Below are 71,873 nucleotides of genomic sequence, written 5' to 3'. Positions count from 1 at the left end.
CAATTCAATAGAATTTTTAAATCATGGTGCAGAGAAATAAACACCTCTCTCCATATTACCTCATGTTTAACAGTGGAAGTTCTCAAAATTTGATACAAACCTAGTTGTTTGAAAAAGTACAATAACTATACTACACAAACTGACAGACATTCGGCATAACAATTTTAAACTAACACAGTTTTGGATCATATTAATGCAGGTAGTGTTTGTAATTTGCTTTTCGACACATGCAGATTCAGATATGGGGCTCAATAAGACACGTTGCCATAAAAAGACAGTGTGTGTTTAAGATAAGGTTGTGAGAGTCTCTCAGTTATCAGGAGGAAATGTAAATCCGAGTCTGTCCGGATTGGAGTGACCACTTGACAAGCAATGCAAACAACAGGATTAAAGGGGAGAGTGCAAAACCCACTAACCTACGGCCCAATCAGTGAAATCACTAACAAATCACATATTGTTGAATATTTCCTCTTAATAAACCAATGTAATTCAAGATTGAAAAAAAAAAAAAAATCAAACGTCCTCGGCTATATTCTGAATATGAAAACAGCACTGATATAATCTTACATCTACAAGACCATTATATTAGCAAACATTGCTGCAAACTCATGTTTACAAAGCAAACCGTGCATGGATCATTTGAGAATATAAGGTATTAGACGGAGACGTACGGTTTCAATTTCTAATTTTGTCCAATAATTTGCTACATCCTATAAACTGCTGTGCGACCAGGCGTGGTGTGTTTAATGGTTAGTGACGGGAGTTGAGGGAAGAAGAAAAAAAAAAAAGAAAAGGAAGCAGGACTTGTTCATGGGTGTGTGAAGCCAGTGCATTGGGTCGATACACAACGCAATCCCAGTGGAAATACACAGCGCTCCAGATCCCTACAGCTTATTAAAAACCAGGCCCAGGCCAGCCTCTGCTGAATATCATAACCCTTTATCTTTTAATGTGCTGCCTGAGCGGTATGCCACATTTAGCCGGTCCAACCAAAACACAGTCGCTTGGTGTCTCATTTCTACAAGTCACTTTATTTATTTGAGGGGAACCTTATCGCTGTGAAACACAAGACTGCTGAATTCTCGCTTTGGACGCTGTTTTGTTCACTTTGAAAACTGCAGCTCGCGGCGGGAATCGTAACGGGGGATGAATAATTAAGCGCTCACATTCAGATGGCACCTGTGTTTTTGAAATGATCTTCAGAGTGCGGGAGTGGAGTCAATTCCCTGTATAAACAGCTGCCCATTACAATTGATAGAATAGCCAAATACAGATGCACAGCGTAATACTAGAATGTAGAGGGCTTCAGTGACTTACAAAAAGGTACGATAGTGAACTCCAGGTATGTTAATGAGCTGCTGTCGCTCTTGTAAGCACTTGTGTCTCATCAGCATCCCGTATCAGCAGCCGAAATGAGCAACATCATCAGTTCAATGACCTGACGTCTCCCTCTAATGAGAAAAATGAACATCACTTTCAAATGAAACCTGTGCCTCTATCATTTATTCATTCATTTATTTAATTCATCCCTCTCAGTAAAACTAATATCTTTTTATGCGCCGACCAACAACTTATGATCAGGTTCAAAACATCGAATCTGAGATATGAAGAGAGTTTCATTGTTACTCCTATTCTACATTCAGCTGTCTTACAGTTTAACCGCAGCGGGCGTCTCATTAACCCGTCAGACATCACGGAGAGGAATTAGCTGTCACCGGCTTGATTCAGAGGCATGAGAGCCGTGTTAAGTGTCTCGGTGCTTTCAGTCCACTCCAGACTACTCAAAAACCTTTGACTCGCCGCTGTCATTGACATCTTTAAACTGCCATCAGACATCTAACTTCATTATGACTACCGGCGTCACCCCGGAACCATCGGAACAAAGTGACCGTTTGGCCGGTGGCCACGTAAAACAAACACCCCGCAAAGCTTTGGTGTGATGGCAGTGAATCAAATGCGAAAGTTATTTGAATGTCATTGATGTGGAAATTATGTTTATTCACATCCATTATGAATTTTGGATATCTGAGCTGAACTTTTTCGACGTTAAAACTCCCAATTTTTATGTCAATCAGCTGACTTTAAGGCTGGATTTGTGCTTATAGCGTCCTGGTAAAGTCCTGGTTTGAATCTTCCTTCTACAATTAAAGTTATAAGTTCAGTGATTGGCAACTTTGAATCGTCCTTAGATATTACGACTGTCAGGGAGAATGATAATTGCACACGTTCAAACAGTGATGGACTGTTTTGGACTGGCAGCCTGTCCAAGATGTTCTCTCTCACAATCCGACAGCTGGAATACACTTCAGCAGAGACAGGTGAAGTTTTTTTAAAGTCACTGTGAGGGACCGAGGTGTCACCCCAACTCGGGACCAGCTCGCCTGGATCATGTTGGGAGAGGACTGGTGGAAAAATGAGGCGGAGGTTCAGAGAGTCTTTGCCAGTTCTTCAGTTTATTCGCAGTTTTAAAGTCACACACCTCACAACAGGCTGTTGTCAGAGGCTTCTCCCAACTGACAGCCTCACAGGTGCTTCCCCCCTCCTTAACAATGGTCCTCCTTAAATACCTCCAGCCCAGACTGGATGTCAGGTTCCCTGAACCTTCTGCGGTACACCTCCTCATCAATCTCATATTTTTGAAGGATTGCCTCCTTTACATTGTCATAGTTCAGTGCAGCAATCATGTCCATAGCCACATAGGCACTGCGGGCCTTCCCGGTCAAATAGGGCACCAACAGCACCGCCCACTCTGCCCTGGGCCAGCAGTACGCCGTTGCCAGCCGCTCAAAGGTGGTGAGGTACTGCTCGACATCATCTCCCTCCTCAAGTTTGGGAATGAGCCCGTGGCGTCCCCCCATGGGTCCCACGGTCAGAACCGCCTCCGCTGCTGAAGCTGCCACTGATACCGCCACCAGAGCCGGAGTTACTGCCGCCGCCGCCACCAGAGTTGCTGCTGCCGCCGCCGGAGTTGCTGCCGCTGCTGGAGCCGCTGCGGCCAGAGTTACTGCCACCGCTGCTGGGGCTGCCGCCACCACTGCCGGAGCCGCCATTGCTGGAGGGATCCCTGAAGACCTCCTCCCGGTCTCCACATCCGCCTTGAGCCGGTCCAGCTGGGTCTGGACACTCCTCGAACGCAGCTCCTGCCTGTGGGCCTCCTCCTCCTGGGTACTCAGTGCCTTTTCCAGGAGTTGCCTTAAGGCGGTCAGTTCACTCGCCCCAGGTGGGCTCTTGGACGGTGGTGGGAGGGTGTCCCGAGCGGCCTCCACTGGCTCCGCCCCCTCGGGAAAATCCCCCTCCTCAGGTCTGGCCAGCCTTGGGTCCATCATGCCCCACCAGATCTGACCTTGTTCCTCCTCAGGTCCTCGCCTGGCAGCTCGTCCTCTTCTCCTTCCTCTCCCCTCCAGCTTCTCAGGTGGCGTTGCTGATCCCACCACTGAATTCCTTTTTGTCCTTTACTTCCTCAGGCAGTGTTAGAACAGGCTAGTAGGCAGCTGCAATAGCACCCACCACCCAGTGGGCGAGACGCTGAGAGGTCAGCGGGGCTCCACGCCCTCTGGCTCCAAACCTCACAAACAGGCTGTTGTCAGAGGCTTCTCCCAACTGACAGCCTCACAGGTTCTTCCCCTCCTCCTTCTTCTTCTTCTACTTCTTCCTTGGGACAATGGCGGGTGGCGACCAACAACTTAGGTGCATACCGCCACCTACTGTATCTCTGGGTACATTCTAATCACCGTATTCGCGAAACAAAACAACAAAAAAAACAAGGAAACCAGACTCTTATATCTTGTGGAACAGCCCTGTTCCTTTTATAAACCCTCCCCCCCTCCTTAACAATGGTCCTCCTTAAATACCTCCAGCCCAGACCTAATTATCCAATCCCTGGGCAGGATGAAACCAAAATTCCAGGAGGGGTCATCTTCTTCTTCTTTTTAGAGTTTTAGGGCGGTTGGCAACCAACTTAGGAGCATTACCGCCACCTACCGTACCGGAGTATGGGTCAGACTAGGCTCACAATCTAGTTCAAAAAAAAAAAAAATGTAATCAAAACTACACCCTACTATAAACCCCAGTCTCCTTTAAAAAGGATACCAGTTCCCCCACCTGACCTCCACTTCCACAGCCCAGTATGCTCCTAAGAGAGAACACCTTCACCCCTCTTCTCTCCAGCCTGTTCCTCAAGGCTTCCCGCTCCACACTGTAGCCTCCACACCTCAGCAACACATGCTCCACCGTCTCCTCCTCCTCCTGACACACCTCACACAGCCCTGTCCCGTGTTTCCCCATCATTTGCAGCGTTTTGTTCAAAGCACAATGCCCAAGTCGCAACCTTGTAATGACCACTTCATCCCTTCTGGTTCCACTGAGAACCTGAACCCCCAGTCAAACCCCCACTCAACAACATAATTTATTGCCTCTTGAACCTTACCGACTAGATGCTCAGTGTTCTTGCCTCTCTTCCACAGAGCTCCATCATCAGCAAACAGAGACCTGCCAATGCCCTCAGGAACAGCAGAAAAAATATCATTAATTATGACGACAAAAAGTAGTGGACTAATGGCACTGCCTTGTGGTGTCCCATTATCCACTACATACTGACTAGACAAGGAAGACCCTATTCGAACCTGGATTTTCCTACCAATGAGGAAATCCCTGATCCAGTTGAATGCCCTGGCTCCAACTCTCAGATTATGGAGCTTAATTAATAGACCCTCCCTCCAAAGCATATCATATGCCTTCTCGATGTCAAAAAATACGGCTAGAACAGATTCCTTACTTGCCTCTGCTTTACGAATGATATTCTCAAGCCTAACAACAGCATCATTTGTATTTCTCGCCTTCCTGAAGCCACTCTGATAATTAGCCAATATACCCCGTTTTTCTAATTCAAAAGTCTATCTCTCTGTTATCATTCGTTCCATTACCTTACAAAAATTTGAAGTCAAAGCAATAGGTCTGTAACTTCCTGGCTGGGATGGGTCCTCACCTGGCTTTCTGACTGGAATTACCACTGCCTCCTTCCAGACACAGGGGAGCTCTCCCTGGATCCATACTCTGTTAATTAGACACAGCAACTTCAACAGTGCTTTCTTACCAAGGTTCTTCAGCATCACATAACAGACTTGGTCTTTCCCTGGAGCCGTTGACTTTGTTGTTTTAAGAGCCCTGAGCATCTTCTCCATTGTAAACAATGAATCCATGTCATGACCAACACTGGCCTTCCTTCGTAACGCTTCAAGATGTTGCAACTTAGTCTGGTCGATTCTCTCCTTTGCCATCTCTGACAGATTCTCAGAGCTATGGACCCTAACAAAGTTTTTAACCATTACTTCCGCCTTTTCCTTATCAGAAACTGCTGCCCCCTCTGCTGTGGACAAAACAGGATAAACCCACTCTCTCCTGTCTCCTCCCATCCTTTTAATCATCCCCCACACCTCACCCACAGGAGTAGTTCTCCCTATTTTTGAGCAGAAGGTTCTCCAGCTTGCCTTCCAGGAAGGGTGTCGGATCATCTTATTAATATTCACAGAAAGATTTTACCGAGATCCCCAATGATATGTTAACAATAAAGGAAAATATGAATTCAGTTGTGCACCAAAAATGATCTTCCCCATAAATCAATACCTGAAACATAAGTATTTACAATAAATCCACAATTGTGCTCCCCCTCACACAATGTACTGCTCCTACCTGCATCAGCCAGGTGAAATACAGCTTCTCCAGCGCGCGCTCTGCTAGTATCAGCTGGGCAGAGCGAAGGAGGAGGAAGTGTGTGTGGTGAGTAGTTGTGTGGCGTTTCTGCTTGCATGTGTCCTCAGGGGGTAGTGGGTACCACACTACCCGCACTTCAGCTGCAGCCACGCCACTCCTCACTGTCCCTTGAACCTACACACATGTGAGAGTCGCAGGTCTGGATGAGAAGGGGCTGCTACCTTCTCACAGTCACCTGCTAAACCTATCTTTACTACCTCTTATAGTTCTTTTTCAATTTTTTGTATGCATTGCATTTCAGCAGAAATTAATAGTTTTTGTGATAATGCAAACTGTAGTCTTGAGTACTCTTCACTTCTAACACACACTCGGACCACCTCCACACGACTGAATCATAAGCAGGAAGAAATCCTCTCAGCTAATGGAATTAGCAACGCAAATTTCCAGAATATGAATGTGATTTGTGAAAAACAACAGACTATTGTACAGCTGCTTCAGAAATGCCCTGAAGTTACCACAATGAAGCCCTTGACATTTTAGCTACCGGCAGCATTCTCGGTGAATTCTTGATGCTGTAGCCGAGATTAAGTCCACTTCTCTTGACATTTCAAGGGTATTTCTCCTTCTTACTCCCCAGTTTTTATTATGTTTTTATTATCTACCTACAATGAAGGTGATAGAGCCAAGTGTCGAGAAAATCTCCGGCACTCAATAATCTATATTTTATGATTCCTAATGTAATCGTAACAACTTAAATGTGAGCATGTTGTATACTCTCGGTGTTTAAAAATGCAATTCATGACCGTCTCGGGTATCGTGAATGCAAACTTTTTAAGCCTTGTCATTCGTGCATATGCTGAAAATATGTGTGCAGCATTTGAAGTCTCAATACCTGGCAGGACGCTCTAATGGAGAATAATCCCTTTACAACTTTGCGAATCCTCCTGTAAATCAAAACATAAAGGGATTTTGCTGGACTTGTTCCTGAGGGGATGAGAAATGTCTTCGGAGCACAGAGCCAAAATGACAGGGGCATTATAATCTGCTGCAGTCTGGTCTTTTTAGACTTTCAGTCTGTCTCTGAGTGCCCTGTGTGTGTTTCAGTACACACATCTTTTTTTTTTTATGTATTTTTTTTATTTTTAAATTGTCTGAATAATGCTCGTTAGCACAAGATCTCTGATGATCTGACAAACTTTGTGAAATGCCGGAGAACCTAAGCACATCTGGCGATCCAGCCACTCAGCCGATGCCTCACTCGGAGGAGGAGGTGTGTGTGACAGAGGCATTATGGGTGCATTACTGTCCATTGATTCAAGATGGTCCATGCCGGATAACCACGAGTGGGTCTGAATACAGATGGAGAGAAGAGCAGGCCACCTGGCCGCTGGAAGCCACGGGTTTGTGTTTCGTCGTCCTGCTTCGGCTGAAACATAAACGTGCACTCAGCGTTCAGCCTTCCGGGAAAAGATCATCAGCTGTTCTGCTGCGTCCGCCTCGCCTCGTGCAAAACACGTGCAGCAGCAGCTACCATAGAAACCATAACCTCCCTCTTGATGCTTCATCAAGAGGTGAACGCTGCAGAGAGAGGTCCATTACCAGGTCCAGAGGTCCAGAATAATTTCACATGGGGCATAACTTCAATTTTAACGGCAGTGGAACAAATAGCGTCGAGGCTAAAATCAATGACTTTTTCTCCTTTTCAATTTGAAAGTGAACCCAATCCTCCCCTCCCCCCCTCTCTCCATCAAGAAGAATGGAAACAGAAGACTCATGTAATGGTGTTCTCCTCCACCACAGACGATCATTCATGGAGTACAAATGTCCATTCACTAAAGGTTTGTAGTTCATTTCACATCCTCGTGTTCTATTATCACTGTGTTCTCTGAACTAATAACACTAATAGCGAAGAAGTGTTTCTCGATTTCTACCAAGCCCTTTACTTTGGTTTTAGGCTTTTACCCAATTTGAAATAAACTGGAACTACTGTTTATATATATAATATATAAGAATAACACTTAAGGCTTCTGAAGATCACTAAAATCTTGCGATTATCTGTTCAATTTGCCCAAATGTCCCTTAATTGGATCATTACTCTAAAAGTAATATCTGGTTGTGACATAAATGAATGGAGCTCTGTGTCTGCGATTAGTCTGGCAGTATGTCATGTGGACAGACTGTGGTGAAGATATGTTGGTGATTTAATCTGTAATGGGACCTTTCATCATGTAATTCGTTGAACTGCTCTGATCATGTGAAATCTGATTGAACACACTGAATAGAATTCTTTACGAGCATGCTGGACAAATTTTATTTTCACAGCTGACGTGGTTTTTACTCATCCGGTCTCATTTTCCACTGTCAGAGGTATTGGGATCAGTTTCTCCTGAAAGCAGCAGGTGAGTGCCTTTCTTGCAAAGGAAATTGTGATTTATATCATAATGTGTATCAGCAGATTGTTATCTTACGAAATAACTGCTCTTTTTTCAGAGCAATCAGTGGAAATTTAACAAAACCAATTCCAATGGAAGGTTTGAGAACATAGCTTTGAATTATTTTGATTAGCCTGCACATGGATGCAGTGGCTACTTCACAATGTGAGAGTATTTCATGCTATTTGTTAACAGTTCTAAAATACAAAAATATGCGTTTAAGGTGAATTTGCAGGGACTATGCCAAAATTTGAAAGCTTTGCACATACAGTACAATAAAACTATCTTCTGGTTTGATTAAGGGAACAGCCAACATCAATCCTCATATTTTCTATGGATGAGTCAGCAATGACATGTTTTTAAATCCACTGCCAGGCGTTATTAAAACAAAATCCCCCTTGCATTGAATTATCGTTAAATGTTTAAGTTTAATGAACATGAACTGCATCTCTATGACGCTCTCATCTCCCACAGGAAGGTCTGGCACGCTGCTTTGTGCACTGGCACTGCACTCCGTCTGTATGAGCTGTGAAAATCATCCAGCGTGAGTGTAAAATATTATAACAATTTCACCTTCCCCAGTGCATAGGAAAAGACTCAGTTTCCTCAAAAAAAAACCCGACACCTCGCTTCACCTCTCTGGTGGAAAACCTTAATCTCACGTCCTTTTTGATCATTTTCTGTTACTCTAAAAACACATTTATATTAATACAATATCTCACGACACGCGTAAGTCTTTGCATCATCAAAGGAACCCGAGCTTCTCAGAAGATTTAATGGGATCATCCTGTGGTTAAACTATAGAAGTCCGATCACTGACCTCTGCAGAGACCTTGTGTACAATACAGTCAGTCTGCAGAAGGAACATTTCCATGAGATGCAGGAGACAGTTTTACTAGGGACAAAAAAAGAAAAAAATTATGTGAGCAGGTCATCAGTCTGCTCACACACTGGCAAAATGAGTTTAGACAACTCTCATGCTTCCTCTCTTTCAGCGTTTTGAAAAACTCCTCCACGTTGTGCCTTCGGAGCAGGGGGCATTAGGGATTCAAGATGAGTCCTTGTAGTCATTCTCTTTTGATTTGTGCAGTCGCTGCCATGCATGGCCAATCGCACCGGCCGGGTTTAAAACAAAGTGGTTTCGGTTGATGAGGCTGAGGAACTGATAGGTGTTAGCTCACTTAGGGAATGTGCTCGGAGTACGCAACGAGCGCGCACACAATGCCGTGGGAAAGTTGCGCCGCTGAGAGAAAGTAGCCTGGCTGCTCCTGTCAGCCATTGTTTCAATGTTGGGAGGACATCCTGCCTCCAGTGAACATATTAAACACCCGTATAGGTTCAAGTGGAAATCATATAACGTTTATGTGGTTTTCTGTGTGTCCAACAGAACAAAAGCATGATTGACATTAACAAACTGAGCCCCACACATGGTAAACGCCGCTCTGTTCAGGTAAACGAGTTACACTTAATGTGATTACGGTCTCGGCAGACAAAAAAAAATTGGAAACACATCTTACGCCATTATTAGGTTCTGGGCTCAGAGCGCTAAGCCAGAATTGTTGGTTCGCTGCATAACAAAGTGTTTATTGTTATCTTCTTCCCAACATTTCCACGCTGCCGAGGCGCTCTCGAGGCAGCAGGCGCTTCTTGATCCCCAGCACTGCTACTCCTGTTCCTCTCTGCGCCGCCTGTCAGGATGACACCTACCTCTGCACCTTCTCCTCTCTACTGCAGCCTGTTTACCTGACACGGAATTAATAAAGCCTCTCTGCTGTATCTTCCCACCTGCTCCCAAAGTCTGCAGTTGAGCCTGCATGCTGTGCTTGAATTGTTTTTTTTTTTTTTCTTTTCTTTTCCATTATAAGACATTTACAGTACACCAACAAAATGGCCTGGGGAGTCTAATTTGTAAACACATAACGCCAGTGAGTGAATTGGTACCTTAAAGTGCGCTGTACAGCACAGATTAAAACGTGTACAAGCCAAGGAAACAAATAAGAAATCATTCAAATGAGATGTAGGATGTTATGTGCATTTCTCTTAAAGACTGCTGGTGAAAAAGCAGTTTAAGCCCTTCAGACTCTCGGTGGGTTGTGGGAACTAACCTTGCATTGCAGTGAGGAGTCCAAGCTTGAGAACCTTTCCTTTTGCCCCCAGTCGGCTGGGATCAGGTGCGACAGTGACCTCAAACTGAATAAATAGAAGATGGATGAATGGAGGGACAACGTGTCTTGTTAATTCTAACAATATAATGTAGAAACAGCAGTCGCTTTCCAGTGTATGAATTATGTCACGAGTCCCGTACCTGAAAAGTACATCCACGCTTTTTACCGTTAGCAATGAGTCATGTGGTTAAAACCAGGAAGTCTGTGCGTGGGACAACCTGCGTTTTAGCACAACATGAAGCCATTGATTGTGATGGCCCTTTTACAAGATCCTTGTCATAAAATGAGTCACTTTCACACGTCGGATCAGTCGGAGGCGACATTCTCAACTAACCCATGGAGCTTAATTGACTAGCCAGTTACAGCTGATTCAGAATCTGCAAACTCCTGTGGTTATTTTCATCCAGCGGAACCCGGTGAGAAACCAAAAGCCTGATTTAGGCTTCTGTGAGAAACACGTAACCCACTGTTTAAAAAAAGAAAGAAAAAAAAAAAGAGAGCTGAGGAAAGATCGCATTATGAATCTTACAAAATACAGGAATCTTGACAGCTGCAGTAGTTTAACAAATGGAGTGCTGTTGCAGAAACAAAAAGAGGTTTTAGTGATATTTTAGCACCTTAAACATTTATGCATATTCTACTGAAACCATTTGGAAATCATATAAAACATAACAGCACAAATATACACTTGTCAGATTCAATCAATTAACATCAACTTCCAAACTTTTAAAGCGAGCGAGAAGAGAGAAGACTTCCGTCAGCTAATGACCAGGTTTATTTAATTATTTTTGACTCAATTAAACAGACATGACACATTTCTCTGCTGGTTTTGTTCAGCTGGCTGCCATCAACTATGGCCATTTCTCCTGGAGGGAGTCCTATCAATATTTAATTGCTGTGTAAAACATCTCAAGTCCACTTCAAGTGTATGTCAAGGACTTTTCCTCTGGACTTCTGCTCTCTTGTTTCCGCATTGAGGAGCCAGTGCAGTGCACACTGAACAAGATCTTTTTTTTTTTTTTTTTTTTTTACGTTAATGTTAAATGTCGAGAAAGAATGGAAACATGGATGCCTTGTAGCTTGAATGTAGCTTCATGGCTTGTCCGTGCTTCGGTCAGGCTGTTTCGGGGCTCTCCAGTGTTGTTTGCGAGGCTCCAGCTGACCGAAGCAGTGACATCTAACTACAACCAGCAATCCAAGCAACAGCCCCGTGATCAATAAAGCACATATTGTAGTTGAAGGGACACAGGGGAAAAGGAAAGGTTGGGGGGGGGGGACTACTTTCACTTTAATGGTCACACATCTTAGAAAACGGTTTGCCTTTCACAGTGAATAGAGAAGGGAGTGTACGGTCAAATCTCTGCAGATTTCTGCGGCTCTGAGGCCAAATCCTTTTCTCCCTCATCAGAGCACTGGAGCTGCATTAAGTTGTTGTTTTTGGTTGTTGTTGGGGTTTTTTTTTTTTTCTTCTCCCCTTGGTGTCCATCATTTTCACAGACACTTTGCACTTTGTTGTGTTTATGTCCAGGTCCGCTGTCACAGGCTGCCGCCCGACACGCTGAAGCTGACCGGCTGGAAGCGGTTCCCAGCAAATTGCCGGGTCTCTGCTGCTCTCGCCGCAGTATGCGAGGTGTTACCACAGGAATTCATTACGGCTCGTGAATGAAGGAGCTTTTATATTTGTGAGCTGATAAGTGACAGCTGCATCATGCAGCAGTAAAACTAAAAAAAAAAAAAATAATAATAAAAAAAACGTTTTTTTTTTTTTTATTCTCCTGAGAGACTGTAGTCTTGCTCGAGCTGTGGTAAAGCTGCACTGGAAATCCCTGCTATGCTGATGAGGGTTTAAAACGGAATAGCTCATATAATGGGGTGATCCTGGGTGACTTATCCAAATCCCTCACTCATCTTCTTTTATTGCTGTTCACTTTGTTCCCTGTGGCCGATCCACACACGGTGGGTGAGCGTCGCCGGAGAAGTCCTCTGCGTATTGCCTGTTAATTTGATCTGCTCGGGTTATGTCTCACTGGAGTAGACAGTCAGTTATCAACAACATAGTTTTAAGCTCAACTTTTGTAATAACAAAAACTTAACTGTTTTATTTTAAAGCCCCCGGTAGACCTTTTATACCTAATAAAAATGCATTCAATCATTCATTATTGGTTCATGGTATACAGTGAACATTTGCAACAGGAGAAAATGTCTTAAAAGGCATCTAAAGTTTAGTCTTTACTGTCTGGACTCTCGCCCCCAAACATTGACCTTCAGACTCTGAGAGAATGTTTTCACGTTGTCATTTACTTTAAATATTCAGTTTCATCCAAACACACTTGAGATGCAATCTTAGTCATGCTTTTTAGGTTTCTTATAGTGAAATGAGTTTGCCCAGATTGATCTCGTTCTTCATTTGTTTTTTTAATAGTTATTCTTACAAGAAGAGAATGCAAACTTTTTTTTAACGAAATTCAAAATGTTTTATCGGTGTGTGATTTGCGTATAACTCATTGGAAATGCATGATTAAAAAGGAATTTCCTAAAATGTGTCAGTTTCTTACAGCTAAGACTCAGAAATGGACATTTTTTTTCCCCTTGTTATCTGCTGTTGATCAGTTTTGGTGCTTTGAATATTGCGATTTGTGACTCTCATTGGACGGAGGCACCTATACCACTCACAAAAAGATGGCATGTTGAGCTTTCAGGTGAAATTTCAGGATAAATGTAGAAACATATTTTTCATTTTCTTTAACACTTGTTTATTTATTTACCCTTTATTCAACCCATTGAGATTGTGAGCTCTCCTTCTCAAAACGAGCCCTGAAAAAATGCACTGTAACCTTTACAGGTAAAATCAATGTGACCCTGTCTAAACTTTTGAATGCACTTGTCCAACTGTCCAGTGTTTCAGTACTTTTTGCACAACTTGCTCTTCTGTTTTCGGGAGCTTAAATGTATTTCACTTAAACTGCGCTTGCCCACTGCTTGAGCAATCAGCAAACATTGTTGTATTGTTACTGTAGTCACATTCAAACAGCAGTGGAGGCGGCTGCCATGTGAGATCCTGAGTCTACCCTGTAGGAGCAACTTCGACTTCAGTGTCTTGCTCAAGGACACTTTGACACGGGCACAGATAGGGAATGAAACCTGCAGCCTTCCATTTGAGAGACTATTCGCTTTACCAACCTAAACTCAAAACAGGTGTTTAAGCTATAAATGCACCGATAAGTTTCCCGGGTTGAAGTGGAATTGGCTTTGGAACAGCCCTCCTCCTCCTGATGTTCACATCTGGACTTCAAGACGACACTAAACAACCGATCCAGAGGACCTCGCCACTGCCAGGTCACACACACCATGTTCTCAGACAGGAGTGGCCACTGAGCTCAGAGTGTCAGCAGCAGGTTGCAGAAGAGAGGAGTGGATGTCCTTTGGCCCTGATGGCCATTTCATTGTTAGCAATGCCTTGCTCAGCTGGTTGATGAATGCTACTCGCTCTGGGCACATGTTGGAGACGCTGCAGTGTGTACAGGTGTGTTTAGTCAATTACAGATGTCATTGCCAAACTGTAATAGATGCTCAAGGGCACATGACAAGGTATTGACATGCTTTGTTGAAGCATGTTTGATATAAATTTCACCCAGAAGCAAAATATCTCCACGTTTTTGTAGGTATTGTATTTGTTGATTCCCAGTTGAATATTAGGGGAAAAAATTAACTGATTGTGAATAGTTTGAGGTGAGTGCACAGACGGGTGCAGTTCAGGTTCTGAGCCTTCCTTTGTGTAATTATTTAGTCGAACAAAAATACTTTTCTTCAAATCCTATTAGGTTCTTTAATTTCATTATTTTTTTTATTTTTTTTTTTTAGAAATATCTGATTGCATGGCAGGGTTATTTGCATGAACAATATTCAATTTGTAATTGTGGCATTTCTCTTGGTTACCTTTTAAATTAGCACATGATCTTTAATTACAGTTCAGCCACTAAAAAAAGAGGGTGATTCCATGGTCGGCACACTAATATCCAGATGTGTGAGGTGACATGCTGATAGGGTGTTACAGTTTTGAGATTTGGGTTTTTCCATTCCAAATCAAGTACCGTAAGTGTTTTAACCACAGATCCGTTTTGGTGAGATGAGAACAAGTCATGATTTATTGGAAGCTGGTTAAGTGACAGATCTGAGCCTGATAAAAAAGAAAATACACATGTACAGTAAACACATGTGAATTGTTCAGGTTCCAGTTCTAATTAGCATTTTCAGCAATTACCATATGTTTTGTGCCGTGTACAACACAACACAAGTTCTATGTTTTTATTCAGTTTGAGATAAAACTGCCTGCTGTTGTGGTAAGCTCAGCTTTGGCAGGCAGTTTGCCTTAATTACTGTTGTTTTATAGATAATGACAAACACCAATCCATCACATAATCTCCTCCAGGTTGAAATCGCTGTCTTAGGCAGGAAGGGTTTAAAAAGAGAATTAAATAAATTTGAACAATACCACGAAATTATGGAGTAACTCTATCTGGGCTGCATGGAGTTGCAGTAAATGTCCTGTACACTAATTAAATGTCCTGTTAGAATAAACCAGTTTTGGTGCAGTTTGCATGTTCTCTCTGTGCATTATGTTTTTCTCTGCACGCTTCGGATTGCTCCCACAGGTCAAAAAAAAATTGCATTCAGGGTTCATTGGTAGTTATAACATCACCTGCATGATTAAAGCCTGACACAAGATGGATAGATAAAATATTAGATTTTATCTGCTGCTCCATCCACAGTATTGTTTTCTATGTTGGACACAAATTAGGTGAGATGATGAAAGACTTGAGTCCGTGATATTAACTGGAAGGAAGTCAGGCCCCATTCTCAATGCCTAGTTGGAGTGAACTTGAACATGAAATGAAATAACTGGAGATATAAAAGGGATGATGTTTTTGTTTGGGGGATTACATCAGACCGAGAGACACGGTAACTTCATGACCGCTCTTCAACCTTGACTGTACTCCCGGGGGCCTTTCACGTGGAACGATGTTATCTTTAGCTGTGAAAAAAATGCCCGCATAGATGGCGTCCCTTTGAGCTAAATTAAAACGAAATCTTAAACTGCTTTATTTCGTTATTTCATTAATCTTGGCTTTGCCCAGTAGAAATGCATGAGGAGACTCGACTTAGAGCTGGGTTTTCTCTCAGAGAAGTCAGGGAACAGACGCGTCGATGGTGAGAGATGCTTGTGTGTAAATACAACAGTGAAGGTCAAAACCTCATCCGGTCTTGAAGCACAATTAGAGCCGGTCCTAAACTCCTCGGTCTCTTGAGTGCCGGGGCAGCGGGCCTCTGACCCCCGCCGCCTTCATTCCCACCAGTGTCAAACGACCAGAGAGGATCTGAGTGGGAGGCAGATTAAGTGGGATGTTCTCACACTGTTTACCATTTCTCTTACTGCACGGCGCTGCTGACATATGCGTCAGGATTCTCCTCTCCGGTTTAAAGCTTCTCTGACACAACCTGGATATGAGTCATGCATCGCCTGATAGTTACTTTGTGGAGTCGAGCGTGTGCGCCGGTGTTATTAGATGTGAAATCTTTTTAATATTTAACAACCCTCTACAGCAGGCCCAGGATCTGGCTGACAAATATGTTAGTGATGAATAATTTAAAGGGAACAATTCACAAAGAGTAGCCGTAGCAAAGGTTATGACGCTCTCTCTTTGTTTTCCTCGCTGACTTCCCTGTGATATGAGAACAAGACAGACAGAAGGCATACAGGGGCGCTTTAAGATTACAAATGAATTCCTCATGTTGTATGAAGTGGCTTAAAGAGCCTGAAGGTATTTGTAAGTTGGCAGTTCAGGCTGTTTCATATTATGTGCATCTTATACAACACTGATACAGCATTTTCTTTTTTTTAATACATATTAATGAAGCTGGAAGCTGGAAGCTGGTTTGTTATCAAGACACCAAATGTTTCATTTTCATGTATATATATATTTTATGAACTGAAGAAAGGTTAGGTAATCATAAATCATGATAGTGATGGAAGGTAGACTGTGAGAAAAGAGGCGATTTTTGCGATCATCCTAGATGGAAATGGGGGCAAACAATGTTTCATCGTAGTGATTAAAGCTCAATAGAAAGATGAAGCCCTGGTGTCTTTGTCTTTGCATATTTATTTTGTGTCGCAGCGAAAGAATAGCTGCTCATTGATCATCCACGTCCAACACGGAGGACCGATCGTTACTTTGTAAAAGGGGAAGGAGAGTGACTTGGTGCCCACTAATGCAGACCCCAATGAGATCCTGATCAGGGGAAAGATGGTGTGTGACGTGTCTCCTGAATGGGGACTTAGGCGAACATTCGGTAACAAATTCTAAGACAAATTCTAAACTGCATTCAAAGTAGTCAAAAAAATCAAATGGAGGAAAAAAAAAAGAAGCAGATGAAGGTGACTAAATAAGAAAATTAATCAAATAATGTGAATGTTTTTTATGTAAATGAATTAAGTAGCATTTAGTGTTTTAATGGCTTGGGCATGCACTTCACATCTGTTCAGAGAGGTGAGCAATGCTGCCGAGGGAACAGGCACCCTGATGTAAAATGCAAACTTCTGACACTGGTCACACTTCAGGCATTTGCAATTAAAAAGTTGTTTATCACAGCTCCCAGTCATTGCATTGAAAAGCATAGCAATGAGCTACGGTGCTTTAATCAGACTGAGACAGTGCGAAGAATTAAACTGCGTGGGTGAAAGATGATAGCCACTGCTGGTGTATACTCTGACACCCGCTGAGCTCTGCTGAATTACTAAAGGATTTATTAATTACTGTGAAATGGTCAATTCTGTCTCGACACCGAGAGACCTCACCGATGTTTATGGTTTCCATCAAGGAATCAGTATTCAGTGCTGAAGCAAGCCACAAAGCGATCCAACCCCAGTCTGGGAATGCAATCCCAGGTGCTGCTCTCAGGAAATTATAAAAGCCACCATAACATAAAAATATGATAATGGAATAAAACCTACAAGGAACTCTACACCTACTTAACTTACATGAAATAGGTTGAACCTGCTGCAGGAGCATTCATCATATTGACCTGTCCAAGAGACGCGCTGGCCTAGAACTTTAAATCACAAAGTCGGGCCCTGTCGCTCTGCACAGGTGTCTATTGCAGACAATTAAAGCAAACACAAGGACCTCCAACCAATGCCCCACAATGCCTGGGAAATGAGAGACTCTGGGTTTTTTTATGGGCCTGTAGAGGAGAACAACGCCTGATGCCTCTTAAGGCGGACTGATCTGTTAAGGTGGAAGTGTTCTCCTCACAACAGCTTTGTCAAATATAATCTTGAGCGACTCCTGTCAGTCGTTTATCCCAAATGTCCTATCATGAATAATTTTCAACTTTTTTTATTGCCATTTTTGAAGTTTATTATTGTCCTTTTTCTCCAACTCTCTTAGTTTTTTTTCTCATTCCTTTATCAAGGGCAGGTATGCCATCTGGTGTGTGTGTGTGTGTGTGTATGTGTGTTTGTGTGTCTCAGAGTAAGATCTCTGCAAACGTCATTTGATGGCTTTTGTTTATGTCCCTTCATATGAGGAGCTCTATTTTTGGCTTTGTCGTCGCCGCCTCGCTTTGTCATGACTCTCAGCAGGGTTCCTCTCTCCGCCAATATTCTTCATTACTTCCCGCCCCCTGCCGGGTTTACCCTCCAGATAGCTCTTTTTCCTCTAACCTGGCTTGCCCTGTGTTCCTCACCCCGCTCTTCTCTTGCACACGCGACTCTCTTGCTGAAACAGCATGACTTTAAACGCAGCCATTTGCAGCTTTAGCTCCATCTAAACCAGAAGTCAGGGCTTCATCCGTCACGTACTTTCAGTTTAGGAACATGTCAAAGCTTTATGATGAGAAAAAATATGGGAATTGTTCAATTTCCCAGTCACGTGGAGGATTTTTATATCAAGATTAGATCAACTACAGATGTTTATGCTTTGATCCATCCATCCGTCCATTAAGTTTTTTTTTTTTTATACAGCTTTATCCAACTTCATTTTCAGAGGGCTGCTGATGACTAAAGCTGATTATGTGCGCGATAAACCATGGACACGCCTCGAGTTAACACTGGGAAAACACAAACACATATTTACATCTATGAAACATCTGCACGTGTTTCCATATGCATCATTCTGTTAAGTATGTGCTGAAAATGCAGTGATGGATTTCTCAAATTGCAACCAAAAAAAAAAAAGCATAAAATTACAAAATGATGTTGAGTACAGGGTTTCGAGCAACAATGTCACAATGGCAGCCATCATCAGCCTTTAATTTAGCTCACATTTTTACGTGCTGAATGCCAAATGAATGCATCTCGTGTGAAGCGCAGAGGTTTGCATGACAAAAGGAAGCGTCTTCAGAAAATCTGCCGCTGCGCTTCACCTCCTCAAGAACACTCCAAAAAAAAAAAATATCAAAAGACTGTTCGGCCTTTTTTCCTGCTTGTCAGGAGAGAAAGTCAAAACGACAATGAAACACGATACAAAGGTTAGAGTCACAGAGGGCACTTCCGACACACACACACACACACACACACACACACACACACACACACACACACACACACACACACACACACACACACACACTTAATTCATGCTGACTGAACAAACTGTCCATGTTATTCAGCTCTTTGTTTATTTTTTTTCCTTTGAAAGAAACAACAAAAGGGTCAGAGGCAATTCTTCACCTCCTGACAATAATAAGATTAATTGGAACTCAATTAAACTTTATTTACATCACACCAACAGCAGCACAGTTGTTTCGAGGCGCCAACAGCATTATCATAAGAATTACCAGAAAGTCAAGAAATCAAATCCGTCCGTCTTTTTCTCATTGATGTAAAGTTTCAGCAGCAACAGATTAGAAGTTACCAAAAAATACATTTATTTATGAATTTTTATCGCATTTTATATGTGCAGTAATAATTCTCTGCAGAAACACAAAATAATATTCAATGTAACGGTTGTTTTTGTCTTTAACATTCTGCATTTGTCACTGTTTGTGCGTCGTCAATGTAAAGTTGCCTGCTTTGAATTGCCTTGTCGCTGGAATTGTGCTACATACATAGAAAAAGCCTCACGTTGCCTGAATACTGAAGTGAAACCTGATCGTAATCCACTCTTCTGGATGGACTGACCACTTTTTATTGCCACAGGTGATATATTCTAAACTGTTTCTTTTATAAATGAAAAACTCACGGCTCAGCACGATATCAACCAATTTCTACGATCCATTTCTTTTTTTTGGAAAAGTTATGTGCTGGTCAGGAGATCCTAGAGAGAAAGAACTTGAGAAGCTTTGTTGTAGCTTTTGCGGAGTAAACATCTGTCGCGTCCATTGCCCATTTATGCATACAGTCCTTTCAACAGCTGTAAAATATTCCGTGTGAACGAGCCTCGCCTCGCAGGCCTCTCCCAGCGTTGCTCATGTAATGGGGTTTAGGCCGCCGGGTGACAGGTTAGCTGATGGATGAGGTGATTATATCCCGTTTTCGCTTCACTCGAGGACAGTCCCCAGTTTCTAATTGGTAAGAGAGCGGACGACAAGGGAAGAGACGTCTCCCTCTCGTTCTGCCGTTTCCCCCCTTCTGTCCCCTCCTACATGCCCGGTTCCCAGTCATTTAACTAATCTTGTTTTATCCCCTTGTCGACAGGCTCAGGACTCGGGCGGTAAAATGGAGTGCGGTACAGATAACTTGCATGGCAGGGCCACAGTAATTTAATGGGAACAGATGTTTCCCCTGCCAGAGTGACAGCAGATCCTTCTCCGGCTCCCTGAAGGGGGCAGCGGACACGTTACAGATGGTTGTCGAGCCCGTGGTCATCATTAGGGTGAGACTGGGATCCAGTTTGCTTGAAGATGTGCTGACCAGAGGAGCCCGTGACTTAAAAACCCCCTTTGCTTCAAGCCTCGAGGTTGAATGAGTTGTAGAAGCACGAGGACTACAGGAAAGCAGAGGTGTGTGAACGCCGCTCCCGTGGGTGGACCCATGGTGTAATCATTCTGTTTGTCCTGTATGTGTGGGCCTTGCTTTATTTGTGCACGAGATTCCATCTATACAATGTCATCACTCCACTGACAGAGAGAGAGCAGACACTGATCAGCCCGGGCACGGCAGAACAAACTGTGGCAGCGACACAAAGCGTTGCTGCAGACATACAGAAAGAGCAGAGCGAGGGAGAGGTGTTTGAAACGTGTTCCTCTCTGCCTCTTCTTTTGCTGTCTCTTCACATCCGAAAGATGAATCCTCCTCTGTAACCTACTCAAATTGAATTCTTCCCTCTTGTGCCATGAAAAGACATTTCATCGAGTCTTTTCCTATGCATCATGCTTGCAATGTGACTTGTCAGCTGTCCTGATGCGGTGTGGCTCGGTCAACTTCGCACCGCAGTTTTTTTCTGGCTGTTTCCTTGCCCTCCTTAGTTTTCCTCCACGTCGAGATAACCATCATAACGGAGATCATTTTAATCAAAAAGCTTGAGCTTTTAGTATTGTAAGTACAGATAAATAATAAATATAACGCTGATTAAAGGCTGTTACTTTAATTATTCAATCAGCACAATTCAATCAAACTTGCACTGTGAAACAGAAGCAATCGTCGTATAAAAACAGTCACACGTGTGTTCAGTCCCGCGGCTCCTGCGGAGGAGAATACCAGCTCCAAATCAAACATGCTCTCAATATTTGAGCTTTTTGTTTTGATCGCCCTGCCAGTTCATTCTGCACTGATATTTCTCAGTGATTGCACATCCTAACAGTTCCACTGAAAGGTAATCCATTCAAGTAAACAGTGATTTTGGCAATCACTCCCTGTGCTTCTATTTCCAGCCCCTCAGCAGAAATGCATTTTATGATACAATCCAACCACACTGCACAAACGGAGGCTGGGGATTTTTATTGGTATGGACTGTAAATGCTTCGTATCTCCCTCGTGTGTATTTTGTCTCTGTTCCTTATATTTCTTGCAATGTATGAAATGATCAGGGTTTTATTTTTCGGAGTCAGGCTGTAACATCTTCCAGCTCAATCGCTTTCATTGTGTTTCCGAGTGTGAAGGCAGCACGTAAAATACCTCTGCTTTCCTGCACATTGTTGCCACGGCATAGCACGTAATACATGCTTATATCTAAGTTATTTATATTAAAAAACAATCCTTTGAGTTCTTCAACTTGTCAGTTTTTTTAAATTCTTTTATGTCTTTGCATTATGGTCAAACTCATTGTTAAAAAATAAAATACAATCCAATGTGGATGTAATACGACTATTATTATGTATCTTGATAGTCACGTTTGCGTGTATGGAAGTGGTTTTCCAAAGGGAATCCTATTTTTAGAGAGTTGTGAGCAGGAAGCAGAGAGGAGAGCACAACAGGAGCGCCGTAAACTTTGGCTTGACAACGGACACAGGCAATGTCAAAAAGCGCCACTATACTAATTGTACAGTATGTTCGCACTCGAGCTCCCGAATAGGCGAAAAAAATGCAATTTATGTGCATATTAAATGCAAGATCACTCCTGGTTTCAGGAAAGAAAAGCTGTCATATTCGTAAGAGGATGTGCCAATTGGAAAGGTCACAACTGTCTATAGAGAACAAATGAGGCCGGTAATCGTTTTTCCTGCCAGCCTTCTACAGGCACATAAAAGACCAGGTGCTTGTCTGAATCTTGATGATCCCCCCTCTAAGTGAAATCATTGACGCACATCCAGCTCAATTAAGCAGCTACTGTGGTGAGCAAGAAATGATCACATTCTGTGGTAGTCAGTGAAAAAGTCAAACTGTGCAATGAGCATCATGAGGATAAGTTGAATTGCTGGGTATGATTGGCTCTAATGCCACAGATTACTCTGCCAGGGATTGTAGATTTTTTTTTTTTTTTTTTTTTAGAGAAGTCCTCAGATTCTGTTTTGAGACAACTGATCCAGCAGTCGACTTTAACTATCCCTCCGTGGCGACCCGGGAAGCTGTTAAAACAGTGCGTAGCATTACACCTCAAGGTCGTTTGTGGCAGTGGGTGAGGAGGATTACAGGGGCTAATGGATAGTGCTCGAATTTAATGAAGAGCCCTGATGAGGAAGCAGATTGGTCCCCATCGACAGATCAGCCGCTGCCATTTCCATTTTCATGGGTGCCCAGATGCTTCACAGGGGGAATGTCACAGCTGATTGCTGATCCCCGTGGACTAAATCTTCCTCTGCCGGTATAGGATACGTGTTTGTCAGTTTGTTTTTTGTCAGCCAAGACGGATCCATTTCGGATTTTGCGGGAAGGTTCAGCCCGGATTGTTCCTCTGATCCGGAGCCAGTATTCCCACTCCTCTGCGTGCAGGATTTGTAACGTGTGGCACACTCAGAAACACAATGTTCCTCTAATGGATTTCAGGTTGTAAGACAGGCAACCTTACACACACACATATGGCCTTAAATGAGGAGTAATCGCAAAGTTGTTGGACCTAAAAGAAGAAAAAAAATTCTATAAAGCGACTTTTTTTGTAGTCGGCAGAGAAGCTGAGAATGTGAAATTGGATTGTGGTTAAGTCCATGATACTTAATCATTTTCTTATCGGTGGCTGCTGTCAGACTCCAACTAAGAAATGACCCCAAAAGAAAGAGGAGGAATGGAGGACGTGGGGCATTGCATGTTCGCCCGTCGCCTTCTCTGAGCTCAGGAACACACCTAACTATTGACACCGGTGCTTTATTCCACCTGAAATCCCCTCCTGATACCCACTCTGTGAAGGTTAATGGGGGATAAAGCATTTTGTCATAAAGCTCACAGCAGCACCTCTTCTCTTGCACGGCCATTACAGCCAACAGGCAGGACAGAGAGAGAAATTTATATCTCTGCCAGCGGTCACTAGTGAACAACTTGTCATCGTGGCCTACTTCAGAACAACATGCCCAGCGGTGCCAAGATGCGGATGCTTCCCGTACAAGGGCGCAGCTTAAAGCGTGTAGAGTGCAGATGGCTATGCTTCAACTGTTAATGAATTAAAACCGCTGGGCTGTAATTAAGTAATGTTTGGAAACGTCCCATAAAAGCGGCCTGCAATGTTTTCACTTGTGTGGGAAAAAAGAAAAAAAAAAAAACTCCCTCCTTGTCTCAAATGGGAAGAAATGAAGTGATGAAGGTCAGATCAGAGTGTATTTTTTTTAGGACAGGCGTCCATCTGACAGGCAGGTAGAAGATATTTTCTGCCTAAAGGTCTCCTGTGTAGCGAGGGAGGGAATAAACCTACAGCAGAGAGCCTCGTTCTCCATGTCCGTGTCCTAAATAACCTTCGCTAAAAGCTCAACAATCAGACTGCTAAGTTTTTTGCGGGGTCAACTAAGAAAACAAACAAAAGTATCTGTATTATTTTTAACAGGTAAATCATCTATTATGGTCAGTTAGATGTTTCTTTAAGCAAAGCACTTCTTCAAATGTTCAAATGTCGGCACGCTTCCTTCAGTTTGCATGTTCTTCCCATGTGTGCTGAGTTTATTCGGTACTCCTGTGTCACCACACTGTCCCAGAACACGCATTTCAGGCTGATTGGGTTAGATGGAATCGTATATGTAAGTGTCTGACTTTCTGCCAGATTTTATTTTTCCTTGCTCCTCCCTGTTCTGCACTATTAGCAGAAACACGCATGGAAGGAACTAATCAAGGCAGCATAACGACTTTGTGTAAATGTATTTAAGGTAATACCTTTTGGTGGGTTTTTCACACATTTTTCAGGTGGCTCCTCTGTGACACACACACACGGACACACAAATCAGCTTGGTTAATTAGAGCCCAGCATTAATGGCCGGCCGGATCTCTTCTGATCTTAATATGGAGTGAAACTAAAATAATTCAATTATATCATGAAGCAAATTAGATAAGTGACTGGGTCATTCTTGTGCACACATAATGTTTTTTTTTTATGAATCAATAAGCAGTGCTGAGAATTAGCAGGGAAGTTCATGCAGTATTTATAGAGCAACACTGCCCCCAGCTGAAAGGAGGCTCGTGCTGCTGGAGCCCAGAGTTCAACGCAGGACATGCTGCAGAGGACAAGAAGCAGGATGTGCATTGAAAACAGACAAACTGTTCGGTTTAAACAAATGCACAGACACGGTTATAATTCTGAGGCTGAAGATGTACAAAGACACCTAAAGTTGAGCTGACTTTCAGGCGATAAGAAAAAACAACTACTTTATAATGAGATTAAGTAATTGGATTTTTTTTTCAGTAATATTTATATTCAGTCGAAGCACATGAATCCTTTTAATGTTTAATTTTTCAAGTGTTTAATCACAGAAACTGTTATTCTATAACAGTATAGAGGTGTGATATGCATCTTGTATGATTGTATTTAAAGCAGAACGTTTTAAAATTTTGCAATACATTTAAATTAAACACTAAATATTTGGGCACTCCCCTGATCAAGCAGTGTTCATATGGTGTATAGTAGCCACACGAATCCTGATGTGTTTCATTTGGGATTCTTCTACTGCTTTTTCCATTAAGATAAGCCCATTTTGAGTCGCGATAATAAGCTACACAGTCGTTTTCCTCAGGACAAAGAAGACCTCAGGTCACATTAAAAAGGAAATTCAAACTCCTTCACTGTTGAGAGCCTCAGTCAGACCAAATCAGCCTGGAACTATCAGGTCACTTTAGAGACCCGCTGCAGATTATGAAGAGAACTGTAAGCGAGACGTTAGTCTGAGGAGGATATCCATCCATTTCCTGTGTGGTTTATTTAGCTCTGTTGCAGAGAGCTGGAGGGGATCCCGGCTGATTCAGGGAACATCCTGGACAGGTCACCGGTTCATCACAGAGAGACGGGCGCAGATATTGAACTGCATGTTTTTAGACCCGGCCAGGAAATGCAATTTCCACATAAAGAAGACTCAAGCTCCACTAATCTCTGTGAGTCAGGAGTGTTTACCATCACCGTGATGCCGGTCTGTACATCAGTGAAAACTTAACAACGTAAATAGAAACATCAGTCACATGATTTCAAACTTATTTGTCTGATCTGAATATTTGGAAGTAGTTTGCTTCCATAATTAAAAACTTATGATGGCATTACCCAAATGTTAGCCTCCACAAGAGGTCAGCAAAGCTGCTCATTTACACTAAACGATTCTCTTTTTTCTCTGTGTCATGAAGCCACAGGGGATTATCCCCCATATGCTGCATAAGAAGCGCTGTTGTTTATCAGGTTTTCCTCCCGCCAGACGCAATCCTTATGACATTCAGAAGCTTCTGCAGAGACAACGTTTGCCTTTAAGGCTAAATATACTGGGAATACAGAAACTCACTGGATGCCCTTTAAAAAAAAAAAAATAAGAAAGAAAAACTGCCCCTAAAGTTTTTCAAGGAAGCTGGTATTTCTGTCTGACTCACATGCAAATACCACTTGCTGTGCAGTGTTTAATGTTAAAAAAAATATATGATTTTAAAGACGGGAGCAGCAGGATTAAGACACTTAACTCACATAGTTTAATCACAAAACAATATTAATGCTTTAAAAACGAAAATAATCATGAGTAGACAGACTTGGACTTCATAATATATAAAATTTGTTTTTTTAAATGACTAAATATGTAAAAAATAAACGTCAGTCGCAGTGCTGGCTGATGTTGATTGCATTTCCAACATGAAAGCGTTGAAGTACTCCCTGCTGCCAGCAGGTGGCGCTGCTCCTGACATTACTGGAAACATTTAAGTCAGATCTTATAATAATAAAGTGTAAATCTCCCTTTTCTGACATTTTAATGTGCTACACATTGAAAAACTTCTGAAAGAAATTTATGTTAAGGATAAGTTGACTTGACAGATTGCTCCAGTTTCCCTTAAAAAAAATTGAAAATATGAACCAGCCACTTTTTTTTTTTAATATGCCAAGTAAGTGAAAGGTCTGCAGTGACACGGGGCATGGGGGGAACTGCAAAACAGCGCTGCGATAAGGTCAAAGTGAATTTATAATGTGAATCCCCAGAGGAGACGTAAAGGAGTTTTGCAGCCTTTTCTTAAGTATTGAACTCCACAGTATAGTAAAATGTCAAGCGTAAAAACTACCAGAAGGCGAGAAAAAAAAAAAAGGCGGAAGGAGCTGTGTTTTACGCACAGGCCTGCCCTTTACTGTCCAGTGATGCAGGAATGTGAGGGATGCTGAGTGTCCACCTGATACCGCCGCGCTGCGCCCGGGGGAGGGTCTCCAGTCTCCATCAGTCTCCAGTCTCCGCTCCGGCTGCCATACCGACGGAACACCGGCAGGCGGGCGGGGGGGAGCAAGAGACCGGCGCGTCCTCGCTCATCTGCGGGAATATGAACACCGGGGGAGCGCAAGAGCAATTCCGGGGGCTCCGATCTCACGCGTTTTGCGCCGTATCCTCCAGAGGACGTGCGTAGGGAGACACGGGCGAGGCGGCAGGTCTGTGCAGGAACGGCACGAGCCGACATCATCATCATCATCACCACCACCACCATCATCATCATCATCATCATCACCATCAGCCGCTGCGACGCGAGGCGAGGTCACCGCGGTATCACGGTAAGATGCGCGCAAACACGCACCGCAGATACGCGGGGATACTTTTGCGTATTTGTGCGGTAATTTCCTCTATGGGGTTTTTCTTTTTTCTTTTTTTTTTTTTTTTCCCGGCCGCAATTTTACAACCGCGTTCACCGCAGCTGTGATGGAGCCTCACATGCCTCCTACAACAACACCGCCACCTCCACAGCTGCCGCAATTATCTCCAAATGCCTGCGCAAACAGCGCGTCTCCAGAGGGAGAACATGCACGCAGGCGATAGAAAGAGCACTTGTTGTTGTTATTATATTATTATTATTACTATGCCTGCTACGCCGTCATTCCTGACGCGGATACAGAAAATGTGGGTTAGTGGAACAAATCCAGGCGCCCTTCGACCACCGGCACGCGCCATGTGACCATCTTCTATAAAACCAATCATTTGCTTTTACAGCATTGCGCATCGATCTACATCAGATGTAGACACAAACCCAGGGAGTGTGCTGCAATTGGTCTAGACATAAAAAAAAAAAAAACAGCAATGGTGGGACACCACGTAGTATAGTAGTAGACAGGCCTGTGTGCCGCATGCTCAATACGCATGGGTGCTGGCTGTATGCTGTGTTCTCGATTTAAACTCTTCTGGATGTAGCCTTCCCACGTGTTTCCTCCGGTGGTTACAAACCTTAGCAATGACTAACTTTTATATGTAGGCACACATCCTCCCCATCATCTCAGCACTGAGACAGTGAGAGTGTTACCGTGGCTGGCTGAAATGCCATGTGTTCACACATGAATTATTAACTGTCCCTCATTCACCATAACCTCATTCACAACAAGTAAACCCTCAGTTCCTTCCCGGAATAAATGACCTGATAAAAGCTGCTGTTAATTTCAGAATGACGTCCAGATTTCTCATCTGAATACTGGGCTGCATGGCGTCTGGGGAGTGAAGCCGGCTATAGTTAGACACATGCCAACACATAAAGATTCATTTCCCAGAGACATGATTATGGTCTGGTTTAAAGTCTTCTTTCTTTAGCTGTAGTTATTATTTAGATGGGGAGGAGGAACATTTCACAGAATAACATATTTGATGTTTCACATAATACCCATAAAATCCAGCGCTTCATGTGTCACCGACTCCTGTCGAACACAAATAAAGTGAAACCAGAAATTTTTAGTTATCTGGAGTTGTGAGGGGAAACTAGCCTGAAGCCTTTGATTCATTTTCTGTGTGTTTTGTTTGGTCATGATCAGTGAAGTTGTGACCCTTGCATGCAGCAGTATGTTGTTCTCCACACAGCTTCAACTTTAACCTCAAAAAATGCAGACCGGGAGGTTTATGCTTTGATAATAAAAACCTACATTCTACATTTAAATCTTTGTGTTTTCGTGGAGCAGGGATTAATATGCATGTAGTTCATGGAGCTCAATAGTTTGAACTAAATACACTGCATCAAATAAACATTCAGCATGAAAGAAAATTATATTGCATACATATTGTACACTGACCTCCAGACCACAACCCAGAGGACATCGAGTGTATTATCAGAGGAGTCTATAGGAATCAGAAACTACTCAGCATTTAATAATGTAAATATTCACTTTGTGGCACACAGTGAGACTTTTCCTGATTCCATCTGAAACCTGTGTTTAAGGTCAAAAATGTCACTTCAAATTGCTCGAATGTGTGAATGTGAGAATTATGCAAGACTGTGACTCAGTTGGTTGGAGGGTTGGTAGTTTGAGCCCTTTTTTTTTTTTTTTTTTTTTTTTTTTGCATGGTCCATATGTCAGCTTGTCCTCAGGCGAGACACTGAACACATGGCAGCGCCTGTCACTGGCCTGCGAGTGAATGGGGGAGAGAGTTTAACACCATACGAGCAACTGAAGACAGCTGAAGCTGTGAAAATACTGCTGTGCAAGAAAAGTCAACTTTTGATTCACAGTTATGAATCTGTATTTACAGAATTATAGTGAGAAACACTCAAAGCACATATTCATTTTGTACTGCTTAAGTTTCTGATCTTTAATGCATGACATTGAAGAAGAAGATAGTGTGAGTCTCTTAGTGCAATATCTTCTGTGTCTTTATTTTAAAACGAGAATCTGCTGGAGGAGGGTTGGTTTTATTCTTTCTTCATGCCAGAGTTTTGTAATATTTTAGGCCATGTCTGTGTTTCCTCAGTCTTGAGTGTTAAAAGCTTTGTTTTTATTGATTTTCTCTTCTCAAACATTACAGTTCATGCTTTTTTTGATGCGGAAATACTGAAGCAGAAGAGGATTTGTGCATTGTGGGAAAGCAGGATCCTTTATCCAAGTGGATTTTCATCATGTTGACCCGAGCTTCATTTCTCCTTAAATAACCTCTTTTATTAGGTGCTTGGATAATTGCCCCTCATAATACTCATATCTGGACCGTCTGACTTTTTTTGTCCGTCTGCTGTCTGTCATGTTGCTGCTGAAATAAGAGGATGACGAGGATTATATCTGCGGACTGGATGTGTGCTCTCAGCAATGGGAATTATTTTGGAAAACAAAGAGATGGGGCAGACCCCATTACCTCAGGAAACACTGCAGTTTTGCTTCATGCTTTAAAGTACTGCCCTCTGCAGCCTCGACTATGATAAAGTGTGACCATTACTCTTTTTCAAATCCTCCTAAAACTGCTCGCAGGACACATTTGCTCTGCTTTATTTACATGTACATCTTTACATTGTCACCGATTCGACGAAGCATCGCAGCTCAATTGGAAACGAAGCTTCTCTTGCCTGTATTTCACTCCTGGCTCTAGGTCGGTTTTCATTCATCTAATTTCATTAATCTTCTGGGTCTGTTTCAAGGCGGAGCAGCTTGTCATGCTGGGTCACCGTTTCATAAGTAAACCATGACTTGTGGTGCCGCCGCCGCTGCGAGAGGAGGAAGCAGTTGCGCTGCCACTTCGTCAGTGTTCATTTTAATGAGATGGAGTGCACTTAAAAACAAAGGCGGCAGTCACAGAGGATGCATCTGCACGGAGCAAATCTAAACCAGGTCGTGTTGCTCAGTACAGCGGCTCCTTGGGCGAAACTGAAGCTGCAATTATGTTCCAAATGTCACATCTCACAGCATATACATCGGGGCATATGCTTTCCTCAGATAGCCGGTTTGTTATGCCTGCTTATTTTACAGGTCTGACATTTTAAAGTGTGCTCTAGAAGAAGGAGCTAACTTGTTACCCTTGGCTTATCCGCGGCAGATTGAGTAGCGGAGCTGTAATTGCAGTGATTATCATCTCTTGTCCCTGGTTTCACCTATAATATGCCCCAGAAGTGTCATTTTCTGAATCCTCAAACTGGAGGCCGGAGATTACTGTGCTCATCCCCTGATTCCGGCGTGTAAAACTGATGCTTCTCAGCTATTTCCCTCGGCAGGGGTGCATCAGGCCGAGGTTCTGCCGAGATGTTTGGTGCAGAAAGTATATTATATCTAAAACTGGTTGATCTTTAAATGAACACGAAGGCAGACATACAATTTAATACTTTTTTTTTGTAAAATATGTGATTATCCTGTTGTTTTCTGCACCGTTTCCCTTTTGTTTTACGGCGTTTCACTTGTCCTCCGGGCCATCTCCTAGTGGGGAAACCTGGCGTTTGGAATCAAATTTACGAACATCGTGATGCCTGCCGTTGTCTCCGCCATGCGAAATCCAATCTCCCAACCCAGAGTGACAGAAAACAATCCCGGCTTGTGTTATCCATCGAGCACCGGGAATGAAGTTTACTGCATGCATCTGTGCTCTCTGAGGACCCAGTTTATCCCATTATATATAAAACCGTGGATTCATAACTTTCAGGAAACGTGAGCCTGGAGAATGAAGGCTATAAATATTGGATTCGCGAGTAACAAAGTTTGCATTTGAATACTATGAATTGAACTAACCGGGTGAGTGGCGTTCATCGCATTGGCGCGCGGAAATACTTTTGACAATAAGAGTAATACGATGAAAAAGACACGGGGAGTGTTTGCGTCGTTGCCCGGCCGAGCTGCAGTACTCGGCGTCGCCTGTTTTGGTATGAATTAATGATCGAACCACAGAGTGCTGGGTGACGACTGCACTCACATAAAACTTTAATGGCCTGCATGTTTCCCCTGTTAGTCAATGGGCAGAGCGGCGCAGAAAGGAAGTGCTTGTGCCTGTAATAATCCTGAACCGTGAGCGCGTCTAGCTTCGCTCCAGCCTGAACGTGCAGGCCTGAAAAGAGAAAAATACCCTGCGTGAAAAGACCAAGACAGTTTCATAAAGGTCTCCCAGAGGACTCTTAGACAAGTGAAATACAGTATGAATAACTAAGCACATTATATACATTTTTCATATCTATTAGCATTTTTAGCTCGGCCTTTTTAACATGCATAATAATATATTAACATTGCAAAAAGCTTAGCCTAGTTCTTGGAAGCGTATTATTGCTTCAGTATAGCACATTACCTGTTTCATCCATTATTGATGTCTTTTTACCGCTGCTTAGAGACTCAACTTTTCTTCAGTCCTCTGTGTATCAACTTCGGTGTTTTAAGCAGAGTCTTCCATGTATACGACGGCTTTGAGTTCTATCTCGGAGCTAATGTATGCTCAGATCCAGAGAGCAGTGCTAATATTGGAATTCTGCGGTGATTCATCTTTGATTGACAGATTCAGTAACAAGATTTATGTTGCTGTGCTGGGGTCAAAGGCCAGCCGTGCAGTGGTGTCTCTTTTCTCCACCGTTCTCTGACATTTCTGCTTCCTCTGTTTCCGCATTGAGAATAAAATGTCCTGGAGAGCGTGTCTTGTTTACTGTATTGAGCATTGCGTCTGGCGCATATTAGAAACTGAGAAATTCCGCCCTCAGACGCTGACGCAAGAGAGACTCACATTCTGTGTGTTATCATCTTAAACCAATGTCTTCCATACCTTGTTCCTTATTATTATGTTTTTCATTGGGCTCAGACTAAGTGGGCTCATCTAGCCGGCTAAGTGTTAACAATACGTCTTTGTGTCCCACACCTGTGGGCAGCGGGACTCTGGAAAGTAGGAGTGAGTGGGCAGGAGGGCCGTGCTTGTTTTTTTTTTTGTTTTTTTTTTTTCCCTCTGACTCCAGCAAGACGACAACAGCGTCACAGTCGTGTCTTTGTGCGAACGGGGAAGAAATTATTCCTGCATAGTTGATGTGATGGTTTGACGGGGGACATTCGGGGACACGTATGTGGTGAGTGGACGGCGCCGTGTGTGTGTGTGTGTGTGTGTGTGTGTGTGTGTGTGTGTGTGTGTGTGTGTGTGTGTGTGTGTGTGTGTGTGTGTGTGTGTGTGTGTGTGTGTGTGTGTGTGTGTGTGTGTGTGTGTGTGTGTACATCTTGCTCATGCGATGGGCGGCTTGGCGCAGTGGGCTTGTGTGTCTTACACAGTGATTATTGCACAGCAGAGCACTAAATAAGCACTGGGTATGCATTGTTGAAATTGCTGCACATCTGCACACAAGCAGTTGGTGAAATGTTGTGCACAGTCATTTTCTCTGACAAATTGCACAGATGCAAACCCCCTACTCATGCCACTTCTCCATTGTTGGGTAATCATGTATTTTGTGGGGTTTTTCTTTTTTCTTCCTTCCTTTTCTTTGAATCCACTCAAGCGGCTCACAGAGAGTCTGTCTTTGTTATTGCTCAACATTGTAATTAACTGCATAAAATAGCTGTTAGCACTGGCTCTCCTCCAGCTGTAACTGTTGTCTTCTGCTCGATCTTCCAGGTTTTTCTATTATCTCCTGCGGCTCGACCCCAATTTGAAGCTCTGACGCGTCCCGAGACGACGTCGGGCCGCTGACCTCAGTCATCTCCACTATTATCGGCGTCTCGGAGGATGTGAGTGGGAGAATGGCTGCGAGCAGAAAGCCCCAATAAATCCAACCGAGGGAGGAAGCGGGATCACGTGGCGGTTATGGACTGACCGGTCAACCGATAGCAGATCGCAGCAGCTTGGCTTGGAAGTGTAAGTCTTTCGTTAATCCATCTGACCTCAGACCGAGTCAATTCCCGTCCAATCAATGGAAATTCAATCCCAATAATGAGAAATAATCCAATAACGGCAGTGTCGTCCTTATCGATGAGACTAATTGGATTCCAAAGTTTTCTGCAAATTGATTTTTTTTCTTCTTTGCCACAAGTGTGTTTGGGTGCGACGTGCAAACATGATCCAAAAGATGAGGTAGAGATACGATAGTAAGTGTAATCCCAGTGTCAGGTTAAAAGCCATTTTGATATCAAGTGCGCGGTGTTTTCTGAGTCTTAGACAGGTGTATTTTGAAAGGCTGGCTTTTTGCAAAGCCTTTCTCAAGTACGAAATACAAGAAGATGTATTTGAAGATACAGCATCGACTCACCAGACAGAGGCATCATCCTTTATATGCGACTTCTGTGTACTAAGGAAGTCTTCCATTATGGTTGTTATCTCTGAACCCAGAATCCAGACATTTATCTCCTCCGGTTCCTCTCCCCTCTCTGCTTCTCTGATCTCTCCTCTCATCTTTCCTTACCTCGCCGCTGCCACACTTTAGTGACATGTGTTTATATTCTCTTTCCACCCTTTTCTTTTTTTTTCTTCTTTTTTCTTGGCACTTGACAGTAGAAATGCCGGCTGTTTTGGGTCTTTTTAGTGCTTTCTTTGCCGCTGTGTTCCCTGGAACCCAACAACTCCTTTATCTTTTTTTTTTTTTGTGTGTAAGACAAGCCATTTATTTTGTGCCAGGCACAGAATAGGGATCTGTTTTTTGAGGTCATATTGATCTGTGAGGAAACTGAAACATGATTGGATAGATCTAAAGACTTGGTTTGGATTTAAGGACTCTTTTTTTTTAACTTTTCAGAAAATCGGGAGCTTTATTCGATCGTATTTTGCATGTATCTAATGTTAGAAGAAGCCAGTCATTCCTGCTGCTCCTCATCTGGCTCGGTTGGAGATTGAAATCGCAGTCCAATAAGCATGGCTTCTGCAATGAGAAAATCCAGACCCACTGATGCCTTCTCCACAGTGTCATTGATGGAGCATGCTGAATAATTTAAAGGGAGATGCATTTTTCAAATCAGTCAGCATTTCATTTTCGGCTTTCACAACTTCCGCACAGCGGAGATGTTTTCTGTTTACAGGCCGTATACGTTACCCGACATTTGCCGTGGTTGAAATACCGCTGATTTACTCGGAATGGTGAGGACTGAGTGCATTAGAGCGGCTGTATTTCAAGTGGTGAAGCAGACCGACTTTAAATCTTAAGATTGGTGGTTTGATCCCCGTCATTGATTATATGAAGTGTCCTTGGACAAGATGAAGAGCCTGATGTTGCTACGAGTGCTGGGCAAGCAAGCACTTTTGTTTTGTTCGTGTGTGTCTGTGTGTGCGTGCGAGCAAGCATAAAGAGTTTTGAGACTGCCAAAGTGCTTAAAATGCATTTTTTAGTGAAAGATTTGATGTATCTGTATTAAAATTTCCATCACAGTCACCATATCTGTCTGTCCTTCGAATAACATCTGAATTTTGAAGCTGACTTCACTTATTTGGTGCCTTTTCACAACGTCATTGCGTGAGACTTTCAGTCACATTCACTCATTCACACACCAGTGACAACAACCGATTGGTCGGTATAGTGATAGTGAAACTGAATGACAGTCACCTCCTTTTAATTTGTTATTTCTATCCAGTTAAATTTCAGTTGTCTTCAAAGATTTTTGACTTTTCTCAGGTTGTTTTATACAGACCCTCCTCTAACCGACTGGGAATGGTTCAGCAAACCTCAAAACCCTAAACACACTGTAGATATTGGATCGTTTGTATGTGAAAACGCACCTCATTTAGTTGGATTTTTAAAGGAAATGACACATCAGCAAAGTACACAAATAACATACAGGGCGACACGTCGGGTTCGTGCTCGTGACATTAAAACAACACCAGTATTAATCACGGATAATTGGCAGGATAATTGACATTTTGCTAATACAGCTTGTCTGTAATTCGCAGGTTTTTAAGACGACCTATAAAAACCATAACGAGTGCCAGCTGCTTCCCATTGGCACCTCATCGCAGCACCTCTAGGAAGGTGCAAACATTTTGCTGTGGTTTTTCCATGTTTTTTTTTTTTTTTTTTTTCCATAAACGCCTCTCACAAAAACATGTATTAAAGGACCGTTAAGACAGCATTGCATTGATACTTTTTGACACGAGCTACATTCCATGCAGATGTAAGTGTGAAAATTGTCAAACTGTGTTAGATCAGTGGACTGAGAGCGAGTACATATCCCAAAAGGACACAGCGGCACATTTAACTGTACATTAAGGATAGAAACAACCATGGAGCGGGTTGAGAGCATTCGGAGCTGTTCTCAGTAGAGCGAGCGAGTGGTGCTGCATTTTGGGAAGTTGGAGGGGAGAGAGGAGCCCGGAGATTCATGGGTGTGGTGCGGGAGGACGTGGAGATGGTCGATGGAGGCAGATGATTTGCCGCGGCGTCGATTGAAGGGAGCAGCCGAAAAAAAAAAAAAACAAAGAAGTAGTTATGCAGTCGTTAAAGCGGCAGCGAGTGGAGTCAGCTCGGAGGAGTGGAGGCACTCTTGTTTATTTGTTTACTCGTGTTGTAGCTGCATATCAATTAGTCTTTGTCGGCGAGGTATGGAGATGATAAATTATTGATGGCACTGGTTTAACGAAGGTCAGCAGTGAGCCGCCGTGCATATGCTTTATCTGAAATATTCATAAATGGCGGTTGCTGTCTGGTTGCATCTGTTTGCATCTGTTAAGACAGTGAAAGGCCTGCGTTCGTTAAGCTTGTTGCATTAAACGGGTGATGCTATACATCCCCATCTACAAGTTGGTTTGTGCATTTGTGCATTTTGGATGTTTCCATGTGTCACGACAGCTTCTTTTTCATCATCATGGCCAGCGATTGCCTACCATATGGAAGATGAATCGAAGCGTAGCAGCTCTGGAAGTGGCCCTGTTAGCCTCGGGAAATTCACAACACCTCCTGTTGATGGAGCCATCACAGGGTCATCTCAGTTAGTCAGGCCCCTTTTACATTATAGTCCCCGAAAACATTAGATCTTGAAGTTAAAGAGTCTCACCTCCTGAATCTCAGCGTTACGTCCTGCATGAGCGAGATGCAGCCTCGACACAAGCGATGCAGCATAATTTAATTCGCCGGGAGCATTTGTGTCGGCAGGTGGTGGTGGAGGCTGAGGTAATGACTCTGTTGTGTTTCATTAAGATGAAATCAAGCAGGGATCTGGAATGGATGACGCAACACCGGAAAGGAGAGTCAGACCCAGTTGTTTGAAATAGGTCAAACCATCCGTCCTGTGAGGGCTGGAGGATGTCATATGCTAATGAAGAATTATAAATAGCAGTGTAACGTGGCGCATACGCCACCATATATAATCAGTCATGAGTCATGACAGGATTCACATGGAGGAGTTGTTATCAGAGCAACATTCTACCATCACATGCAAGAATTTGTTGCATCACTGGACTCGTTTTTCTCTTTCCTGAGACAGGAAACATTCGGTCTAACATCCTGGCCGTCATTTATTTATTCGGTGGAGTCATCTGAGGTGACATCTGGGTTCCCCGGCTCCTCTTCCGGGGTTATGTGCCGTATGTACGGGAGCTGCCAGAAGATGACAGATAGGCGGCGGCCTGTGCGGTGACCCGTCCGCTCAGCACGCCTCGCGGCGTGGGGCGGCGGGACGAGGCGGCGCGAGCCAATGTGATTCGCGCAGCGGGGGCAGAGCGGGGAACAGGTGCCGGCTCTGTCAGCTTGTTAACACCGGAGAGAGAATTGGCTCGTCCGACGGAGCGCGGCACATATGTAACACATAGCCTTTGGCTGCGGGACGTATGTGCAGGCATGCATGCACGTGTAGCCCGCATGCTCGTGACGCTGCGGATCGACGTTTACTTATTTCTCTTTTATTGTATTATTGCAAGAGACAGATTGTATAATGCGGCAAACCCAGGGCCCCTAATTTGTTGTCCAATAATACTTTATAGGTTTTGACATGGATTTTATTATGAGAACATTGTTGGAGCGTCATTACGGAGCTCGGTTTTCTACAAAAGCTCAGGGAGATGTAGTTATATGAAACCCCCCGGGGTTATGTGCGAGAAATTCTCTCAAACATCTCAAATTAGGCCCCTAGATGACCCATTTCTGGAAGAACTAAATTGACACGATGAAATATTACACTCAGCCTTGTGGCCTCCATAACGAGAAGGGGAGCAGAGGATAAATTGGGACGCTCAATTCTTCCGTCTCTCATTTATTCCATCAAAGCCATTTAGGCAGATTTTCCCAATTTATTGTGCGATTTCCTGCTCCTCGTTTGGAGGGTGTTTGGGAAAAGGGGGAAAGGAAATGGATCCGGGTTTGGAGCAATCGGCTGCCACACTTTGTAGATAAAAAGACACAATGATAACGTGTCGGAATCGCTTTCTTTCCGGCATCGTTGTGAGGAACTCGACATATTCCTTTTCCTTTAGTAAAGACAGTCGTAGTGCTCTGCCCCAAATACATCACTAACAGCTTCCAGCAACAAAGCAAAAGGAGAGAGAGAGAATCTATCTGGCTGTAGAGGGAGGGAAACACACAGACGTGACAGAGGGAGACAAAGGTAGCGGCAGTAAAACAGAAAACTACGTGTAGCCGAGAAACCAGCCACTTCTTTCGTTCATAAAGAGGTGTTTCACATTCAAATAGTAAAAGATGGTCTCTTTACGGTGTACTTTTAATTATCCATTGATTACACACACACATATGTGATTTCTTCCACAATATCACAACTGACTCCAAAAACACCTTCGGATTTGGTTCTGTATATTGAAAATACCTGCTACAACACATTACAGTCGGCGTCTCCCTGTCACTGAGCCGCCTGTTTTGCCCAGCTGCTCTGCTCCGCACATCAAAGACAACGCCGCAAAATGAGATGGCTTCTAACAAATACGACTTGAGCTCGACTCCACCGCCAGATCCGCCAGGTCCACAGGCGTATATGGTTACCGTCACCTGTGGGTTAAAGCCGCCGTCCCGGTTTGATGTCTGAATATTAGGTTATTTGATGCTGCTCTTTCAAGTCGGCCTGACAGGACAAGACTGCGAGCAGATTTCCCACAAGGGCTTTAAGTGCTCAGCAGAGAGACACACAGGCATCACTCTGACAAGCCTCATCAAAGACTCTGGCTCTCCTCTCTGCCCTGTTCCCTGCGCCACGTGCATTTCGTATTGGTTTGGCGCCGTCCAGTGGGCTCTGTGAAGAACTGCGTTTGGGCTCCTTCATTCTTCCTCCTGCTGAAGATGACTTGTTTTTCCCTCTCTCCGCAGTGACAATGGTGTTGTTTCTGATTGGGATCGCCATCGCTGTGAACAGTTCTGCTCATGAGAACCAAACTGCAGGTAATTTTTTTTTTTTTAAATCAATTCTGTTGTGATTGGAAAAAATGTGAAATTGAAGGAAGGTTGTTGCAATTTTGTCCAGCAGAACATCACAACAGGCAGTAATGGTGCTATTCCCCAGCATGATGCAAGGCAGCAAGAAGTATTGATGAAAAAATAGAGGTTTTTTTTTTTAAATTGCAGCTTCAGAAATGCTTCAGAGCATTTTTTTAAAAGCTAATAGGGTTTTTGAATTTTTGTGAACACGGCTCTGAAAGGTGCAGCATGAAAAAATCATCCATCAGGTGGCAGTAAAGAGTCACTGGAGAACTTCAGCTCAGCTCCAGAGTTTTTACTCAGGAATTTACAAAAGCTCCCAGTTTTGATGTTTTTGATAATTAATCTGTCTGAATGGACTCGGGACAGATTTAAGGCTGGGTTTACAGCATTGGGCAGGTTCAGTCCAAAGCCAGAGCGCCAGCACAACACACCGATGGACTGACTTCATCCTGTATTAGTTTATGATTCATTCATGTCTTATTAAATAAGACCATGAATGGTAAATATGTCAGTCGGTGTTTTCTGTTTTTTTTTTTCCAGTTAAGTCACTTGTTCCTCCAGTCCTCTTTTCTTTCCTTTGTACAATATTTATTTTACATTTGTCCTGCATTAAATGCACAAGTAAATGAAATCAGTCTTGATATGAGAAGGAATAGAATTATAAACATATGAAGGATTATTGAAAAGTTGCCTCACATCTGATAAACATTATTATTACAACTATTAAATAGGACTCAGTGCAGTTTGCAAGTGTTAAATTTAATGCAATGCAATTTCATTTTTGTTGTATTTCAGACTAATGTTAATTCTGCTTTCTGTCTTTCTGCAGAAAATCCCACCCATCAGGGTGCGCACGTGCTGCCCTCCACGCTGGTCATTTCCCTGCTTCTCATCATCGTGGTCCTGCTGACAATCTACTGTCTGAGGTGCATAAAATCAACTCGCACTCTTACTCTTCAGCGTTTAGCCTCTTTTCTTGTGTGTGAGCTCGAGAGTGAATGTGCCAGGGGAGGGGAGGGGGTTGAAAACAGGCGGCGAGCAGTGGCTTATGGGTAAACAGCTGCACTTTAAGTAAGACGGCAAACAAAAACAGCGAGGTCAGGTCAGGCCGCAGACTCTCATTCAGCGGCCGTCCCGCTTTTCCTGACCGCAGCATGAGGAGGAACAGCCTCTCGTCTTTCAGATGGTCCTTATTGGTTTTGATCTGTTGTTTACTCACACACCTCGGCTGATTAACAGCGTTGTTCTGGAGCTCCGGCTCGGTTAATTTTCTTTTCTTTTTTTTTTTTTTCTGTACTCTGCAGGTTCAAAAACCACAGAAAGGCTCTGGTTACCTCGGTGGATAAAAAGATTCCCAATGGCTTCTTGGAAGAACAAGGTACCGTTGTGCTGTACTCAACATGAGCGCAAGTGTATGAAAATATAATGTGGTCTTTTGTGTTTTATTCCTTTTTTTTATTTGATTTGTAAATTTAAACTCTTTGTGGACAAGTAAAGTTTCATGATCTGAGGTCCAAAGTAGCTGCGGAGGTTTTGGAAAGGCCTGAGCTTTCCTAGCACGGAGGGAGCCATATAAACTTTCACTTCAAGTAGAGAGAAAATAAATAAATAAATGGAAAGGCCAAATTCTGAGTTAAGACAATTTCATGCGGCAGCGCCATGTTTATGGCTCCAGAAATCATTTCTGTCATGTATCCGCAGAAGTAGGAAATCTTAATAGCCATCAGGCTTGTTTTTGCAGGTGCTGTGAGAGGTTGTAATGTTCTCTACGGGGAGACGTTAGCAGTCTGACCGCCATATATCCCGTTTAAACACAGGAGAGCAGACGGTGGTCCTCCTCCCCAGATCGCCCTCGCCGTCCAAGAGGTACTTCCCCATCCCGCTGGACTCGCTGGAGGAGGAGTACCGGATACGCTCGGCGGACGACGGCAAGCTCTTCAGAGAAGAGTTCAATGTAGGCACGAGTTGATTTGGTGTCGTGCGGACGAGGATCTCTGTCCTGCGTCCACACAACAAGTACAGAAAAGGAGTAATAAAATGTTACGTCGGAGGGCTTTGCAGCCGCGGCTTCACTTTGATCTCATGAGGATCGGACGCTCTCTTTATAGTCGCTGCCGTGTTACTACCACCATGGGTCCTTTGAAGAGGCGAGCAGAGAGCACAACAGAGAGAAAAACAGATACCCAAACATTTTACCATGTGAGTGAGAATCTATAAATTCTGCCCCAGACGATATTAATACAACTGTCTGACTTACAGTTTTATCAATAGCCGAATAATGATTTATTCTTTCCAACCGAACTCCATTCTGTCCGTTCCCCTCTCCTCCGCAGACGATCATTCCAGGGTGGTGTTGAGCCACCTTGACGGACATCTGTGCTCCGACTACATAAACGCATCTTACATAGATGTATGTGAAAAGCGCAAATGAACATTCGATGGGGATGATTGTTGCCTTGACAAATTCAAATCGACACTTTTTTTTTTCTTTTCTCCACTCAGGGTTATAAAGAGAAGAGCAAGTTTATTGCCGCTCAAGGTAAAAAGCTTGTTTTGCATAAATTTCACAAAAGCAAATACATGAATATTTCGTATCCTGTTTTAATACTTTTAACTAATAATTGTGTTTCAGGCCCAAAACCTGAGACCGTGGCCGATTTCTGGAGAATGATTTGGGAACAGAAAACAGCAACTATAGTCATGCTCACCAATCTAAAAGAAAGGAAGGAGGTAAGCATCCTCTGCGCTCCAGAATGAACCTATGCAATCTATACGGCCCCACGGCGCAATTAGCGAAAACCGTTTTGTATTCTCATGACCCCAAAGTCATGGGCATAATTTATTTGACCCCCCCCCCCCCCCCCCCCCCACCCCCCCTTTTTTTTTTCCCCCGGCTGAGAATCCATGCAAAGAGCCGCCCTGCAGATTATTTAGCGCCGCGAGAAATTCTGCCTCAGAGGGATGATCAATTGAGTGCTCAACAGCAGGTTTGATGGGATAGAATAGAGGCAATGGAGATCAATGACGAAATAATTGTTGATAAGATCCTAAGAGGCTTCATGATAATTAGTCTGAGTATCTGGTTAATGAGTTGAAACGTCACTGTGAAGATCTTATTGACTGACAGAGTCGCGCAAAGTCACTCTGATTGCCTTTGACTCCGACTGAGAGACACATTTTATCACCAAATACACTCAACAGAAGCAGTATGAAGCATTACATGTATAACACAACGTCATACAAAGACAGAATTTTTTTTTTTTTTACCCCGTAAGAAGAATAAATTTGTATTTTTTTTTCACTAATTTCTCGCCAGGAAAAATGTTGTCAGTACTGGCCGGAAAAGGGCTGCTGGATGTACGGGAACGTCCGGGTGGCCATGGAGGACTTCACAGTGCTGGTGGATTACACCATCAGGAAATTCTGCGTTCAATATGTAAGTAAAGACATTTAAAGTCACCATTACCGCTGAATTGAGTGTAACTGTGTGTCACTCGCGGCCCGACTCGACTCCAACGTGTAATTACACAACACAACACGTTCATCCAAAAAAAAAAGCCCGAACCAACATCAAGATAAACGTCTGCTTTTATTTAGATGCATACGTGCGGCGTAACAAAATAGCGCAGTTTTTCAGAGTTCCTAATATAGTTCTTTAGTGCCGCCAAAATCTAAAAATCTATTCTCATAATTGCAAAAATTCTTATTAAAAATTCAACACAAAAGGAAAGCTGTATAGAGATGGTGTGAAAAATAACGCTCCCAGTGGGGAAATTACGGGATTTTTCTGAACTGTAATAGGAGACAAAATATAATAGATAAATAAATAAATAAGTAAATCCCTTTGAAAACACATTAAAGGGTATTAAAGAATGTGGGTAATAGACGTGGCATGAATTATCAATACGTAGGTGTATTTAAAACATGATAAGGACCGTTTTAAAGTGCACTGTTTTTTTTTCATCATTTCGCCTTCAGAAATTCATGCACATACTGTATCTGTGTTTCTTTCCTCGTCTTTTCGGCTGCCAACTTGGATGCCGGCTCAGTGTACTGTGAAGCCTTCAGTTGCAAAAATTCACTTTGTTCCGTCTCCATCTGAAGCCAGACGAGCACACATATCCTCTCTGACTCTACAAACTGTGGCTGCGCCGCCGCTCCTCGGTACAAGCTCACAGACTGGGTGCTTTTCACGTTCGGCTCTCTGAACACAGAGTAACCAAGTGTTCAAGAGAATGAAATTATGCTCCCTCGAGCCTCGGCGAGATGTGAGAGCGAGGCAAAGGCAAGCCAGTGTTTGATAATTACATTCTGTCCCAAAAAAAAAAAAAAAAAGGCAAAACGACACACGCGTGCATGTGAAAAAAAAAAAAGAGAGAGAGAGAAAATAATTTAATTAAGTGTAGTTCGCGCCCCTCGGTGGTATAGTGGTTAGAACTGTCACCGCGCAGCCAGAAATCACTCGGTCTGAGTTCAGGCTTGTGTGGAGTTTGCATGTTCTGCACAAACTGTGTATGGTACATTACTGAAAGTGTGTGTGACTGCCTGGCTCCCATCACAGCTGACAGTTTATAGCTTCTTTTTTTGTGATTTTTGCCTCCACAACGACATGAGTACCCGGGTACTAACCCGTCTCGCTGGTGCTTCACAGCAGGGCAGCGACGGTCCCCGAGCCCCCCGCCTGGTCACCCAGCTCCACTTCACCAGCTGGCCAGACTTCGGGGTGCCGTTCACGCCCATCGGCATGCTGAAATTCCTCAAGAAGGTCAAGGCTGTCAATCCGTCCTACGCCGGGCCTGTTGTTGTGCACTGCAGGTAAAATATCCGCTATAAAGGCAGCTGCGCCGACGGGCGCAGATTTTAATCAGATAAACACTTTTTAATTGTAGTTAAAACGTAAAGCTTGTCTTTATTGCGGATAAATAGAAACAAGTATAACTTTTCATTCTCCGGTTATTTTCTAACCACATGATTTTCTGCCCGATCGCCCAAACACTAAAGAGATATTGTAGCAACGGCGGCAACAGGTGCTCAGGGAGCGGGACTGTTGTTCTTGAATGAGGCCCGCTGAACGGGCTTCATCGCCCCGCTGTGGAATCCCGGCTTTGTGCTCCCCGAGGTGCCGTCTGCCGAAATGACCCCAGTAAATCTATTAAGGGCGTGCTGCGACTTCAGAGGTGAAGCGCTTCTGCATATGCTGGTGGCTTTTTTTTTTTACAATCGGCGTCTCTGTTAAGAGCGCTGGGATGGCGTGGCAAGGCTTAAGAATAATGCCAGAGAAATGATGTGTGTGTGTGTGTGTGTGTGTGTGTGTGTGTGTGTGTGTGTGTGTGTGTGTGTGTGTGTGTGTGTGTGGTGTCAGTGGACCGGCGTTGCCGAGAACTGCTCTTGCACACGGCAGATACGGTGTTGCACAGACTTCCTCTTTCACCCATTTTTTTGTTTTTTGTTGCTGCGCTCGGCTGTTTGTTCCAGAGAAGACCTTGTGCCTCCCTTTCTTTCTGTTTGTGCTCTTCCACAGCGCCGGGGTTGGGAGGACTGGGACGTTCATTGTCATTGACAGCATGATCGACATGATGCACATGGAACAGAGGCTGGATGTCTTTGGCTTTGTGAGCAGAATACGAGAGCAGCGCTGTCAACTCATCCAGACAGATGTAAGCATTGACCCCTTCCGACCTGCAGTACCTTGTACTGACAGCTCCGCTCGCTGCTCCAGTCGCGGCATAAACAAGCGAGGACATGGAAAACAATCATGTCTGTGATACGAAAATAGTAGGAAATAGTTTGGCAAACTAAAAGCAAACTACTTCTGTGTCTTTCCTCTCCTCTCCTCGCCTTCCCTCTCTCTCTCTTTTTGCTCTCAGATGCAGTACTCCTTCATCTACCAGGCTCTGCTGGAGTACTATCTGTATGGAGACACGGAGCTAGATGTGTGCTCTCTGGAGGGCCATCTGCAGAGGCTTCACAACACCAGGGCTCCCCACGACAGGCTGGGCCTGGAGGAGGAGTTCAGGGTACGAAGGAAGACGCTCCCTCTTAAACATTTCAGTCAGTAATGAATCGTCCCAATCACCCTGCAACCTGCACGGGTATATTTTCATGGAAAACTTGCCCAGGGTGCTGCTCTTGGCAGCAGTAACATAAATAACAATGCTTTGGATCAACTAAAACTTTATAAGGCGGCACCATCTGCCACGTAGAATTTACTGTAGCTCTGTGAAAATTTCTCATTTTTTGCTGCAAAGAGTCCTCCACTGTTCCCCACACACTGAGTGGAATTATTCCCCCATGCCTCTTCTTCTTCTGATCTCCTCTACCTCCAAGAAATGTTTTTTTGTCCAGCTGCTGCTTTACTTGTTGCGGCTATTAAAATAATGTCCCTTTTTTTAGCATCGGCGGATGTGAAGAGTCACCGTGTTTGTCGGCATTGTTTTGCACCACACTCACACACAAACTAACTTTTTTTTTTTCTTTTTTTTTTTGCTGTTTTTTGAATGTTCAGAAGCTGACCAATGTTCGCATAATGAAGGAAAACATGAGAACCGGGAACCTTCCCGCCAACATGAAGAAGAACCGAGTGCTTCAGATCATTCCATGTAAGCACGGCGCCCGCGCTGCGAACGGCTTCATAATACATCACATCCCGGTAACATCAAAGCGTCACGCTGCTGGTGGTTTTTCGGAGATGCCGTACACACATGTCGGGCTAATCGGAACACGTCTGTGCGATCGGTGACATTTAAACAGGCCTCGCGTCTCCGCTTGTATCTTGAAAGAAGAAAAAGGCGGGCCGCAGCCCCGCGCTCTGGAAGCTCCTATCGACTGTGGCATGTTTGGCCTTAATAACACAGCCGAAGTTTCTCTTCGCAGTTTTCTTTCCATCAGCCCTTTCAAACTTTTATTTTATTAGGAATCACTGGTGGAAAGTTTCATTTCCCTTTTTTCTCTCCGCAGATGATTTCAACCGAGTAATACTCTCTGTGAAAAGAGGACAGGAGTTCACCGACTACATCAATGCCTCCTTTATTGATGTAAGCACTCCCCCATGACCTGCTGTATAGATTTCCCATAGAAGTATATATAAAGCTCATTGTTTCCTTTACAAACAATGCAAAATATTATGTTTGCTGCACACTCAAGTCTTGTTTACCGGATGATCTGCCCTCCAGGGCTACAGGCAGAAGGACTATTTTATCGCAACCCAGGGCCCCCTGTCTCACACAGTGGAGGACTTCTGGAGGATGGTGTGGGAGTGGAGGTGTCATTCAATCGTTATGCTCACCGAACTCAAAGAGAGGGAGCAGGTACAGTACGGCGCTCTTGCAAAAGTACAGGCAGAAATGTGGAGTTAGTTGCACATTTGACCGTTTTTCTGTTATTTGATTTAAAGACAACCTTCTTTCTTGCAATTTTTGGAGTGTATGTTTAGTTTTTGTTTAAGTAGTACTTCTTTCATGGTGTAAATGTAAAGTACAATGAGGAAAACCGGAGTGTAAATCAGTCAAATGTAGCCTAATTTATTTTTCTGACCTTTGCGACCAGGAAAAGTGTTTCCAGTATTGGCCATCAGAGGGCAGTGTAACATTTGGAGATTACACAGTGGAGCTGACTGCAGACACACAGTGTGAAACCTTCACTCTGAAAGACATGGTCCTCTCCTACAGACCAGTGAGTTTCAGTGCTCAAAGAATTTAACATAAACATATTTCCTTCTTCCTTTTGCCATATTAAGGAGAATAAACATCAACAACTACACTATTGAGCTTTTCTCAATAAAAGTAATTCTCACTCATCTCGCCAGGAAAAGCAGTCTCAACACGTCCGACTCTTTCACTTCCACGGATGGCCCGAGATCGGGATCCCAGCCGAGGGGAGAGGGATGATTGACATTATTGCCGCTGTGCAGCGGCAGCAGCAGCAGTCTGGAAACCGTCCCATAATTGTGCACTGCAGGTGAGGAACTTCACTCTGACAATCCTGCAGCGCGACGCACTCCATCAGACGGAAATTTCATACACTGTATTAAATAATGTATCCCGTCACTCGTCCTCTTTAATGCAGGCCTCTTTTATTACCCGATTACCCCAATCCCCTCCGAAAGGATACTGGAAAGAAGTTCAATTTTAAAAGATACACTTTTTTTGTTCCGACCGATGTCTGTTACAATAAATTGTACATTTTTTCTCAGTAGACCTGGTGTTCTCTGCCTAAACCACTTATGTGATCCCTTATAAAGACTTAGCAGTGAAAGCTTTGATCAGAACCTAGCTTCAGGTGAAGTGATTCTAAAGCAGCACGCCCCTGTGGGATTGATCCAATCCACTGATTCACAGTCAATTAAAACCTCTCAAAGTGAAATCTCCTCTGACTCCCACTATGATTAATCTGATAAGATGAGCTAACGACAGGAAATGGTGTCATCACTCTCTTCTATTCCTTCATCACCACTTGTCTAAGAGGGGCTTTTTAAAGCTTTTTCTGCGTCCCCGGGGAATGGGGCTAACCCGTTGCAATCCCCAACGTCTCTCTACGCTTCTCTTCCGAATCGCACATCGCTCTCACAATCATTCCCTGGCTCTCTCGCTCGCTCGCTCTCTCTGTCTTTCTTCCTCTATCCCACCATCATTGTAAACATTGACTCAGTCAAACACTGAGCTTCCAAACTGATTAGTGTTAGCAGTTGGATTAGCCTCTCTTTAAGTGAGGATAATTATTAGCACCATTACACAAAGGTCACCTTTTCTCTTGTTAACTTTTGTGAGTTAAATAGGGAAAAAAAAAAAGAGATGTGCAAAGATTACTGACTATTAGGTAATTTTATTTTTCAATGTTACAATGTTCAGAGTGGATTGCTCTGCTTTTGAAGTGCATTTCCAAAACGTCTGTGGCTCTTTCACAATCCTGCCAATAACAAAGGTCAGAGATTTCAGTCTTCGTGCATTAAGTGACATAATAATTGATGACAGTTGCGCGGTTTGTGTTGTTTTGTTTTAGTGCCGGTGCGGGACGGACCGGCACCTTCATCGCCCTCAGTAACATCCTGGAGAGAGTGAAAGCTGAAGGCCTCCTGGATGTTTTTCAGACCGTCAAGAGTTTACGTATGCAGAGACCACACATGGTTCAGACTGTGGTAGGTGGAAAACACACTCCTATCCAACCTGCTGTGCGGAGGCTGTCAGCTTGTTGACGTCTGTGTTGTTTTGAAACCTTTCCCCGCACAGTGACACTCTTCCTCTTTCCTCCCTTTCCAGGAGCAATACGACTTCTGCTACCGAGTGGTCCAAGACTTTGTCGACATTTTCTCAGACTACGCTAATTTCAAATAGTCAACGTTCAGTAACGCCATGTATATTCCTGTCAACTTTACAAATGCAAATTTTTTTCCGAATGTTGTTTTCTACAGTGAGCTCTTTTTACATTTTGCACTTCATGAAAAAAAAAAAAGGAAAAAAACCTGTTGTAAAATAGTGTAAAATAACCAAAAACATGTGTGAAACAGGAGAGTCTGTCTCTTTGAAGAATGTTCGCTCTTTAAGTTCCCCAGTGTAAACTTTAAAAGTTAAAGTGGTTACTTGAGGTTTTTAATTATGTCAAATGATAGTTTTATGTGACAGATTTCCAGCTTTCTTTGATTTTTTTTTAAGTATTTCAGTTGGAATCTGAAGCCTATTCCATGATTATCTATATACACAGAACATGTACTCGTTTGATTTGCGAACCTGAACAGCATGTTTCAATGTCTCTCATTCTGACCGCCACGCCTTTGGTTTACATCAGGCTTGTATTTAGAGGGACTATTGTGTGTTTGATTTAAAAAAAAAACAAAAGAATCGGGGGGGGGGGGGAAAACTACTTTTGCTAAAATAATATCTTGTCTGACGTGAGTGAATAATATTTATGATCTGCTTTCTGCTCAAAGGAAAACATCCCATTTCAGACACATTTTATCCTCTTAGACGCTGCAAATTACCTCACTTATGTCTGGGAATAACTTAACAGCTGCTGCCTGTTGCAATTTCATTCAACTTCACCAACTTTCTTCTTTGCCCGTGGCAATATTACTTAGTGGATTGGTGCCTGACGCTGCAAAATGCAATTAGCCCACATTGGAACAGGCAGGAAATAATGTACTATTACATGCTTTCATTACAGTATCACTGCAGTTCTGCTTTTAGGAAATATGAGAAGGGGGAAAAAAAAAAAGCATTTTTATACATTTTACACATGCATGTGTGCATAAAGCAGTGCCATATTGATTAGGAGGAGTTCTAATCATGAAAGACTTGTCACCAAGTGACGCCATTTTAATAACAATAAACCAGATGTTAGCTTTATGTTCAATTTAGATATAATTATCACACTTTTGAAAGGCAATTGTTTTACCAGTGGTATTCCCCTTTATGGGTCATCAATGAGTCGTCGTTCAAACACTCCTCGCAGTTATCTTTCCCACACAAAAGCACCATCGTTTTAGTCATTATGAAAACATTTGTAAGATATCATACATTAGGGGAAAAACATTTTAAAAAAAACCACAGCAGGAAGTTTTAGTGAAATAAAATCGCTGAAATTATTGCAGCTGCATCTTTTTCATCCACAGATGTAAAACGCACTAATGGACATTTTGAGATGTTTGGACTGTGATAATGACAGCGCTCTCTTTGTTTCAAGCTCAAACCTCAACATCGCTGCAACAAAAAACAAAAGCGTATATTTTTGCAAAACTTCAGCTTTTCTTTTTGTTTCCTTTTTGGGAGTTCTAAGGTTTCTACTGTGTTTTTACTTTCATGCTAATAAATCTGTACAAGAGACTATTTATACATGACACACTCAGTTCGTTCATTCATTGTAGATGAATACTTGTGGTCATTGATCATCACTGAGGTTTCTTGCATTGTTAATCTATTGCCATGCTAAAGGAACAAGACATAAGGGTAATGGCAGTGAGTCATTGCAGCCCATGTAACAAATACACGAGCATCTTGTTTCAGTCTGTACCAATTTAAACTGCTATTTGTTTGCTAAAAGCAGAATCCAATAAATTATAGATGGAGAGGAACGTCAGATTCCATATTTATGTTGTCTTCCTTTGTCCACCTCGCCGACGCGTTCGATACAAACACACAGATGTGTTTTTTATAAAAATGTATCTCATGCTGTTTGAACCCTCGCAGTGGTGTCACCATATCTGAGCACTCAGCCCAGTCCATTAGTAGTATTTTGTGTCCCATTAGAGAGCGAATGTGTCACACCTGCAGAGAGGGGATTATAATCCTGTGACAGCAGCCGTGTTCGACACCTATAAAATCCCCCTCTGGCTAATGCACCACATGCTAACAAGGCAAATACAGAGGTGAGTCAGTCTCCAATGAAGTTTCTTCAATGTCCATTAAGACAGAATTACTCTTATTAATTGCTGTGCAGGGTGCTGTTTACCAGTGTCGCTTTATGACCTCTGATCTGTGAATGAGGAGTCTGTGACATGATTGTTTTTTTTTTTTTTGTTTTTATTGCAAAAAAAAAAAAAAACCTGGCTTCTTCTGCAGCTCCAATGGAAGCAAACAGCAGAGTTTTGGTGCAGGTGTTGTTGTTGGCGCTGGTGGTTCAGGTCTCTCTGTCCCAGCACTGGTCGTATGGATGGCTACCAGGTGGAAAGAGGAGTGTGGGAGAGCTCGAGGCGACCATCAGGGTGAGTGATTATTTTATGTGGAGTCTACAGTTTCAGGAAATGTGGTAACTTCATTAAACTTAAGGAAAAATTTAACAGAACAGATTTTTTTTTCCTTCCTTTTTTTTTTTTTTTTAATCTATAAATGTTATGCCAGGGTCAGATTTCATTTCATCTCCTAAAGTCTCTTTTATTGTACTTAGATGATGGGCACAGGAGGAGTAGTGTCTCTTCCCGAAGAGGCGAGTGCCCAAACCCAAGAGAGACTTAGACCATACAATGTAGTAAGTGCTTATTATACATAATTTATCACCAATGTCTACTTCAATTGTACAATATTAATGTAGACTACACCACTGTGTGCCACTGTGTTCCAAAGCAGCAATGACAATATACAAACTGCTCAATGACTGTTTTTATTTTTCCCTATTCGCATGATTGAATATGTACATGATTAATTTCATGTTTGTAAGTTGGCAGATATGCTGCTAAAGTCTGTGTGTGTGTGTGTGTGTATGTCTTTAAATAGTCGATAATTAATTTGCATCCCTCAGATTGATGATGAATCCAGTCACTTTGATCAGAAAAAGAGGTTTTGGGGTGACTGAAAGAAGACAAACAGAGACTTGTCAACACTAGAGGTGGACAGCCTCACTCCAGGACGCTGGCTTCAACAAATCATCATTTATTACACTGATTTCAATTACATGTCTTTAATGGTTTAACTATTGCTAAATTGTAATAAACTTTTCACTCCTGATAAGCTTCAAATGTTTCAGTTTTTTTTTTTTTTTAAACCCTGCAGATTTGGTTATTAGAGCAGAAAATATTCTATTTCAGTCTAAAATGGTCTATAAAATAGCCTTTAATAGATTTAATTGCCTTTGTAAAGCAGCCACGACCGACAAGCATGACAAACTTGTGACACAACAATCTTAGCATGACAACAGCTGGTGATTAAGCCAATTTATTAGAAATCAATGACTTAATTGAATTTGTTACAGTTTTGGTAATTCCATTTTCTGCCATGCAAGTCGTGTGCATATGTGAGGTGGAAAATTACACCAGCTGATTTCCTTTGTGTGTGTGTGTGTGTGTGTATGTGTGAGAGGGTGTGTGTGTGTGTGTGTGTGCATACCTGAACGTCGTCCACCACTGAATGAAAGACAGACACTCATCTAAATCAGTTCTTACTTGCTGTGTCCAAGCAGCTTCCAGCTAATTTAGGATAACTGCAGTCATCCAAAACAGACTAAGTGTAGAACTTTTTTTTTTTTTTCCTTCCTCCTCCTTTCTGTACAGGAAATTGGTGTTCATTATAAAAATTGGAATTTCATATCAGGAAAGGAAAAGAATCAGCAGGGGGCATATGTTTTAAAGAGAACTCATTTTCTGGCGAAGCCCCCACAGACAGAGCACCATACTAATCGCCTGGTGCATAAGGGGCCAGGATTCATGAACTGTGCTGACACCAGGGAGGCCCCGCATTGTTAGAGCGTGGTTGTAATGCACACCAATGAACCCAAACCCGCTGGCACAACTGGGAAAAGGTGAACATTATAAAAGCACATAGAATTAAAGAGAAATTAAACCACATTCCATTGCACTTCAAGAACAATGCTTGTTCATTTGTGATACTTCACGGCGTTGGTTTAATATTCATGGCTGTAATTTGCATAACACAATAATTTCCTTTGATGAGGAAAGACTTTAAGTATTTTTCAGAAGAAAAAGTGCCATAATTCTGCTTTACCTTGTCCCGCAAAGTTGGAGAAGTCGTTGTTGCCCTGAACATTTCTTCTTCTTCTTCTCTTTTCAAAGTCACAGTGAGACTTTCTTGAATTGATTATGAACCCGAGTTCATAATCGTTTTCATGGAGTTTTCAATAATTTTTGCAACATCCTCATAAAAGATAATTATGCTTTTATAACATTCCCTAAAATATGGTTTTAATTCAATTTGGTATACTTTTTTTTTTTTGTGAGAATAATGAATGTTTACAGATAAAGCGTGAACTCCCATAAATTCCCTTTAAATAATCCCAGAGCATTTGCTGTGAAAGCCAACTTTCCCCCTCCCAGTGTCCTCATCAAGGACCTGCCTAATTGCACGTATATCAGGACAACAAAACCTGCTGGTATCTATGTTTCCAAATTTGATTTAACCTCACTTTCTCCTTCCCAGACCCCCTGGTGGATATTCACTTTGTTTACCTCAAATTAAACTTCATATTGTTTACAGCCTCCCGGTCCCTGAACATTTTATAGCATTTTAGAATTATTTCTTTATTTATTTTTTGTAATGATTGTAGAGTTGGGATTCATTTGAATGTTTCCCTCATCTGCATGAAAATTATATAATTAACTTTTGATTAACCAGCTCAGTTGAGTTGGTTCCCTCATGCACACTGGTGAATAGTACCAACCGCATTTTAATGACTGTTTTCCAATTGAGTGGCGACCTTTTCATCAAAGAGCCACAACTGGGGCTAAACAACGGATAGAAAATAATCACGGCGGAGACAATAGCAGGGGCCGACAGGCTAGGATGTCATCCTTAAATATAACAACAAGGATGAAAGCAACCTTACTGCATGCAGCGGCGGTGGAGAGGAGCCAAGTGCTTATGCTGCTGGATGCCCCATTGTTAAAGCGGTGGAGGTCACGTCCATTGGCATAGAGAGGGAAAGGACAGGAAACTGAGAATGGTCCATTGTTACATGTCCTTGCTCTGAGGGAATTCCATTATGAAGGGTAATACATTTTTGATACTTTGATTTTTTTTTATTTTTTTTTTGTGCCATTCATTTGTTTGAAAAACAGAACATATTTGGATAATGGCTTCAGGAAAAAAAAAGAAAAAAAAAGAAGAGGTGGTGGTGGTTGGGGGGGGGGGTCTCAGAGCACCTCCATCCAAGGCTACAGTGCAGCTTTAACACACCTGCCAATCAAGCACATCCGAGCAGATGTGCATCCTCGCTCAGTCCACCATCAAATAAGCATTCTATCATATGCATAATATAGTTTTCATTTCATCACTATTATGCTCCTTGCGCCGAGTGTGTGTTTCCAATGGGTCATAGGAAACTTTTATTGAAGCGCAGTGTATAATAAAGTCATTTTCCAGGTGCTTGTTGTGGCTCTTATTATGAACAGAATGATAATTTCCCCTAGAGGAATCTGGCGCTGCATATCAATTGAAGTTTAGTGTGGGTCTTACTATGTTCCCGCAGGCTATAGTAGAAGGCAAAGTCATCTTCAGAGAGAGTCTAAATGTCAGGGAGGTCTTCAAACACTTTTTTTTTCCCAGAGCCTTACTGAAAAGGGTCTTTGGAAGTGAGGTGTCTTGGAATTGATATTGTGGACGTGAGGTAAAGACGGAGCCTGACGACTTTTGTCAAGCAGCTAATGCAAATTTTAATTGGGAAAAAAAAAAATGTATGTATTGAAAAATAACTGAAGAAGGGGTCACTGGAAGGAATGGAAACATTACTATTGCTGTGGGAGAAGTGCACCCTGAGCTGAAGCACTGATGGAGACTGCTGGCCAGCCACCGCTGTGTCGTTTCCAGACACGGCCACGTGGTGACACTCTTGAGCTGTGTGTCCTGAGCGCGCGCCCGAACGGAAGTCTCCCAGCAATTCCTTCACTTAAGTTAAAGTAACTGTTTTCCCTGTAAAATCTAACAAAGACTTCAATCAATCACCTCAAACTCCGCAGGATAAATAGGTAAATAAATAATTGCTAATTTTTCCTGCATGATGACTGATGGAGTTTGTGTTTATAAGAAGAACTATTTTGTCATTTTATTTTCCCCTCCAGAACTGCACCAGGCCTGGAACTAAGCTCTCTGTAAAATGTGGAAATTCACATTTGATCTGCAGAAAGTCATGAATTTCTCAAGTGTTCTTAGTTTTGCATTTGCAAGGCATTCATTTATTTTATTCTGTTTTTTTTTTTTTCCTTTCCCTCGCTCTCTCTTTTACTGTGAGTGAAGTGTTGAAGTACAGCTTGCTATATGGTAGCATGTACAGTAGTGAATTGGCCTTCCTTCTCCTTCTTGGCTGGCAGGGAACCTTCCTGTTGTGATCCGACTTCTCTCCTTTGATCAAAGAACAGTGTTAAAGCACTGGGAGAAGGAGGAGGTATGAAATATGAATGAATACAGCTGTGTTTTGATGGATATGTCTCAAAGTATCCCAGTAAGAGACTGCTAAAGGCCAGGAAATATGTTTGTGTTGTGGAAATAGGCTCTTCCTAACTTGTTTCTTCAGCAGCTTCATCTTGGGTAGCTTTTCACTTCATATTTTAGAGATCCTTTGTTAGGGAAGAGATCAACGCCTTATCCATGCATTTGTAGGAAACTGTTCTAAGAGGCCCCAGTTCATCGTATATATCATTAATGACACCATTTCCTTTGTTTGGTCTTGAAAACACCTTTTGAACAAAACGCGCGGCAGTCATGAGAAGAGGGTATTTATTATTTTTCTAGGGTAGACCCAAAGTTCTCACAGATGGAATGAGATCTTATATGAGGTGATGGAGGCTTTGTCACTAGTTATGTCTGTGATTCCATTTCCTTTTCTAAAGCCCCACCGGGGAGCTGTGACTCATTTTGAAGTTGGAAGTTGATACTGTGGTGTAAAACTAACATTCCCATCTGAATTAAGAAACTATCAGAGCTCGCACAATTTTTTTTTTAGATTTTTGGAGTTAGATGAACTCATCTTTCAAATTACTCTTCTTTAATAAACAAAGATAATAAAAAGCTGCGCTCATAAAAACACAATTATTAGGAGAGACTGTAAAAAGGAAAATGAGTGCCTATAGATATATTTTAACAGCACATTACAGCCCCGTTGTCTTATTAACAATCATTTAAAGGCTCTCTTCAGTCGTTCGGGACTATAATAAGTACGATCAGCCTTTGGACCCGTGGCAGGACGGCGTCTCTGAGCTCAAAACTTTCTGCATGGTCTTTATTAGCCTCACTAATAGCCGGGCTCCCCAAATGCCAGGGTCCGTCTCAGCTGGGAGCGAGGGCTCAGATCCTGTCAGAGAGGGGTCGCACTAACCAACTGTAATCTTTAGGGTACTCCACTCCCACTGACCCACATCTAACGCCGGTTCCATCCCCCCCGCTTACCCCCAGCCGCTAGCCTTTCCCTCCCCAATCTGGCCGACCCATCCCACGTCAGCGATGCCACCCTCGGCTCTCCCTCCCACATCTCGCCACCCTTGTGTGATAGTATCCCTCCAACCCGGCCCACCCCGTGCTCGTTTCAGCCTTGTCCGGCTGGCCGCAGCGAGGAGCGCGCCTTATCCTGCGGTAACGGCAATTAGCAGAGTAAAGCAAGCTGTGGAGAAGACTGGATCCCCGTCCACGTTTCAACCCCGGATCACGAGTCTCCAGCACGACTTCAAGGCAAACCATGCAATTAGCTACAATAATGATAATGTGTTGTAGGGGAACAAAGAGAGGGTAAAACAGACTTCTGGTGTGAGGGAGAGTGGGGTGCTAATAGTAGGGGGGTTATTTGAATGCCCTGGTGCAGACAGGAGACCAAATCAGACTGATTATCAAACGTATGATGAATTACATTTTTCCTCTAATTATCCGTGTCTTTTATGTGTAAACCAACTGAGTGAATTTTGCATTCTAGACATCTCCGGTCAGTGGTCTTTGGGCATCACACTGGGGTTACATCTTTTATATCCTCTAAGAAACATACAAGGAGTTACTCATGTGGCTAAGCTGATGGGAAGAGGGGAGAGATGCACTGACAATTTTCTTAGTTGACTTAATTAGATACTTTCAAAAATGTTTGGCAGCGGTACAGGAATGGGAAAAAAAAAAAGGGGGGAAGTATGTGGTTTGATGTTTGACTATCGCAGATGTGTTGACACAGAGTCAAAACATGCTGGAAACAAACCACAAAACCCAGACCACAAATAACAGCATTTCAAGTCAAGGTTGTGAGTAGATACAGTTGAGAAGCAAGACTCGCTGCCTTGGTCGGAACACAAAAGTGCAGCGCCTATTCTCTCCGCTGTGAGCAGAGACCATTCCTACAGTCTTACATCCAGAGGTTTATAGAGGATATTTTGCTGGGTGTTGTGCAAAACGAACCGTGTCCCCAGAGCAGCAGCAACTTCACCTTGGCGGAGTAATGCTGTGATATTCTGTTTATTCTTCACTCACTTCATTTTACTCAGAGGAAATCCTCTGGAGATGGCTTATCTTGGAGCTGGAACAGGTGCACTCTAATTTACTCCTATTGCTTGGGGAGCCCAGGGGCCCCTGTAGAGAAGAAAGTAGCGATGTAGCACACTCCACTGTAAAGCACAAACAGCCAGAGAAAGAGCATTTAATCGAAAGAGAAGAAAACTGTGAGCTTTGAATGCAGCCGTATCATTTGGATGCAGAAAATCTTTCTCCCACTTTTTTTTTTCTTTTTCTTTTTTTTTTTTTTTTCAGCTTTCCTCAGGAAAAGGACCCGTCATTTCATTTAACTTTCATTTGTTCAACACTGTTTTCTTTGCTTGAAACTGTCATGCTGCACTTGGCAAAGCACCAGCTGACGTGGAGGACCTGTTGTGTTACCCCCCGCATAATAAACCATTCCCCCCTCGCCAGTCCTCTCCTGAAATATCTCCAGTGTTTAGGGCTTAAGAATGGTTTATAGCCTCTCTTATATGTGCCACTTAAGTTAAAGTGTACGTAAATGTGCATGCTATGGCCTATTTGTTTTAGTAATGCCTCACATTTTCAGCCAGGAAAAAAAGTTTGTTTCATCTTTCACCCTCATCCCCGCGTTCACTGCGTAAGAGCTAAGCTTTCAACTTTGAATTTACTCTCCAATTCCTTTTCTTTAGAGAACTATGGTTTTGAAGAGTAGAGCTGGTATGTTATTTGTTCGGTATATTATAAGTCTGAATTCAGTCAGTATTTTTGTTTTGTGTTGTTCATCTCTTGGGAATTATGCAATCAAAGCAGATGCCTCAAGCAGTCTAGAAAGCGCCCCTTGTGAATAAGAGAAAATCTTGTACACAGCATTTTTTTGTATGTGTGTATGAGGAAGGGGGGGCATGACAACAAAGCAAATATATGGCATTGTTCTCTGTATACCATAGCCGCATGCTGCACGTTTTTTAAAAGAGAATATAACCATCACACCTGGATTCCTTTTCTCTCTCTCGCTCTCTCTCTCTCTCTCTCTCTCTCTCTCTCTCTCTCTCTCTCTCTCTCTCTCTCTCTCTCTCTCTCTCTCTCTCTCTCTCTCCCTCTCTCTCTCTCTGAATGCCAGACCATTTGACTCTGTTCAAATGACAATTCTTCACCGCTGATGAAGAGTGTAACCACAGTCTGTGCATCACTTTGACTGATGCAATGGAGGTTCAACCGTCAGCGCGCTGGATCTCTGTGATGGAAAATAAGATTTGAAGACTATGTGTTGCTGTTGGAATTTCACAATGTATAAACAGACATTTCTCAGTCAGGAAAACACATACAAGAGCCGGAGAGACAAAGGCTTTGCTGGGAAAAAAAGAAAAAAAAGAAAAGTAAACACAAAGAGGAGAGTGCAACGCAAGGACAACAAGCAAAATATCATATACACTTTTAATGAGTGTGCCTGCCCCGAGCTTCTGTTTTTAATCACCTTTCCATGTGACATAATTTGCTGCGAGATTGTATATGCTTGAGGGACTTTCAGTTCTTGTCAACTCAAGAGCATTTGAACCAATCAATACCTGTCTATCCTGTGGCACACTCATAGTTGGCCATTAGGAAAGAGCTGCTTAAAGTAAGCTCAGCCAATACCATTAGCCCTAGCCTAAGGGCAGTTCCATGCCTTAGTCAGGGTAGGCACCTGCCCCCGTCACCCCCACCTCACCCCCTTAACCCCCCTGCACCCCTCCCCCTACCATTAAGAACCTCCCCTGAGACATCATTTGGACACATCGGCCAAAGAGCACTTCTTTATTCCCTCTCTTTTCTTTCCCTGGCTCCACCAAAAATCAATACATCTCCCCTTTTTCTTATTTTCACAATTTTCCCTCAATATTATTCTCTCCTCTGCCAGAAACCAATGGGCTATCCTTTTTTGTCTTTTCATCTACAATTTCCTGTGACTAATGTCTCCACACCTCATGTTACGAGGGAAAAAATTGGAAAATAATTAAATTATCTTGTCACCGTGATATCAAACACTGGGCCCGCGGAGCACTGAAACATTTTCAAAACTGCACGGCCAATCTGCACTCACTTGCTCCCCTTTTGACCCTCTGGATTTTTTTGTTTCTGCTGTATTTTCCCTTTTTTTTTTTTTTTTCGATATTTATGGAACACATTTTCTGTCATTTGCAGAGTTGCTTTGCAAACTCAGCAAATGGCGCCGTTGCGCTTAAACTGAATCATTTGTTGTTGACACTCAATAAGGGAGACATCAGAGCTCAGATATCTTCTCCAGTAATGAGTGAACTTCCTCTGTGTCAGTGTTTTTCTGCTTCAACCATGTCATCATATCAAGCCCCAGAGAAAAGAGCAGCGTACAGAGTAATGTCTCCTGACTGCCTCTAATTTTATGGCAAAGGCAATGACTCCACACAGCACAAAGTTTCGCAACGAGCGATACAATGAAACGTCCGTAGAAGGGCCTCGGTCAATCACTTATTGCCCTTCCAACTCTCTATTTCCAATAGAGACTGCAAAAGTGGGGCACTGCCCTAAATCTTGGCCAGTGCTGTTTACGATAATAACTCTGAAGAGTGATAGCTGGTTCCGCAGCACTGGCGATTTCTGTGGCCGCCTATATCGATCGGGGGGTCCTAATGAGCAGCAGCGGAGCTGTGGCTAATGGTGTTGTGTCTGGTGTCCGTGGTAAACGCCCACGTTGAGATTATCATTCCCAGGGGGGACTGAGAAAGGTTTTGCCAGCCCAAGCCCTCAGGGTGTGAGCGACACACTTCAGGGGTCAAGGTAAACTATCAAATGAACAGCCAGGCCTTCCCCTCCCCTGCTTTAAGTACTATAGGCTACCTTGGCGAACTACTTATCGCAGGCAAAAGTAAAATAAAACATTCTTTGGTGTTTACTTCCATGCATATACACGAGGAGATTATAATCTCCGCACAGCTTTGCAACTATTCTTTACTACTTCAGTTCTTTGTCTAATTTCTCTACAGTAGTTGTAAAAAGCAATTACCGAGGCATTGATAGAGACTTCACCAAACTGCCTAACTGTTATTAAGAGACCTCAAATGAGACCTGGCTTGACAGACTGATAATGGCTTATTTGACTTCAGAGATCGCCCTGGCACAAACATTGTAGTCCCTTCACATACCCATGGCGGTCATTGTCCTTTGCTATGCATGGCCATTCTGGCGGTCTTGAGTGACATCCAACAAGTTCAGCAGATTCTGGATGTAAGTGCACACCAGACAGTACGCAGTATCTTCAAAGAAGGAGCCGGAACAGTCCCGTCGTAATGAAGGGAGTTGTTGCTCCCTTCATAAACCTGACTAGGAAATGAAACCTGCTGTCAACTCACATGTGGGGAAGGAAAACTCTTTAAGCTACGTGGACAATTAAGTTTCGATAAAAGCGCCGCAAAAAAAAAAAGAAAAAAAAAAAAGGGAAAGGAAAAAAAGCGACTTTATTGCTGCTGCCGCCTCCGATTCAACAGACGATTCCTCCCCGGATTATGCTTGACGGTATTCAGCTCAGGGTGCGTGCGGAGCATTAGTAGGGCACATTCTAATGAAGTGAAACCAACGCGCAGCACCTCTCAGAGTCATGCCCTGTTTGGAGTCACACTTCCATGTCCTGGCAAATGCTGAGCATGTAAAACAGAACTGTCAATTATTCAACATGAACAGGAGGATGTATGGAGTGACACGGGGGGTGGACAGGGGCCGACTAAGCCTCGGGCAGATAGGGGGTACCACTTTGATGTGAGTGTGTGGGCCTGCAGAGTTGAGCAAGGTGCACTGGGTAATCTGCTAGAACACCAGCACCCCACCTCCGGCCCCACCCGCTCCTTCAGTTTTCTTTCTCCTCCCTCCCAATGCTGAGCCTCTCTGCACCCTTTATGTCCTGCTTCGTTTTCCCTTCTGACACGCACTCCCTCTCTGCTTCACACATACATAAACAAACCCACACACACACACACACACACACACACACTCTCTTACAGAACATAGACATGTGCCTACACACACACGCGCGCACACACACACACACGCACACACAATGACATGAAAGCGGGCTTCCTTTGTTCGTTAACCAAACAAGAGCAGGCAGCACTTGTTACAGATAATAAACTTGTGAATGGCTGATTTTGGAGAAATAGTGTTGCTGCAGTGTCACAGGAATGGCATTACTCATTTATACAATGAATACTAAAAGTTCCACTCTCTAGAGTCTCCTCTCGTAGTCATACAATAGCAAGCTTAATTACATTAAGTTCTGAGAAGAGAGAAGTTAATGGATGACATTTTGCTACACCATGAGTGCTCCTTCCAATAACAATAGAAACCCAAATAAGACCTAATTAATATGCATAGCGGAGCCAATGAACTTAATTGTCAAGTTGCTTTTATCAACCTGTCAAAGGATTGACAATTAAAACAGCCTCCGTTAAAACTTTAATGAGAAGCAAGTAGGATAGAGGGATGATGAGGGAACAAAAAGACGCAAGCTTCATCCGTCATGAAAGACGCTACAAGACAACTACCCATTATTATTTCCTATCAGGATAAAACTATGCAAATCATATTATGCATTTTTAAATAATGAGTCAATGAGTAATATTTAATTTATTACCTATACTCTTAGAATGAATATTTAACGCTGTTTTTAAGTTGATGAATTCATTAGATAATTTAGTGTTGAGCTGTACCAGGAAGTTCGTTTTTTTTTTTTTCCCCCCTCTCTTATTTTCCTTGCTACTCACGGTGCCCTTCAGTTTCTGCCCTGATATTCAGAAGAAGCATCTGTCAGTTTCAAGTTTCAAGTTCAACAAGTAAACTTCCTGAAGTCTACCTTCAAGGAGGGATGATGGTTTCCTTGCTGGTGCCTAAGCAGTGCTAAAGGTCTGTACTTGGACCCGCACTGAGGGAAAGGCGGCGTTCTGACTTGAGTTTTTATCCCAACATTGACACCAGCATGTCTATGTTCCAGAGGGGAGTTAAAACTGCTGACTCATTCCCAGTGCGCTGGTTGTTGTTCTCCCTTACAGATGTGACCGTTAATAGGCCTGCATCCATAATCATTAGTGTGTCTCAGTGCACAGGTACCCGATGGGCCCCGTGCGTCTGCCATTTGGTCTCGGTTCACTGTGCTTGCCTGCAGATGTGAGCGAGACACACACCTGCTCGGGGGCTCTCAAACAGACCGGCGCCATCCGTCACAGCTCACGCTGCACTCGCTCTGTCGGAACAAGGCCTTGGTTCCGGTCCAACGGCCCTCAGACTGTAGGTCAGCGGCCGTCTCTCGTGATGAGCCCACCCTACCATGAATCATATTCTCCCGTCCCTTTATGCCCGCCCCGCTCCGTCCGGCCCGGCCCTCGTCGCGCCCGCTCATGGTTTTCGCTCTCCCCTCAAACAGGCACTGGAGCGCACCGAGGTAGCTCAGGTGAGCCAGGTGAAGGCAGCGCCTTAAAGAGAGACATAAACTAATGATCATGTTTTCCCACCACGTGCACTCCCACCGCCCATATGCCACAATGCACTCGATAAAAAAGAGGAAGGGGAAAAAAAAAAAAAAAACTTTCGTGTGGGTCTTTCACGGGCATCAGGCCACGCTTCACACTACATTTGTTGATGTGTGCATGCATGTGCACGTCTCATGCCAGCCCGCCTCCCATCAAGTCCTAATGAGGCCAGCTGGCTCTGTGCTCGGACCAAACCAAACTGGAGACGGCATAGTCCTGGCTCCCTCCGCCTTGTACACCCCTCCTCCCAGAAGCCTCCCGCGCACCCTCCCTCTCCTCCAGATATCTTGGAGAACCATGGACGGCTGAGCACACAAGGCAGATTTGGAAATGGCCAGTGTGTTTGTTAAAAATCTACGATGTCTCCCAGATCCCTTGGCCGGGGCCTGAATTAGAAAGTCCACAACTGCAGCCCCAGACCTGCCTCCCCGGTTGCTTCCCACTACAGTGTTTTCTGCATCTACAACAGGAGTGGTAATGTCGAGGTCTGCAGAACAGCGGAAAGGAGGAGATACCCTGAGGCACAGTCAAGGGAATATTGTACCTGACTATGGAAACAGAAACACAGCCAGTGTTACATATATCTACAGTATCTACAATAAAAAAACTTGAACAAATAAAACAAGACAATGTGTCGTAATGTACTTTTCAAAGAAAAAAAAAAAAAAAGAGTAACACCAGACATAATTTCAACTTTGTTGTCCCTAATCTATGAGTTACTGTCTTCCTACAAATAGAAATATATATTATCAGGAAGATAATTTCTTATTAGACCACAGCAGTTAATTTCACTCCAGGCTAATTAGAGTCATTTCACATTATTAACAAGCATTATTGTTGATAAGGGCCAAAGAGGTCTGCAGAGAGCCTTGTATTGTCCAGGCTGTTTCTTGGCATGCAGTTATGTCCATGTGGGTGAGTAATTCCAGCTCCCTTGCAATGTCTCCTTGACAACTAACAATAAAATACCTCCTTGCAGTAGCACAAGAAGCCACACACGATATTTGTGCATGCACGCGTAGTGAGCGTCGCTGTGTGCGCATGCATTACCACATATACACCCAGACAAGTGGCAGTGCTCACACATACATAATATGTCCTTACATGTGTACATCCATTTGCATACAAATACCCATAAACAATGCACACTCCTCTTTTCCCTTCCATGCAACCCAGAGCTTGTTCAGCACAGGCGGCAGATTGCTTGTGAGTTTTTTTTTGCCCAGGAAGAGAGACTGGACCAGGGGGAACGCCTTAACAGGTAGCCCTGGGGTGCTTACCAGAGTTCGGGCAGCCAGGGGGAGAGAGTGGCTCTGGGAAGCCGTACCACCACTATCCTCTCTGTCCACTGATTATGAAGCAGGTCCCAGACGGGTGCCTTTAGGAACCCCCCAGGCTACTCACAGCCTCCTTCTCCTCTGTTACAGGATCTGTCGCTGGGGGATTCGACTGAAGTGTGAAGAGGGGTGTATGTGGGAGACATGCAGAGAATTCTAAATAGGTACGTGCTGATTTCATTTGTTGTCTCGTGTTAAGTTTTGTTCTGGTTGCAGATTTGATGAAAAAAAAAAATTACAGTGTTCATCATTTTTTTGTTGAATAGATATTGGATCATTTCCGTTCTGACTCATGTATTCCCCAGGTAACTTAGTATGTCTTAGTTGTTGAAATAGTGAAACTCCAAACAAAAAAAAAAATGTCCTGCTTTGTATGAGTTACAAGAGCCGAGAGGAAAAGGTCTCAACACTTGGGCTCAACTATAACCCTGTCTTGAGTTATGATGACGTCCCAAGTTTGCAAAAGCCCTCTGGCTTCAACCGTCTCTGACATGTTGTGTATGTGTATGTGTGGTGTGTGTGTGTGTGTGTAAAACTCCTTGCAAAGTCCAAAAAAAGAAAGAAAAAAATCAGAACTAATGAGCCCATTTAGCGCCCAGCACCTGACTTTGGCCCGTGATCTCCGGGAGACATTAGAGGCAATTTGCCATCGACTTCAGGGCTCTCGTCCCAAATGTTATCAATGAGCTTGTCAGGTAGAGACCTAACCTCCCTTTGTTTCCTCCTGCACCCCCCTCTCCGCTTTAGTCCCCCAGCCCGCTCCCCGGGCCCCTGAAGAGGAACCAGCGGCATGATGTCACACACCTGTTTGGCTGGAGGCTGCGGCCCGGCGATGCTCGCAGCCGTGGGTGTCGCGTTGGCACCCCTCGCTCCCCCCTTGTCGCTGCCTGCTACGCCCCGTGGATGTGTCAAAATGGCAGATGATGGTTGGGGTGTGTGCAGCTGCTTGGGAAGAGGAGTGCCAAGGGCGCTCATTTCCTGCGGTGAGTTTTAATTTGCTCTACCCGCGTCTTCTGAAGAACCCAACCCAACCCACCCCCCACCCCCCCACCCCCCCACAACACACACACGCATTCATCTATTGCTATAAACTTACCTCACCGCGCACGCACAAAAACACACATACTGTATACAAATCTGCCACCACCCAAGGGGGCAAAAGCCCCACCTGCCCAAATAGAGGTGAGTGTAAGGGGGGGGGGGGGGGGGGGGGGGGGGGGGCGCGGCAGGATGGTGCCAGACTTTAGTTTTGGAAGCACACTTTTTCTTGAAACTTGCTCAAATGCTCTAACTGGTGCATGTACAAATCACTTCTCACAGGCGCTCAGCTGGGTAAAAAGAGACAAGTCACAAAAAAAAAAAAAAAAAAAAAAAAAACCCGCTGATAGAATATTCGGCTGGCTTTCCTGCATCGAGCAAGGGGTCTATGTCTCCTGACATCTGCTATGCAGTTGTCACTGGTAACTTAAATCCCCATTGATCAGACAGCTAGAGTGAATTTGTGTTGCTGTTTTTTTTCTAACTCCCACTTTGCGAACAAACCCATTTTCACACGGGGCACACGCATATACCTGACAGTTACACCCAAACAAGCCTTGCTGTTTACTCGAGAACAAACACATAGACGCCAACCAGCAAATCTATTCTCAATACACACATCACCCCAGACGTAAAGAGATTCAATTTTCGCCTACCGGGAGTGTTTCCATTTTTTTTTTACGCAACAATTTTTTTCTACCTCTCCTGTGTCAAGACAGCTGCCTTTGATGTTAGCATCTAATATACAGGGCTAAAAAACTATAGTTTGCTGTGAGCTGACAGATAAAACAGTGCAAGACGCCATTACCCCGCAAAGCGGAATAATGAGGAGACCTGAACACACAGAAGACAGGAGCCCAGTTGAATTACCGTGGTCTCTCATCCAAGGTGGGAGCTTTTTGACAGCTTTCCAGGCAGCACAACACATTACCATACTGACGCTGCTCTGTAGTGCCAAAGAAAAGCTTTGATGAAAACATAACTGGGAAACTGGGAAATCTTTATATGTGTGTGTGAGTGCATTTGCGTGTGTGTGTGTGAAAGCACGTGCACGTGTGCACTTTCCCGTGTGTTTGTGTGTGTGTGCATGCATGTTCTGTGCAAGGCGTGTGTGTGTGTGTGTGTGTGTGTGTGTGTGCGTTTGTGTGTGCGTGACAACAAAGACAGGACAACAATGGGAAACCAAGCAGTGTCAAGCTGCAACTTTATGTTCTCTAATTACTAAGTGGATACTGTATCTTGAGTGCGCTCCTATTGGCTGAGATACAAGGGCTTCTTTTTTGATTTATATTCATGTTGATGATTCAGTTGAATTATCAAAGTATCAAACCCATCTGACAATATGTCTAAAAGAAATTCTTCAAGTGGAGAGTGATGCTGCCAAATTTATTCTGCCATTTCATTAATGTGGTTAGCTAGTTAGTTATCCATATTCTAACAGAGTAGGCTTGATGTTAGATCTTTGGCAAGGACACCCTGTACTGAGTTTTGGCACGGTACTGTGCCGCAGTATGCTGCTGACTCTGGGTCTTAACGACAGGCTAAACGAAGCGGGCGTTACGGCCCCCTGGATAGGTCATTACTCGTCCGTGGCCAAGAGCTAAACTGGAGCAGGGCTTTTTAAAGAGGGGAGCAGGTGTGTTTCACCATAGGGGCTGGAGCCGGCCCAAGACCAAACAGCCTTAACGGTCTTTATCTCCTTCATAATGAGGCCACGCTCTCCACACACCCGAACTCTGCCCACATGGGCTAATGCTGGAGGTATGGAGACCCAGCCCTCCCCCCGGTTAAATGGTGACACTTTCAAAATGACCCGTGCCCCGAGCAATGGAGGAACAGTGGCGCGTCATGAATGTCTATGGTCGCAAACTGATAGGGCGCCGCGCCATTTAAAGTGAGTTTCTTAAGAATTTAACCCAGTTAATTATCAAAAAGTGCCTCTACTGTGGTGGAAAATACCTTTGAGCATTGGAGTGATGTGTTGACCTTTTCTTGTTTAAAAGTGAAATGTTTAAATAACTGTGCGCCGAACGGGAGCTCCTCGGTGCATGCGGTGTGTGTGTGTTTGTGTGTGTGTGTGTGTGAGTGGCTGCATGCGTACGTCAGTGTGTCTGAGTGGTATTGTCCCTCTCCTCTTTCACCTGTCTGAGTAGGTTCTCTAGTATGGTCCCTGCGCTCCCCACAGTCTTCTCAGTCCTGTCAGCCGAGTTGAACTTGATCAACATCAAACGGCATAGCATTCAAAAGTATTAGTGTTCTCTGTTGATGGGCCCTCTTGCTATCACAAATCAGTCCCTGAGCTACTTCATTATTTATCTCTAATTCATCAGTGTTGTCTCCTCGCACACGGGCAGTAATGCACACACATAAACCGACTGTGAACACACACACACACACACACACATGCTCATAGGACACACACTGCACATTAATCTCTGCTTACCTTCAGCAGAGCTTTGTTTTTGTCAAACTCTGTCATCACAGTTTTGCCGAAAAAAAGATGAAAAAGGTTTTTTTTTTTTTGTTTTTTTTTCCCCCCTCTTCCTTATCATTTCTCTTCTACCTTTTCCCCAGGTCAGCACGAAGCCAAAATATTCCTGAGGAGTGATTAGGCTCATGCTTGTACTTTCAAAATGCTGATTATGGCAGGGGCTCGACAGGCCTTGTGTTTTTTTCTCCGAGCATTCTGGGGATGTGAGTCCGAAAGTAGCCCCATGGTGCCGTGACCCCTGACCTCGCGTGGGCGATCCCACCAGATGTGGAGTGTGTGCTGGGACAGTGGCGAGGGGCAGCTCGGTCTCACGCGGGGAGGCCCTGTCTCCCCAAACTGCCACAGAGAGCATGGCCAGAGGGGTTCTGTCAGCACCGTTATCAATCATACTCCCTCCCTGTCTCTCTCTCTCTCTCTTTCACTCCCACTTTTTCTTTCTCTCACTCTCTCTTTCACACTGTTTCCTTTTTGCACTGTCTCTCACTTCACCTTATTCTCCATATTTCCCCGTTCCACTCTCCGCTTTTGTTTTTCTCTCACTTTTTCTCCCGGCTCTCAGATATCCCCTTTTCCACTTAAACTGCCGGCTTTTCTTTTTTTCAGTCGCATACTGTACACGCCTTCAGCTTCCTCCCTCCTCCACATATACACACTTTAACCTTCCCAGCATGACTTTTGCTTTTTCTTTCACTCTCTAATCTGTCTCACCCCTGCCTTGCTTCAGTCTCGGCGAACACTTTTGCTTTAAAAATGTTTTTTTTTTTTTTTTTTTTTTTACTTGTCCTTTAAATTGACAAAGCAGATGCTCTGGAAGGACACGATACGTAGCTCCAACTCCAAAAGGAATACATAGACCGTGATTTATCATACCCAGGGAATCTAAGCAAAGCGAAGAAGAAATAAAGAAGTGGACAAAAAAGCAAATAAAAAAGGACAGAAATCTGCATCAGCAAAAACAGAGAAGACACTCGGGGGGGGGGGTGGGGGGGGTGGGGGGGGCGAAGGTTCGGCAAGATTAAGTTTGAAAATAACTTCATTTCTGTGTATGGCGACGCAGTGTAATGGGAGAAGAAGGCAGGGGTCGTGGTTTGAGGAATAGATGCCAGTTGTCCCCGCCATCCGGTGTGAGGTGTTCACTGACACATGGCACTTTGAAGGCCCCGGTCCCTCCTATCGCTGCAATCCTTTACATCTGCAATCAGGGCAAATGGGTTACAGCCAGCACAACAGACAACAACTAAATAAACAACATACCTGGGGTGGATCCCCTCCAATTCCGGACTGCCAGTCTGGCTTTGGTGCATTTTTAAAACATCACTAGGTAATTGAACTCGAATGTTCACACTGACACATTTGCATGGGGTAAAGGGGGGTTGGTGTAAGCAATGGAGCAGCTGGTACGCACCAGTACGACTCCGGCTCAACCAGTCCTTCTGACTTCATATGTAGCACTTAATTGGTTCCCAAGGCAAGAATGAAATATTTAGCTCGCACGTCCTTTAAAATGCGATTGATTTTGATCTGACAGCTGTGCCTGTCCCGCGCGAGGGAGTGAGTGAGAGAGAGAGAGAGCGAGAGAGAGAGTGAGGAGAGGGTGAGGGCTGTCTGGGCTCGCTGCCTGAGAGCAGCGCGACAACACCCACTCACCCGCAGCACAAACACCAGTATATGGCCACTGAATGTAAAGGATCACTCGTGGATGCCGTCTGCTTTCAACTAAAGCCTCTCTTTAAACCTCCCTATTTAACCTCCAAGATACAACAAGCTTTGAGCTTTGGACGATCATGAGCGAAAGCTGTTGTGTTTTTTTTTTTTTTTTTTTTATCTTTGCAAGTTCAAAGCACGGATGTACAGCAGCTATATCAAAATCAATGTACAGTTCTGAGCCTCACATATAAAAATTCTTCTTAATTTTTAATTTTTGAGTGCTAATTTATTCGTCATAAATCGCATGCAAAGAAAAAAAAAATCTAAATTTCAAATGGCACTTTAGCAGACTTGATCACACTCAACAGTCCCCTTGTCTGTGTAGGTTCAGACTCTGCTCACTAGTAATATTATAACCAAAGCAAGGCAGAAATCCAATCAAATTGGATTAATGTCACTAATTATGTGACAGAAGTGTGCGACGCACGGCAATGCTGTGGTCACGCCATAACATGATAGAAATGCATTAAATGGAAAACCTGCATGGGATCCATGGCCGGGAACCTCCCCCCTGTCAAATTGACTAAGCTGCAAATTACGTACAAACGGATATATCCTTTATATAACAGCCGTGATTTTCTCCACTTTATCCTACCTGTCAAGCTCAGAACATCACAGGCTAATTCTTTATTAAGTGAAAGGGCATCGGGGACCAGATGATCCAATTTAAGTACATTGGGCAGAATAGAAGACTAATTAAAACCCATATTTTTACATTATTAATTTTGGAACTTCACTTTTAATGAATGTGAAATGACAGGCCTTCCATTTATACACACATACTCTTTGGGCTGCTCAACAAGGGAATTAAAGTTACGGGTATACTGCAGGGGCTATGAAGAATTTTTAAGCATCCATGGCAGACTTAATATCAAAGTTTAGACAAAGGTGTTCATAGCTAACTTCCACATTGTAAACATGCCCGTTAAATGAGTGTGTGCGCTTGCTTTTTTTGGGGGGGGGTGTGGGTGGTGGGGGGCTGCTGTGAGGCTTGAGACAAAAAGTAATCAGGACGTCTGTTGCCGGGGGTGCAACCTTGTCATTCAGCCCTGATTCTTCCACTCAGCACCTGGAGAAAGAAAGAGGAAAAAGAAACGGAGAGAGAGAGGGCCCCCCAACATGCAGCTAGAAGTGATCTGCCCCATTTCCAGCCACCTCTAACACAGTCCACTTTTTTAGCAACGTCACCCTTAATTGTCCATCATGCCCCCCTAATCAGACCGTGACCCCGTTTTAGTGCTAACTTTAATTATCTTAGTGACTGAAAAAGCTGCTTTCAGCTGAGCCCTTCTGCGTGTTCTCTGTGGAAACATGTAAAGGCATCTGGCTCCAAGAATAAAAGAAAAAAGAAAGAAAATAATTTGAAGTGGATGTTCAAATCCAACTAAACTGAATGAGTTCTGCTTGGTGTAAAAAAAAAAAAAAAAATGAAGAAAAAAAAAACTGTTTAAAAATGGGGAAGGTGGGTCTTGTGTTTACCCTTCGTAAAAAAAAACAATTCTTTCTATTCACTTTTCATTCCCCACAGGCTAACGCATCCTCACTTCCACAAATAGGCACAAGTCAGAGGGCAGTGAGTTTGTAAAATTGAGTCAAATATACAAAACAGCGATATTTAATGGCGTTTCTTTTTTCACATCAAGTGACCCCTGCATGGAAACCGATCTTTTTTTTTTTTTTTTTCCTCCGGTTTCAGGAAACTCTTGGAAGGCAAAAGCAACATCCTGAGTTGGTGAGGAGACAGGAGAGGTGCTGACATGCCGACAGGCAGGGGATCCTGGGAAAAGCCACAGACAGGAAGAGCCTGACTGACTTTGACCCCTGAGGTCAAGGCTGGGGGCTCGGCAACTGAAAGATGTTTCCAAGCCACACTCAGACGATCATGGAGTTTTACAGGAAATAGCTTAGAAATACAGTATGCTGGAAATGTGGGAGATCTTTTTATTGCTTGCTCTTTTGTTTTGCTCTCTGTGACATAAAATGCATTTTGGCCCTGAGCTATATTTGACTTATTTGTGCGAGGGTTACTGTATGTAATTGAGTTGAGCTCAAGTCCATTTCTCATCCCTTTAATGTGAAAAACTGTGTTTTTTACCCCCCCTCTGTAGACGTGCCACGACTAATAGAATTATAGATGACGGGATGGGAAATATGGAGATTTTTTGTGACAGAATTTAGAAGGGGATAAAAGCACAGTGATACTACACCGCTCCAGTTTCTGACATGTGTTTTGAATCGAGAGAAGTTTCCTCCTACTTTTTAAGGCTTTGTGCGGCGGGTCTCTGAAGGCCCTTTACAGTTAAATCAAATTGGGTGAGAGGAGATTGTCCTTTCTCCCCAGCCTGGCAGGAGGACCCATAAATCAAGGCGTCCATCGTTTGTCACACCTCCGTCTCCGAGCTGGTGGCTCGGGCCCGCCGCATTCCGACTCTGAGTTTTTTCCGGCACAAATGTATCCATCAACCCCACCGAGTGGCCGCCAGCCGCCAAGCCGCCTCGGCGATCGATGGGTGCGATGTACCCTCCCTCTCGGCCTGTGTGCAGCTCTCTCTGCGTGGGAAGGGGTAAGAGGAACCTCATTTTAGCTGGTTTTAGCCTCGGGCCACTACTGTGATTTTACCCCATGCTCCTGGCCTGACGTCATTAAAGATGCATGATGATGGATACCATGAAGTCAACCTCTCCGAGGGGGTTTTGAGGTAGAGGGAAGGGAAAAAAAAAAAAAAAAAAAACCTTGCTTGTTTTTCAGATCACACTAAGAATAAATCAAGACTGTTTAAATGTAGAGGTTGCAACTGGATGCATATGACTAATCTTTCAATGCACATCAGAGGAGAGAGCAGTCAGGTATTTAACGGTGAGGCATGTTTCCACCAGTTGGTGGTGCTCCTGTCACAGTGAATTCACAGGCTTGGCTCTGCGATTCACATAAATACACTCTTGGCTGTTTCCAAACTGCGCTGGAGACACAGAAGACAGTGATGCAAATTTAGATTTCAGAGCAAGACATGCTTGAGAAATTGTTTCTTTTCCTCCTCTTTTGCAATAGAAACTTGTATTTACTGTTACTAATTTTAGATTCCTTCACTCCCACTTAACATAATGCGAGCCCCGTCTTCTCCTCCTACTACATGTAGATGTTTATAAAACGATACGGGATATTCATGAAGCGTTACTGTGCCACTCTCTGAAAAATTAAGAAAAAGTAAATATATGCATGTTTGGTTATTTTTAAATCCTAGAAATTCCGTGGGTTATAAATATGTATCCATATGGAGTGCGCACACCTGAGCGTGTAACCTTGAAGTTTTCGTCTGTGAGGAACAAAAGTGGTAGAAACTGTGTGTGTGTGCGTCCAATCACGGTCACCCAGTGTGTGATTTCTTGTGAAGAATCAGCAGGTCTCCAAAGGGAATGACAGGGGAGACATTTGACAGCTGTGCTCCTCAGGTTCAAAGGTCATGTCAAGTCCTGGATGAGCACAAGGTAAAATGCTTCACGGGGCCCGTGCCGGTCAATGGGTATCGTTTGCCTCTGTAGCGAACGGGGCCGGCGGTAATGGGACC

At 43.5% G+C, this 71,873-nt stretch overlaps 2 protein-coding genes across 3 annotated transcripts; both read left to right on the top strand.

Annotated features, from left to right (window-relative positions):
- Positions 1–26,757: 26,757 nt before the first annotated feature.
- LOC115399138 (receptor-type tyrosine-protein phosphatase epsilon-like) lies at positions 26,758–47,781 on the top strand. 2 transcript variants are annotated; one of them, XM_030106352.1, is made up of 21 exons: positions 26,758–26,874; positions 32,621–32,860; positions 38,235–38,306; positions 39,175–39,271; positions 39,650–39,723; positions 40,163–40,299; positions 40,454–40,544; positions 40,679–40,755; positions 40,848–40,884; positions 40,978–41,075; positions 41,662–41,781; positions 42,997–43,160; positions 43,867–44,002; positions 44,213–44,362; positions 44,851–44,944; positions 45,303–45,379; positions 45,518–45,652; positions 45,891–46,016; positions 46,150–46,301; positions 47,343–47,478; positions 47,600–47,781. In XM_030106352.1, exons 3-21 carry the CDS (start codon positions 38,240–38,242, stop codon positions 47,672–47,674), a joined length of 2,043 nt encoding a protein of 680 aa, XP_029962212.1. In that variant the 5' UTR covers positions 26,758–26,874; positions 32,621–32,860; positions 38,235–38,239; the 3' UTR covers positions 47,675–47,781. The 2 variants fall into 2 exon arrangements, with proteins under 2 accessions (XP_029962212.1, XP_029962210.1); XM_030106350.1 differs by lacking the exon at positions 26,758–26,874 and having other exon boundaries at positions 32,506–32,860.
- Positions 47,782–49,484: 1,703 nt separating this feature from the next.
- Positions 49,485–50,919, top strand: gnrh3 (gonadotropin-releasing hormone 3). Its single transcript, XM_030106353.1, has 3 exons — positions 49,485–50,037; positions 50,220–50,300; positions 50,571–50,919. The coding sequence occupies exons 1-3, from the start codon at positions 49,831–49,833 to the stop codon at positions 50,622–50,624; spliced, it is 342 nt and encodes a 113-aa protein (XP_029962213.1). The 5' UTR covers positions 49,485–49,830; the 3' UTR covers positions 50,625–50,919.
- Positions 50,920–71,873: the final 20,954 nt, after the last annotated feature.

The sequence above is a fragment of the Salarias fasciatus genome, chromosome 13 (genome assembly GCF_902148845.1).
Source record: "Salarias fasciatus chromosome 13, fSalaFa1.1, whole genome shotgun sequence".
NCBI lineage: Eukaryota > Metazoa > Chordata > Actinopteri > Blenniiformes > Blenniidae > Salarias > Salarias fasciatus.
The sequence above is the reverse complement of the archived record's forward strand: the minus strand, read 5'-3'. Positions and strand labels throughout refer to the sequence as shown.

Excerpts from the sequence above, each read along its gene's own strand:
- gnrh3 (XM_030106353.1), top strand. The coding sequence starts at position 49,831 with ATGATTGTTTTTTTTTTTTTTGTTTTTATTGCAAAAAAAAAAAAAAAC. Across the intron at positions 50,038-50,219 it reads AGCTCGAGGCGACCATCAGG|ATGATGGGCACAGGAGGAGT; the intron begins GTGAGTGATTAT and ends TATTGTACTTAG. Across the intron at positions 50,301-50,570 it reads GACTTAGACCATACAATGTA|ATTGATGATGAATCCAGTCA; the intron begins GTAAGTGCTTAT and ends TGCATCCCTCAG.
- LOC115399138 (XM_030106352.1), top strand. The coding sequence starts at position 38,240 with ATGGTGTTGTTTCTGATTGGGATCGCCATCGCTGTGAACAGTTCTGCT. Across the intron at positions 38,307-39,174 it reads TCATGAGAACCAAACTGCAG|AAAATCCCACCCATCAGGGT; the intron begins GTAATTTTTTTT and ends GTCTTTCTGCAG. Across the intron at positions 40,756-40,847 it reads TAAACGCATCTTACATAGAT|GGTTATAAAGAGAAGAGCAA; the intron begins GTATGTGAAAAG and ends TTCTCCACTCAG.